At 41.8% G+C, this 72,089-nt stretch overlaps 1 protein-coding gene across 1 annotated transcript; it reads right to left on the reverse strand.

Moving 5' to 3' along the window:
* Positions 1-8,287: 8,287 nt before the first annotated feature.
* foxo6b (forkhead box O6 b) lies at positions 8,288-54,510 on the reverse strand. The gene is made up of 2 exons (XM_029514429.1): positions 53,639-54,510; positions 8,288-10,187 (listed from the first exon to the last, which is right to left on the reverse strand). The coding sequence occupies exons 1-2, from the start codon at positions 54,134-54,136 to the stop codon at positions 8,469-8,471; spliced, it is 2,217 nt and encodes a 738-aa protein (XP_029370289.1). The 5' UTR covers positions 54,137-54,510; the 3' UTR covers positions 8,288-8,468.
* Positions 54,511-72,089: the final 17,579 nt, after the last annotated feature.

Here is a 72,089-nt window from a genome sequence, read left to right on the forward strand (position 1 = left end):
TAACAAAGAGAATAAAGACCTACAACCGCCTTTCTGTTAGGTGGAGCCACCTTCATTTACTCAGAGGCAGAACAACTCAGAGTTTATATAAGATATGCAAGGTGTACAACAAACGTTCCAAGAGTGTAACACTGCAATCAGCTAAATAGTGAAAGTCAAACAATTGGCTTTGTTAAAGTATTTAACATTTTTTAAAATCTCTTATGTGTAGTTATGGAACTGGAAGATCAACAAAAGAATAGAGTGTTTGTGTGTGAATGTGTGGGGACTGAGACTGGCCTTGGCTAACATTAGATTACTGGTATGAATCATTTGCCCATTCCTCCTTATGGGCAATGAAATTATACGGAAAACAGTTCTAAATTTCCATGTGGAAATATAAATACATGTTTATTTGCTAGGTGGCATAGTGGAATAGTGGTTAGTGCTGTTGCCTCACAGAAGAAGGTCATCTGTTCTATTCTCAGGCCTTGGGCCTGTGTGGAGTTTGCATGTTCTCCCCGCACCTCCGCAGGTTTCCTCCAAGTTCTCCGGTTTCCACCCCACCGTCATCATCAAGACATCATGTTTGGGTTAACTGGTGACTCTAAATTGTCTGTAGGTCTGAGTGTGAGTGTGAGTGGGTGCGAACTGTTCAGGGTGTACCCTGCCCTCACCTAGAACATTGGCCAGGGTTGGCTCCAGTTCCCCCATGACCCTTACAGATAAGAGAGAAGTAGAAAGTAAGAGATTGAGAGTATTTAATTGGTGATGCATTAAACGTGCGTTGGGTAAAAGGAACACAATGTGAAGGAATCACGGTGACCGAAACCTCCATTTGTTACAGATATCTACCTAAATTAGCATGGTAGCCAGCTCGCTGTGTCCCATCCTGTCTTGTTATTATCACAGACACTTTGAGACACTAGAGCTATCATAGATTCAGATTGAACTTTAATGTTGTGTCGTCATTTTACCTCTCTTTGACCTGCAGTAGGCTTTCCACCACTGCAGACAGTTCTTGGCGAGTAAAGAGAACCGGCAACTTTTCGTTTAAACTGGTGAATAACATCTAATAGTAAAAAGTTAAAAGACTCTTAAGCACAAGAAATTACAAACTGTATCAACAGACATTTTGAGTCGATTAGATTGTTTTTGTTGACATGTTTGGCCATTAGAATTCCACCTGTTCCTGTCGAACTATTGTCCAGCAAGCTACATAATCAATTACAGGCCTGTTTTAAAACAGATGATTGTGCGTTGAGATCGTGTGTATCTGGGGGAATGAGTGAATACATACTGATTGGTTTACCATATTATAACCACTTTAGACAGGATTGTGTGTGTGGATGAAAAGCAAAAGAGTATGAGATGCTGCTATTAAACCAGTGGTTTAACAAATTATACCTTTAATAATCAGGTTTTTCGATGTATGAGAATATAGCCATCAAAGGAAGCCTATTTTACCATAAAGTCATTTACTGTTCATTTATAACACTAAATCGCTGAATCTCAATGCCGAAAAAAGGGAAGCGTTTTTTACTAATATTTACCGACACATGCATATTATCCAGCACCATGCAGCCTGTGCAGATACACACACCACTACAGACTGTGCATATCAGCCTACAACCTTTGTCAGATCACAGAATTCCATATCTTGTGAAATATGGGGATGTCTCTGAACTAGCTGCAGAGAAACATGGGAGATTAGGGAGAAAAGTGCATTAAGATGCCACATTTGTAAATATATATACGGAGAGAGAGAGTGAGTGAGAGGGAGGAGGAGTGTAGGTTTTTAAGTTGCTGTCACCGGGCTGTCACCATGTCTGTCAGAACAGATCCATCACAGCTCTGACACGTCAGGCTTCACATTTGCATGGAATGCAGCAGGAGCCTGTCCTTATTATGCATTCTGTCTCACACTAACCTCCCTCTCTCTACCAGATGAACTAACTAGCATCTGAAAGGCATATTTTATAGGACGGCATGAGCTTGGGATGATGGAGCACTGTTATTGGTTTGTGACAGAGTGTGTGTGTGTGTGTGTGTGTGTGTGTGTGTGTGTGCTTTTGTGTGTCTGGGCACCGCCATCTTCCCAAGTGTGCAAGGATCAGCCGTCTTGTCAGGTGAGCGACTACTTACTAACTATGTAGTACTTTGACTTTTTCTCTGCAGGCCAATGCCACACACACAGTAGCCGAGGTGGGGGAGTGAGGACACAGTTGTGTGTGTGTGCATAAGGGTGTGTGTGGTATGGCAGTTTGGCAGTGCAGATGAAATCAGTCCCTCAGTGAGGAAGCCTCCACTGGGACAGACACAGCTGTGGCACGGCGTCGGGTTGCTAACGAGCCTTATCACACAGGCGCTAGACTAGAAACAACACACACGGCCATACATACGTGCATACACAAGCAGGCAGCTGTGCACAAAACACAATCAGTCACAAAACTGAGATAGGGGTTGATGTACCGGTGTGTTAAACTCTCAATCATACATACTCTGAAACACACATAAACACATACTGTATATGCACACACACACCTAAACACAGATGATGCGCTCTCCAAAACACATGCTCACCAACGTACACATAATACACATAATATAAGACAATCTTGTGTAAAATAGTGAATTAGTTATTCATAGTTCTATATGGACACCAATACGTCTGAGCATACATCCCACACATTCAATTATATTGAATAGCTCTATTGTCATTGTCCAGTCACCTTGATAACAAAATTTTAAGGTGTAAGGTGCACTTAAAAAGAAATAAATTAAGAAAAAAACTGCAGAAATATACATTGAACATAAATAGAAAGTTCCTATTATAAGGTATGAGAAATTTAAAAACAATTGCTCATTGTGAGATTGAGAATATTATTGTGCATCGGTAAGTTTCTGTATGCTAAGAGTCCTGACTGTCCAGGGGAAGAAACAGTTTTTTTGTCTGTTTGTCCTGTATTTAATAGGCCTGTACCTCCAACCAGAGGGCAGCTTGCTGAACAGGTGATGGTTTGGATGGGAGTGATCTTTGACTATTGTTGTAACTCTGGACAGGCAGCAGGTGCAAGCAATGGAGTCCAGAGAGGGAAGTGGAAAGCCAGTCGCTTTTTCTGCAGACCTTATCACCCTCTACGGTCTCCTCCTGTAAGCCACAGTGCGGCCAGCGTACCATACAGAGATTGCATACACCAGCACGCTCTCAATTGTGGTGTGGTAAGAAGTGACGAGAAGGGTTGCCTGCAGTTGCATCCATCTCAGGACCCTCAGGAAATGGAATCACTGCTGGGCTTTCCTCACAAGGGCAGTTGGGTTTCCTGACCACAACAGATCCTCTGATATGTAGGTTCCTAAAAACTTAAAGGTGGGAACCCTTTCCACAAGGTCACCTTTCATACAAAGAAACCATCACCATCACTCTGTCAGCTGTGCACCATGTCAGCTTATAATGTGTGATAAATGTTGATGTGAAAATCTCATAAGTCCATTTTATGGGTTTTGGTTGCTTTTTTGTTTTTTTTTTACTGTTCTCACAAAAAGTTAAAGAATCATCCAAGTTGCTCGGTCAAGTGTAACAGTGCCAGTATCTGTATGAAATAATGGGTCATCACTGACAAAAAGTCAGATGGTAGCGGACAAAGATAAACTGTAACGTTATTACCTTAACCTAACTACTAGTTCGCAGACTGGATTATTGGATAAATCTGACATTTTTAGGTTAATTTCAATTCCCAACCTTCTGTAATGTTACCCATTGGATTGTTTGTTGGAGGTGAAGGTGGGGCTGAGGAGGAGAGAAGGCTGGATCCGGCCTGCTCTGTGCTCTATCCTGATTATGTCATACAATCTGACAATCACGCAATAGCCCTGGCTCCTAATTCTTCCCTTGCTTTATGGTTTATTTTCCTCGAGTTAGAACTATCATTTTAAAGTTCAGACAGTCCAAACACATGCATGTCTACTGAGTGTGTGACGTTTCGGTACATTTTCATTACTGAAAATTTCAAAAGAAAATGTTATCCGGTTTTTCATTTATTGTCAAATTGAAAATTAAAACAATGAAAACATCAAATATATGACACAATTCCCTGAAAAAAGGGTGATTCTTTTTTAATAAAAACATACCTACATCAGAAAATAAAAATAAGTAATAAAGTAAAGATCAATTAAAGTGTGCCATGTAGAAACTACTGTAAACGTCACATTCAAACTGTATTAAATTTACCATGCAAGTTGAAATAAACTTGAAATCTTACTCACATGTTTAATTCGTCGATGTAGAAAACACCGAAAATACCAGCCCCATGCTCTTCTGTGCTAATGCTGGGTGCTAAAATGAGTTGCCAGATGGTGCCATGTAGCTCGTCTTTACTAACGTTAGAGCGGGTCATTAGTCAGAGTAATTAACTCAAAGTTGCATGAGTCAAACTCACTGGGGCTGGTCTGTGTTACAATGCTAAACGAGGTTGGTAGGATAGCTGGACAACAACATACAGGTCCCTTGCGATAGTGCTCCGTCAACCAGAGGAAACAAGGAGTGGTAGGTAGTTCCGCTTTGCTTTAGCTCTGTAATATTTTCGTTGTGTTGGGTACACACGTATATTTCTACCAAACACCCTGTACCAAATGGTTCGATACGAACAAACCAGACGCTGCACTAGACTTTTGTCATTTTGACTGACAGGGTCGTAAAAATCCTGTCATAATCTATTTTTACCCGGCACTTTTTTTTTTTTTTTAATCATTATAATAACATATTCAATAGCATTTAATTTTCATTCATTTTTAATTTATATTCAGCCCAAACAAGCTGACCACTTTTATCAACATCATTGTAATTGTAAAGAAACTTCGGACACTCAAACTGCAATGACATTTTTCTGAGTGAAGCCAATGAGGTCAGGCATTAAGAGCCTGACAGATGGCCTTCAGACTTAAAAAAACCGTCATTGAGAGAAAATATTCAGTTAACGCGACCACTGGAGCACACGTACCATAGGTAAGAATGTGAATGTGAGTGGTGTTTCGTCTCTGTCCGTATGTGTTGGTCCTGCATTGGACTGGCCTTGCCCAATGTGAGCTGGGATTGGCAAACTGATAATTGGTGGAAGATGAATGAATGTTGCATTGAAGATGTGAAACTAGAGACTGGGACCATAAATCCATTTACTGAGGTAAACTATCAAGTGAGAGGTGGGGCCATTTTCCAATAGAAGTCATTGCAATAATCAGATCAAATACAAGTTTAAGGTTCTTTGTCACTAGCTTCATTCTACAGACCCAGATTGTTCACTTTTATATGCAGTCGACGGTTTATTCTGTTACACTGGTGGCCTCTCCATGCTTTAATCCATCTTCGCCCAGTGTCAGGTGGGACTGCATCCAGCCCACTGTGACCCTGCAAGGATTGTTAGTTACAGGTGTAGTTACACTTAAACTGATTGATGCTGAGTGCTCCACTCACAGCAGCTCATCAACCCTCATCAATTTGTCAATACCTGATGCACATATGATGCAATCATACACTACATCTACCACAGAAAAAAAAAGTATCTTTCCAGGAGACACAAAAATGGAACCCACTTGCAAGAACATATTAGAAAGCCCTCAGTTTTCCTCTTTGCTACTTGCAGATTATTCCTTGATGGGGTTTTGTCTATTTGCATGTTTTTTCTGAAGTTGCAGTGTTGAGCTTTCACTGGCAATGTACCATCCTCATCTAGTCCTCAGCAATATCTTCAATAACCTATTAGCAAGTTCAACAACCGTGTGGATTGGACAAGTTAAGACCTTATAAGTTAAGGCCTTAACTTGACATCACAGTAGTGCATATGTGATTAATTTTCATTGAAATTTCATTGAAATGACACACACACAAAAACATCTATGTTTGCATTTGTTTTTATTTTACAGTCACGTGATGAGCAGATACATCATTTTAGAAAAGAAATTGATATTTGCAAAAAAATTATAATACAATTTTTCTCAATATAGATTATATACAGAATGAAATGTAATCAAACTGAAATAGCATTCTGCCTCTTTGTCATCAAGAAGACAAAGCAGTGAGGGGTCTGAGCGGTCCTGCATAGACCCATCTTCCTAACCAATAAATATAAACTGTATATATTATGTATGCTGCACTCAGCCAGGCATGGACAATACCAGGGCACGTTAGTTCTCAGCAATATTCCCTTAATCAGTTCTTGTACATCACTGTGCTACACACACACACACACACACACACACACACACACACACTTGCACACTCATGAGAAGCTCAACACACAAATGCACACAGGCCAGAGAACGAATTACAGTTGGTTTACAACAATGGGGCATCTTAATTCATGAAAAGGAAAGAAGCAAAAAAAAAAAAAAATTGTATGGAAATACCCGTCATTGTCCTTGATCAGGAGGGAGAAGTGGCTTTCTGGTCAAAGCTTGCTGGAGCTTGCTGAGTATCACTTGACATTTGGTTTGATTCAAACTGCCAATTCTACAGAAAGCTACCGAGATGGAAAATCTCTCCCAGTCTCACAGATCCTGCCTACTCATCTAGCTCCCTGCCTCCCATTCAGTCTTGGGCTGTATCTGTCTACCTTTCTTCTCTCTCTTGTTCCCGTTCTCTCTATTTTCAGTGGGACAGGTGCCAGGACAAAGATTGGTGATTGCCCCCTCCCCTCCTCTCCTCCCCTTCTGCCTGTTTCCCTCTATGGGGATGAAAAAAATAAAAAGCACACGAAAGCTCCTTTCCACGTGGGTACTGAAACAGGACGGACAACTGCACGATCACAGAACAAGCACAGGAAAAGACAACAGCAGTAAAGTAAAGCCAGGGCGGTGTGGGGAATGATTAAAAGAGGGGTGCTTGAAGGACACTGTAAGCACAATGCTTACCAGCCACTTTACCTTGTCACTGGACACCACCTCTCAAAAATCACCTCTTGAGTTTCTTGGGGGGAAGGGGGGAATTATGACTCTGTGCCAATGAGCGAATACACACACTTGCATAAATCATCCATCTTGTTTGGCGGTTAATTACTCTTGTTTACCCTCTGAGTAACCTCGGGATGGGGCGGTGTGATAGGAGGGAGCCTGGGAAGAGGAGATAGCACCAAATAGTAATCTGCTGACGCTTTTCATCGGTGTGCAATTTGCAGAAATAAAAGCACATAGTGGGCTTGAACCTGGGTGTTAGTAAATTAGGCAAGGTTGCCTGAGGTCTGAGGCCGGCAGCTCCATCAACATCCTAACCTGACCACTGCTTGCTCGGTAAGCTGCTCTGGGGTCAGCCGGTGAAGGAGCCACGCTGAGGCAGCCCAACGTGGACCAATCAGAGAGCTCCTCAGGATGTACAGCAGGCTGTGATCGTTGGTTATTTCATTACGGGGAGAGCTACATAAATCCACAAAATGGAGAGGAAGAGGCACAGAGGGAATATTTGCATTTCTCCTTTCCTATCATCTCCCCTCAATAACCCCTCCAACCTTCTCTCACACCACCCGTTTCAATCCCTCCCCCATTTAGTGCAGAGTGACTTTAATCATCACTTTCGCCAAAACACATTAAGCTGGTGTGTCCGGAGCTGAAGAGGGAAGGGGTGGGGGTGGGGGGTGTTGTTTGAAAAAACACAGAGTGGCGCATTAGATTTGCAATAGTGATGCATCACTCTGGCATTACTTTGGAGATTAAAGAAGGGACGTTGCATTTCAATGGAGTGGTGCTGATGGTCGCCTGATGGATGACTGTCCCTCCTGCACAGAAACAAATAGGAAACATCACTGTCCACCAGGGAGAGCAGTTGGTCTGACCCTGGAATTCCCTTCCTCTCCTTACCTCCATCCCTTCACATTTTATTCCCTTGTCTTCTAAATGCTGTCGTCTTTTGCCTTCATCCTTAAACTTCAAAGCTTCCCCAGCATTTTAACCCCCCCAATCTGAGAGCACCTCTACACTGAAAGATATTTATGCAGCTGTTTGATCATGTTCCCAAGTCAAAAACAACACCCCCTTTGTAGGAGGAGATAATACCGTAAAGTGGATTGCATACATTAAACTTAAGCCAACACACAACATGACTTTGGCTGGTCTTTGTGTTACTGCATCTGTGTGAAAGGATGGATGTAAAGTGCTTGAGGGCTTAGAACAGGTAGGACAAGACTGGGAGGAATGGTTAAAAAAAAAAAAAAAAAACAGCAGAAAAAAATTAAGGACATGAACAAGGGGGTCTAGCAGTAGGCTCATAGGGGGCAGGTTCAATATGGAGACAGAAGTCTCTATAAACAAGGAGGGAAAGGGGCAAGAGTAGGATGTGTGGTCGCGGGGAGTCCCAATGGAAACAAATTGACAATACATATTTTGCTCTACAGTCTCGGGGAAACAGAATCACAGTCAGTCAGTCCAAGGGTACAGCCCACCAGCAGCCTGGCCCATTGGGTGAGCTTTTCTGTCATGTGTTCATCCAAAACTAGGGCCTGGGTTCACCCTGGCACCCAGCTCTGGTTACTGTGTGCCGATGGAGGGCAAGCAAAAGCCCCTAAGCTCATTCCCATCCCCATGCCTACACCTTGCGACAGAGAGCCGTCAAAGTTGAAGTCCACGCTCTCTGTTTCCATGAAATCATTTAGGAGGATGGAGTCTACATCACAGTCCAGGCTATTCGGTATGTTCTCCATCTCGAGGGTTGCAGCCATTCTGTTGAGGGAGTTGTGCTGCTGCCCCTGGTAACCAGCATTCCCTGGCTGATGGTGGTTGTGGTAATAGCCATGCCAGGAGTCAGTCATGCCCTGATGATGTGCTCCTGGGTAAGGCTGGTGACGGGGGTGAGGTGCAGATGCCAGGCGACATGGGTCCTGGGGAACATCCATGACCCCAGCAGGGTTGGGTGGCAGGGATGGCGATGGTGGGAGGTGGGGACGGGGCCCATAGTGGTTAGAGGTTTTGAGGCTGTAGGGCTGCAGGATGTCAGTGCTAACCCGTGGTGAGAGGGCCTGTGGATGTGGCCCACTGTGCATAGGGTTGTGGGTGCTGTGGCTGTGCATGTGATTCTGGCTGGACCGAGGGTTGTGATCATGCGTGGGGTTTACTTTGTTACTGTGACTGTGCTCATGACTTGGACCGTAGTCGTGAGCAGGGTGGGACTTGTGGCTGTGGCTGTAGTCAAGGCTGGCTTGGTGTTTGTGACCCTGATTGTGGTTCTGATGGTGGGTTGCATTCTGGTCATGGACTGAGCCATGGCCATTGTGTACATTGGGATTGTGAGCATGCTCTTGGCTGTGATTGTGGCTATGATTGTGGCTGCGACTCTGATTGTGGCTGTGCTGGCTGTGAACACCATTGGTTCCCTGTGTTATCAGTGTGTGTGTTTCCCGTCCCTGGCCCAGCACTGTGTCTTTGTTGCAGTAAGAAGGACCTCCAGTAAGCAGACTCTGTAGGGCATTGTTCTCCGAGTAGCCCCTCATTGGGCGCTGGAAGCTGACTGGCTTGTTCTCCTGGATAGTCTCCATGGGAGTGTGGTGCCGGAGCATCCCCATAGAAGGCTGTCCATACATGGGCCCGCAGTAGGAGCCCTCTGCCTTGGGCCCAGGCACATAGGGATAACTGTTGCATTTTATTTGCGGTGGCTGGGGGTAGCCACTCTCATCTAGACTGATAGCCCCGGTCAGGTCAGTAAGCTGGGGCAATTCTACAGTGGGGCAGTGACCCCCAGTACCCAAGGCTGGGGAACGGGTGCTAGTGGGGCTCGGGTACAATCGAGGAGAGGCTGAACAAGACAGTCCACCTTCCTCTGGTTCATCAGCCTCTGCCTCAGCAAGGATCGGTGATAAGCACCCACTCAGGGTAGAGGCAGAGGAGGAGGTGCGGGAATGGAGATCCGTCCAGGTGTCATACTCCCCACCCCCCATTCCCACACCTCCTTTACCAGCTGGGCTGCCATGCTCAGGTGAGCCTTGTAATGCAGGTCCAGCCCCCTGACCTTGTCCCCGTCCAAGGCCAAGAGCCCCTGCTCTCTTCCGACTGATACGCCCCTTGGTCTTCAGGTAGCGAGTGCTGTTGTCTATTGAAGCGGCGCGTCGTCTTGGTCCCTTTCCCATCTTCCCACCCTCTGGGTTCAGCATCCACCAGGAGCTCTTCCCAGTCCCTTCATTTTGCACCCGTATGAAGCGACTGTGCAGGGACAGATTGTGTCTGATTGAATTCTGGAACAAGAAAGGAAATTGAGAAAGAGATGGTGGGAGAGAGAAGAGAGGGAGAGAAAAGAAAAAAGATAAACATTAACACCCAAGGGAACGTTTAGGGTTAAATAATCATTTCTTGAGAACACAAAGTCATTTCAAATTATGACCAAACTATATAGGCTGCACGGCAAGAGCAAAAAAAATATATATGGATAAAGAAAAAGAGGGAGATGGAGGGGAGAGCAAAGACGACAGGGAGTGTAAAGGACCAATCGATACCCCCCCGACCAACCTCTCTTCTCCACACGCGCTCACTGAGTCATAATATGGACATGGGTGCAGCCTCCCCATCAAACCATCACCAAGGTTACAGAAATGAATCACACAAGGCAACCCAATCACAGACAGCCTGTATCGATTGCAGGGCCTCCAAATATGAGAGCCTGAGATCCAGCCAGACACAGTGAGGGAGAGAGTGTTGGAGGATGGAGTGGGGCGGGTTTTGGCAGAAGACCTGGAAAAGCACCAGAATGTAAAAAAAAGAGGCACTCATACACACGCCTGGAATAAGATAGAGGGAAAGGAGCAAACAGGGGGGAGACCTGCTTTTTTAACCTCTTTTAAAACCAAAGCGCATATGGTTATGTCGAAGGCATCACGTCAGTGGCTTAAGAAGGGGGGACCAGTGTGGCAATTGTGGGCGAGCATATCGTAAAGGAGGAACAGGGGGGTTAAATCTCTCCAGACCCCTGTTTAAGTGTGTGAGTGACAGCTGTATAGTTAATCCAAGGCTCTGCAGCAGCATTTGAAGCCAGTGCCAACCTGGAGCAACTTGATGAGATCTAAGCCTGCCTAAAGGAGAGCTTAGCAGGAATACACATCATCTCAGCTAGCCAAGTTAGTTTAAGTACAGCATGTTCATCCAAATCTTTCCTGTTTGTGTCATTATTCACACTCTCTCCAGCTTTCCTCCCTTTCCGCTTTTTGTTGTTGTTGTTGTTGCCGTCTCTTGCGTCTTTAGCTTTCTCTCTTTTGCGTTTTTGCTTTTTTTTTTTTTTCCTTTTGGGAGAAATGAACACCCCTACCCCTTCATCCCCACCTTCTACCCCATGCACAAAATCACTCACTTTTCTTTTTCCTCTCTTGAGATATCTATCTATTTCTGCCTTGTTTATTACCTGCACACAGCTCACAATCTCTGTCTCCTGATATCTTGGCCCATTCTCTATCTTCATTCACTCCCCGCCTCCTGTCCAATTTTCCTGCACCCAGCCCCATTCATCTCCCTCCCCGAGTCCCAGCGTCTCTTGATCACGACATTGCTCATTCTCGCCCTCTCTCCACATCCATACACTCATCACCTTACACCAATCCCCTCCCCCCCTCCCCCTTGTCATTCATTCACACTGAGAGAAGAGCAACTATCAGGAGAAAATAAAGCTGGCAAGAAATGCAAAGAGTGGGGGGAGGTCCTCACTTTTCAACCTTAAACATAATCCATACCGTCTGCATATGTGGCACCATTACTCTGGCAGCATGCTGGGCTGTATGCCTGTGAAGTGGACAGCCAAAGCAAAAGAAGTAACAGCTCTTTGTTGTTGCAGCTTTATATGAAAAGCACAGCACCCACAACAGCAGGTAATAGGTTTCTAGCAAAATGTTTACAGGGGAAATTCAGCTTTAAGTGGGTTTCAGATCAGTCATGTATCTTACTACTATATTCATTCATGACTCCGTCATACACACATGCGTACACCCACCCACACACACACACACCCACACACACACACACACACACACACACACACACACAGACACACACATACAGATCCCCTCAGCATGTCTCCTAACAGGTAATTTCATCCCAACCTCCATTCAAATCATGCTGCTTTGGCAAGACTGTCTGTACAGACGTTGAGATTGGATAGGCGAAATGTTTTCTTTTTTTTTTTCTCTGCTTCTCAGAGGGGTCCTCTCCAAAAAAAACAAAAAAAAAAAACAAAACTGGTCTGCAAAATTGCACATGCTCAACGTTTGGCAAAGAAATAGACCAACTTCACTTCTCAGCTGCGGTGCACCAAAGAGCCCAGACTTAATCAAAGCCAAATTGAATGATGACGCTGTGTGAAACAGGCCACCAGTGGAGGTGACCTGCATCAGGTGATCTGAGAGCGGCACCCTGACAGGTGCCTCCTCAATGTGACAGCTCTGGCAGGGCGTAGCCATGGCAACAGAGTAAACCAAATGAGGGAGAAATGAAGAGAGTAGAGGTGATGGTAGGGAAGAGATGGGAGTGGGTGGGTTGGCGGAGGGGGAGAGAGGAAGAAGATGGGGGGGTGGGGAGGGGGGTTGATGCTGTTTGATGATGCAGGCAACTCCAAACAGGCTTTTATCTGAGTCTGTCAGATTCCTGTTTCGAATCCACCAGGGAGGCTCAATCACCAGCAGTCCCAATGCCTCACTACCTATACCAAGCTGTGATTAGCAGTTGTGTGTGTGTGCATGTATGTGTGTGTGTTTGAGTTGGTGGGTCTTTGTGTGTGTGAATAGAAGGAGGGCTCCTGTACAACTACCAGAGCAGCAATTATAGCACTGGTTCTCCCCTTTGCCTGCTCATACATTCTAAAGTTCTATAATGTAGCATCAACATACATTGTCTTCTGAATCCAATTAGATTAAATTACTCTTTAAATGCTACAATTTATGTATTTATACTAAAATTGCTCATAGTAAAAATTGAGCACTGGTATTCAGCAGCAAATTTTATGCCTATGTAAGATTTCTAATTGTCCACCCCCTTAACTGAACAGAGTGCAATACAGCTCCAGTGAATCATCAACACATGACAAGACATCTGACGCTATGAAAGCGCTCTGGAGTCTTTTAAAGGTCCCAGTATTTTACATTTTGATTTTGTTTTATATGAAGTGATATAGGCGGCATCTCAACGGCACACTAGATATCAGGTCCATTAGGGGGCATGGCTAAGGGTGAAGACTGCTTTGTTGTTGCATCACAAAGTTCCAGAAATCCTGACAGTTGGTTCGACTATGAGCATTGATCATTTTATTGTATTAATATAGAACCTAAACCTGCTTCAATCAGAAACCACATGGAAAACATCCATTGTACAACATGGTACCTTTTAGCTTCAAATACTGCCAGTTCATAACAACTGAGCTCAAAAATCACAACTGTTTTTACAACACAAAATTTTTACTACTTTGTGTTAGTATTGTCCTAGTGTTGAGGTTCTATGTATATATATATATATGTATATAATACTAAATATAAAAACTAATAGTCTAATGGCTTTGCTGAACGTGTTTCAAAGATTTATTGGTTCAACATTCATGGTATCGTGATAATTATGATTATTTTTAATGTTTCAAAAAAATGAGGTTGTTCTTGCAATGAAAACAACAGCATCGCTTGGTTCATTGAATGTCCAAAAATGGCCAATGAAATCAAGTGCTTAAATAGATTAACCAAATATCGTAGCACAGACATGGCTGTTTGATTTTCTTTTTTTCTATGGAAGCTCAAAGTCAGTTTCTTAACCAGGATAATAGTTGCTTCCCAACCTTAACCAAGTAGCTATTGTTTTGACCATGATTTAAAAAAAAAAAAAAAAAAAAAAAAAAAAAAAAACTACAGGAAGCAGTCATTTCAACCAAAACCTCAATCTTTCCCGCACATAATTTAATCATAGCAGTTTCAAATTCGATACTTTTGCAACCACTGATTTGCAGAAGTTTTGAACAAAACATAATGTTCTGCCAGTTGGCCCAAAAAAAACCATGTAAATACTGTATATATCCATGGAGAGTAAACCTTTCAGTAAACAAGAGGCCATGGCTGCAACTAAAGAAACAATTCTGGTAAATATATATTATAGCCTCCTGAGACTCAGGAAAGAAAAAGTGTTTTCATTTTGACTTTTGGGGGATAAATTAAGTGTAGGGGCGGTAAAGAACAGAAAAATATTTTTAAACTTAACTTTATTAAAATGTTATAACTTTATAACTAATTGTATAACTCCAGTTTTATACTGCAGTGGACAATAGGACAGCATTGATGTCAAAAATAAAACGTTCAAACACGCAGAGAGGAATCAAGCAAAAATTAATGTCCACTACAGAGGACAAAAATGAATTCCCGGGTCTCAAGAGGATAGGGAAAGGGACAGATGCAGTGGAACTTCGACCTACAAACTGGATATAAAAATGGACAGAGACTCAGGGGTTGGAAAGTGAGGCCTTAAACCTGCCTATCTAATGATTATCAGGGGAAGACTCCACTGATCGTAAAAAAAAAAAAAAAAAAAAAAAACAAGTATTGAACTTTACAGGAAAATGTTGCTGCTTCTCACTTGATTTATTAGCTCAGTAAATATTTCACTCAGGAGTTTATGGTCTCAGTTTGTAGTTTTAAGTCTTTAATACAACATCATGTTCATTTTTTTAATGATGGTCCCATTTAGAGGAAAATATAACCATAAAACAGGAGATCGATTAAGCCATGGCTACTGCATGATTGGCAGATTATACCACTCAATCCGGGCAGAGAGTTGAGCAGGTCAGATCCCTAGTCAACCCTAGTCCCTCTTTTCTCCTCCAAATTTATTTACTTATTTCTCATTTTAAAACAGCAGCTTCCAAACTGATGGGTGACATCATGGTAGGTTTACAGTGCAATGATTAGGACAAAAACACAGCAAGACAACAAAAAGGAAAAATCAAGTAACCCAATAAATCAAAGTGATTGTGTTGCAGGACTGGCCTTTCACAAGCAATAGGAAGGAGGAGAGTTACTATAGCAATCAAAGGCCATATAGCAGGAGATGTCACTGATTGCTACACTGTCACAGTGGAGGCGCTGATCAGAGAAATCCTCCAGCATAGTATTTGTCTGGGACAAAACCTGCTGCCTCGTAGCCCTCCAAGGCACATATGTGCCCATCCCTGCCTCAGTGTATATCTTAACTTGTCAGAAAGACTGATTCTGAAGTGGAGGATTCTGTTCACTCTGTGCTCAGCCTTTGCCTTTCTGAGACTGCGGGAAGAGATGGACTGTTGCAGGGAAAACACTGACTGAATCTGGCCTCACATCCACACCGCTCCTCTACAGGGAGGTCACAGCCCACTGTGCATTCCACTACTGTATATTATATCTAACTACTGACTAAGTTTGATCTTGACACACTGCTGCTTTTACTGAGTCAGGTGATAGACCAGTGGTTTATCTAATGACCCATGAACACACAGACCTGTCGACAGAGTTGTAACCCTCTTACATTTATCAAATTGCCTGGCAGAAATGCATTTATGGAAGATTTTAAACGCTGTTTTTGTTCATGATTGATCATGAATACAGCAGGAGCTCTAGAATCTCATCAGAAAAAGGCAAACAGGACTCCTCCAAGCTTTGACAGTGAACTCTCTGAAGTACAAATGCTTTATCAGTGCAAACCACAATTCTGTGTGAATTTTTGAAAGAAAGAGACACTTAGAGATGGACAAAAGTCTGAACACTCAAAGTGTTCTCTTTTTATTCTTACCCTGTCTGTCATTTCCACCCTGGCTGCACTGTGATTTATTCTAACTGCCATAAACCACTGCTCATTAGTGTGTAGTACTTTTTTATCGGTGCAGTTTATTTTCTGTCAAAGGCCTGACTCTCTTTCCTGTCTCCTGTTGCTCAAAAAGCATGAAAAGTTAACCACACATGACAAACATGAAGTCTGTTTGAAACTGATGTAGCTATTATGTGAAACAGCATTAAAGGTCCCATATTTTACACTTTCTTATGTTTCATCTGAAGTGTTGGTATTCATAAGACGATCTACTTGTGGTTTTCAGAACAAAGAGCCATCTCAGTGTGGTTTTACATTTCCTGTGCCAGGCTTCTTTGTGCTGTTTCAGTCACAATAGGTAAGTCAGCATCTGATTCTGATTATCTGACTGTTTTTGAAACAATTAAATAATAATGAAACCGATTTGAGCTAAATGACCAGAGAGGCAGCCAGTAGGGTGGCACACTGGTTAGTGCTGTCGCCTCACAGCAAGAAGGTTGTGGGCCTGTGGCCTTTCTGTGCAGAGTTTGCATGTTCTCCCTGTGCTTCCATGGGTTTCCCACTGTCCAAAGACATGCATGTCTAGCTTGATTGGTGACTCTTACTGCTCATAGGTCTGAGTGTGAGTATGACTGAATGTTGAATGTGTTGGCCCTGTGATGGACTGGCAACCTGTCCAGGGTGTAGCCCGCCCTCACCCTGTGTGAGCTGGGATTGGGTCCAGCATCCCCAACAACCCAGAAACAGATAAGCAGTAGAAGATGAGGGAATGAGCAGCCAAATCTAACAAGGTTGGACGGTGAGCCCAAGTGAGCTTGGCTAAGGGAGGTGGCTGTTCTGTTATGACATCACAATGTTTCAGAAGTCCTAACAGCTGGTTTAAACAATCAGTTTTATGAATGCAGGCTGTGGACTGAAACCAGAGAAGATTTTAGTTCCATATAAACAGCGTGAAAGTAACAAAGAAGACAAAGACATCTACAGTACAGGCCAAAGGTTTGGACACACTTTCCTAATGTAATGGAAGTCTCTGAGGCTTGCAATATAGATTAATATTTATTTTTGATTTTTCTTTGTTGAATTTTTCATTGATGTAAATTCTCAGCGCATGTAATCATAAGTGTGTCATCAGTCAATGGATACTGGTGTAAAATATTAAGCATGAATCAAGGTAAGATGTTTGCTTAAAAAAACTTCTCTCTCCTGTCACATTCAATGACTCTTAAATCTGAATACAGCATCATCCCTGGTGAAACTGAGGTTTTCGGTGATTAAAAAAAAAAAAAAACAACAATCAACATAATTTTCCTCAAGAGGAAAATGAGCCCTGTCATGCAAAAAAAAAAAAAAAAACTGTAAGAATTGCCAGACATTGAATAAGACTGATGTGCCAAGCTGCCATCAGCCATAACAGGTGTATATATTGTTTATCATTACCGTACATTGTCAGTCTACTCTTAATGGCTTGGTTCTCTGCTGATATTCTACCGAGGAGGTGCTGCAGTCCCTGCCTCACTCCCTGTAACATTTTCTATGTTTCTATGTATGCTGCTTTCAATTAGAGAGATGCAGGGGGCAGCGGAGGAGGAATGGGAGCAGTTTTTTTGAACACATCCAAACCTCTGGACTCCGGGATACACATTGAACAAAAATCAGTTTGTCGCACTTGTTCCTCCATCTGATTATGTTTTCAAATTAACTTAGCTCTTTCATGTAGATGGGTCATGACTCATTGTTCATTATCATAAAATGTCTGTTTCATTAAAGCATCTGAGCAACGTTAAAGGTGGACATGTGTTTGATTCAACCTACACCGTCATCTATTATTTCTCTTCATAAATTTGTCCAACTGGCTTTGGAGATTAAAAAAGAATGCTTACAAAAAAAAAGCAAAGATAGCTTGACTTGTGCTCCAAAAACAATGCATTTCCCCATGACACAGCTCAAAAGTGTTTTCCATTAGACACCAACAACATTGTGAGTATAATGTTTCAGACTTTGGAAAGCTCTTTCCGCAGATATTCGGTAGTGAAATGCCATGTGTGAAAGCAATGAAGGCCCTTTTAACCAACTGCAACATGAACATAGTGAGGATTACAAGGTAACAGGAACGTCTGTAGAATCTAATTTAGATTAATACTGGAACCCAACAACAAACACATCCTCTGTTTCAGTGTTGAAACTCAGGCAAAGAAAGGCTGATTGGCCTTATGTGATTGCAAGTTACATTAAATGAGTTTCTTTTGTTTTGTAGCAACATTTATGCTGAGAGTCTGTCTCCAAACAGCTTTTTAAATTATGAGAGAATGTGTGCTCTCTTCAGCAGGATGCCATGTATCCACAGCGTCCATTTCAGAACAGCAATAACAGGGCAATGGCTAATTTTCTTGATTATTATTATTTTCAACCCCCTTGTCCCTTTTTTATTCTGGGTTAGCTAGCTAACACTAATTACATCCATTGGAAATTATCCAGTTTGTGTTGCATAGCAACAAGAATGATGTAACCCATTTCACCCTTTTCCCTCTTGCTGCATCTCTGTTTCTAGCTGTTCTCAACAGAGCTTTTGTGTCTGAGTACAGAAAAGGCTCCATATTAATTCCACAGAAGAGCTAATATCAAAATTTATTTGGACCTCATTGAAGCACAGAGGAAGAAACAGAGTCCGGCCTCTTTCACGCCTTTCTTTCAGGCTGTTAAAGACGTGGCAAAAAAATCAGATCTGCTACTTTCAAGACTTTGCTTTATGTACACACACATTTAAACAAATGCCATCATACATTTTTCACAACTTGACATGTTCCCGTCACTGTGCACGCACACAGACTCACACACATACACCCCCACCCAAACTGGCAATCATACTTAATCCCTCTCCAGCCTGAGTAATCCCCGACAATCCAAGGCTAATCCTGGTTAATTCTGGGCACTCCTCAGCTGGGTTTCACCCTGAAACCACAGAGACAGGGTGGGGATTGGCACAGGGACTGAGGGTGGGCGCAGTGTTGATAGACATAATTGGTCGGGCAGTTATTGGAAGTCAAGAAAAACAAGCACAGGTTTTCAGGGGCCCTTAAAAAATAAATCTGGATTGACCCCATCTAACGTCACATCACCAAGCCTCACTGTTGTTGTGGTAGAAAACATGTTTTTCACCAGAGTGTGTGTGTTTGCAGTCCACACCAATACATGGCTGTGTTACTTTATCTCTCTGCTGTGAGGACCTGAGCTGGGAAATAGATTAATCTTTTTTTTTTTTTCCTATTTCTTTTTTTTTTATGAAACATAAAGGAAAATGAATAGCTGGAATAAAAACACAAGTGGGATATAAAGTTTGAGCCATTCCTCTGCTGTGAAGGGCTTCTGAGAAGTCATTAGCCTCTATTCAATCAGCTCTACCTACTGAAGCTCCTAGCTCAATTCTTCTTAGCGGATATTGATCCTGATTCCAAAATGAAGCACTTAAGACGCCTTGATCAAGCTGCTGCTTAATCTAGCGTTAAGGAGATTGAGACCTTTTCACCTCATGTCTCAGCCTTATTACTTTGGGGTACAGTGACAGTCAGAGCACACTTCACTATCATAGCCTCAGATTGGGTTTTATAGTCTGGTTAAGCCCCTTTGGCGCAGAGCAGGCAGCAGGAATACTTTTACTCTCTGCTATTTCGGAAAAGCCGTCAATATACACAAAGCCATGAGTGTTAATGAAGTAATATGTCACTGACAGGAGTTGGATGGGAATGCTTTGTTAAAGAAACAAGGAGGACTCCGGTGTTTGTTCTCGGCTCAGTGTCTATTCAGTGGAGTTTGCACATGGAAACTGCAGGATATGTGTGTTTGAACTGTTGGTATACTCATGAGAGCGTGAAAGCAGGAGCAAAAAGGAAACTGATTTACCTTCTGCTGCAGCTCTGTCAGCTGTGAGATGGGAAACAGGTTGCAGAGGAGTTCTGTTCATGGACATTTTTTATAGGCTGCCTTTACCTCTCTATCCTCACAGGAGAAAAGCCTCTTGGAAGGGATTCTTTAGAGGATTCAGTAGAACATCATGTAGTGGATTTTATAGTGCTTTCTGCTTCATATTTTAAGGAGCCCACCTCTAATTTATGACACATTGCACAGCACATTCGAGAGGAGAGCTGTGTTTTAAATTCCGTGCAGCACTCCATTAGATGTGGTCCGGCACAATCCCGCCGAGTGTTGTGGGGATTGTTCATTGTTCTACGCCGCCTTGTTGAGAGGTGGTGGGACTAGGCAAAGCTGTTTTCTCCCCTTGCTCAACCATTATTTATTAATCCATTTCACACAGCCAGGAGTCATTATGCACGGTCCTGTCAATGGGTATCTCTCGATGCTGCACATTTATTTGATAATAAGCAGGAGTGGGGGAGAAGATAAAAGAGCTGACTGCGTTCATTGTGGAGCATTTTCTGCAGGCGAGGAGACTTAACTGAGAGCAGCCAGGTTCTGTGTGGGAATGGGTCTCGTCTACTAAGCCTGTCTGGAGGCAATCGATGGAAATTAGTCAACGCTAAAGATTCACTTCCTGTGACTGATGTCACGGGCAACGCTTGTCTCTTTGAAGGGAAATAAAGAAGTGGGAGGCTGAGGGATTAATGGGGTTGGAGAAGGTGTGAGCATGCAGAGTTTGGGTGGGAGCTAAACTAGAGGAAAAAAAAATGCTTCTCTTTTTGTGGCCAGCAGGGCAATAAAAGTTCCACAGGAATACACTGTTGCCAGATACATTGAAGGGACACAATAAAGCAGTTATACAACAGCGTGGACCAAGATGTACACTTGCCCTGCAAAAACTTCAAAATGATTTAATAGACCCAATATTAAAAAAATATATACAATACATGTATATACATTTGTTCCATATATAATGTTTTTAAACAGAAATAGCTCTTCTACCACAATACAGAGTGGCAAATTAAGAGATTCTATATAGATATTTTATGATTTAAATGATATTTAAAAAGAAGACTGAAATCTATAATTCAGTCACTTAGTAGGTTAAAACAGAGAAACCGTTTAACCACACAAAAGAAAGTGAAGTATTTTTAAAATGGTGTTCCTTTGAGTCATGACCACTAACCTCAAATCTCTCCTTTCCCTGTGTGAAGGAAGAATAACAGTGTTTGTCGTACCAGGAGCAGGCAGTAGCTGTGATAGTATGGTCAGAGTTGGTGTCTCCAGCAGTTGTTCTACGACCACCTTCGAAAAGGTGCACCAGTTAGTTTCTCCTTAAAGTACAGCTGAGGGAGTAGAGCCAGCCCTCAGGCGACAGAAGGCCTTTCACTCCCCTTTACTCCCTGTGGAGCTCCGCAAGCTCTGGGGGGGGTTAGAAACAATGAAGACAGGGAGGGTAAACACGAGTAGAGGGAGGCAGGAGAGCAGCCATAATCTGGGGCTAACCTGAGAAAGGTAGAGGAGGAGAAGGGGCTTGGGGAGCCAAGGGCGGACAGCAAGTCCAATCCCCAGCGGAGAGGCCTCTAATTGGAGCTGCCAGCCTGCCGAGGCAGCTTCTATCTCTGCGGATGGACATAAGGAGCGAGTGAAGGCGGAGAGTCCAGGGCCAGGAGGAGAGGGCAGATAAAAATAGAGCCGGCAGATTAACGAGCATCTGAAAGCAGGGCAGGGGATCGGAAAATCCTCCCTGCGTGCCAGAGATGCCCGATCCTCAGGCCACAGTCAGCTCAGTAAAAACTGATGGACCAAGAGTGGACATGAGTAGCGCTTCCTTCCTGTTGGCTTCACATCACAATCACCAGGGGTAGCAATGGTGGTGGTGGTGGGGTTGGGGGGAGTTACACTGCTATGTCCTGCTCAAGGACTCACTTAAATTTTAATGATGTGTTGGAGCAGTCAATCTCCTGGTTAAAAGTACAGTAAAGTTGCTATTATGCTTCTTTTTGTCTTTTTTTTGCCCCCAAAAAATGACCCTCAGTTCTGTCAAACGCAACTGTGCAGTGAGTTCTTTATTCTGCAATGTGTTTTAAGAAAGGTTAAGAATTAAACATTTTAGTCTTTTGTTCTCACACAGCATTGTATTAGCTTTTGTTATCAACTGAGCATGCAAAGAAAAGTAGACTCGCTATTTCAGCGCTTAGAAGGCAGGAATGCTTTCAGTGTTTTGTTTTAGCCATTTTGGTTACGTACTTCACAGGCTTTCAACCCGCCCTGTCATGTTCATTTGTTAGTTTCTAATCATAAAAATCATTAAGAAGAAAGATTGTAAGGGAAAACTCTCAATAACTTTTTGCTTGATTTTAATGCTGTCTTCAGCATCATAAAGCTACTTTGATGCAGCTCTTTTCTGATGCTTAAGAAAACGGTTGCCAACAAACTTTAAAAATGTAGCACATATCAAAAAAGAAAAAGAAATCCTCTCAGTTTCAAGAGTCAGCAACAACAGTAAACGCAATGTGTCACCTCCACCTTTGACTCACACTCATAAAACGAGTCACCTCCATGGTTCCTTCCCCTGGGAATTTTCACGTGCCAGGTGGAGCCTTGTGACACCTATGGGAGCCAAAAGAGAAGCTGAGAAATAGGCTGATCACACCTGCCATTGGGTCTCAGGGGATCACCACCCACCTCACTCAGCTGTCACATCCATCCACACATTGATGCCACACGACACCTCCAACAAATGCACTGATCCACAGTCAAAAGCTGATACGCTGGCGGAAACATGGGCTTAGACGTGCTGACTGGCACATTAAAGAAAAAGCTAGAAAGGCTTGACTTGAGAAACGAGAGACAAGGACACACTCAAAATACTGCCAAACAGCAATAATAACAACTTTTTCTCATGTTCAGATAACTCAAATAAGTTCAACCTTTGCCATAACTTGAAAGCATTTCCTGCAGCCTTGAATGAATAATAGACTCCTGAAAAAGAGGTGGCCAACTTTTCCTCAAATGTCTGTACCTCAGTTATAGCTTCGTTCATCCAAAGAAGCACTGACAAACCACTTAATAATGACCATGGGTATTCAGTTTTTATTGAATATTCATTACAATTTGAGGAAAGGCAGGTATTGTTGAATATTCAGAACTTAATCACCTTTGCTCTCAAACTGCTGCTTAATTAAAGTATCACACTCCCACCTTGAATTTACTACCTAGCAGGGAATATGAATACCAGTTAATTCTCTTTCACGTTGTTCCTTCAATGTGACACGTTAGAAGATTTCTGCTGGAAAGAAGGGGACTGTATTTTGTTTTTCTCTGACCAACACTTATACAATGCATCCCATTCAAGCCATTTGCAACACACGCAGAATCTAAGGTGCTGTAGCTATAGCAGTAGCTTCATCCAAAACCCAAAACTGATGTGTATTAGTGGAGGAGAGACTGTTTGGACATTGGACATTGTTCAAGTGGTTCTCAAACAATGCCCACCGTGAAATCACTTACTTAGTTTTCATATTTTTTATCCTGCTGTAAGAAATCAATTTCTTAACCACTGAGCTGTCATACTCTAACACATAAGTGAACCTGGTGTACTATGCACCAGATCAGCTGTTTGAGTCTACGTTAATGCACTTTTGTGAACGGATACAGTACAGTACAGGTCAGAAAATGTAGTTCCAAAAGAATGGTGTCTTTGACTGCAATATAAAGCAGTAAAGATATTAACAACAAGCCAAACACTTTGACTGTTATTGATTTTTTTTGTTGTTGTTGCTGTTTTTTGGCTATAACACATTTCTTCTGAGTTTATCCTATAAAATGAGATAACCCTTGATTGATAAGCTCATTTCAACTGTACATTGCTCAGTTTATGTGCTATTACCTCCTAATCCACTGCAGGTAACAGGCGGACAATATTTCTCACACAACCCTACGTCGAATAAACCAGTGCCATTGCTTTTAAAGGTGGCTCGCTTCATAAACTGTGATAGTTCAGTTTAAATCGTGGAAAACCATGCACTGACTTGTGATCGTATCATTAATCAAAACAAAATGCACATGCACATCTGTTTGCATCATATTTCATTGCAACTCTCTCCATCCATAATAGATCATCATTAGTTTCATTTTTAATTGCCTCTCAGTAACCTGATACCTGCTTTGGGGCCCACATAGTGGGCACATATGGACAAAAAAGCAAGACCAGAATAGTAATTAAAGCTCATTTATGGGAATTATATACATTTATTGTTAACAATTAATATATCAAAAAGGAAAGTTGATTTTTTATTTCCCAGGAAATGATTTTGCCATTTCACATTGTAACACCTTTCTGAGGAGTCAACTATCTTTTATGAGACACTCATCTCTCTTCTTATATGCTATTCTGAAGTGTGCCAATTTTAAAATAAATAATCCCTCCTCCGTGCGGTGTGTGTTGACTCTGATTATTCAACAGTGAGGCTATACATTCCCATTCAACAGATGCCGTCTGGGAAATTGAACTGAAATTGATGAGTGAAGATGGGGGGGGGGGGTATGACATAGTTACATTTTTCCCAACTCATAATTTTAACAGAACTTTTAATCCTTTACTATTAATTGACATTGGAACAGAAATATACCCCCTCTCTGACAGTGTGCATATCGCCCGCGAAGACAAAGCCACACAACCACACACACACACACACACACACACACACACACACACACACACACACACACACGCACACACACGCACACATACAAATCTCATTCTTCTCTAGTATGGCATGCTGGGCCGGCTCATTACTACAAAGCCAAGCTACTAGTTGCTAAGGAGACCTGAGGGAGAGGGAGGGTTCCTGTTGCCATGGCAGCAAGCCTGCATCCTGCCAACTGTCTTCACCCTTGAGACCTGACCATCCTAGACAGAGGGAGAAAAAGAGATGGGGAGGAAAAGTGAGGGCAGAATGGAGTGAGGAGAAAAAGGCTGGAGGGGGTTATTGGTGAAGATGTTGAAAGAGAAAGAATTTCCCGCGAGGCTTCAGGCTTGTGGAAAAACGACGGAGACTACTGAAATAATGCGTGGGGAAAACTGATGGGGTGAGAGCAGAGGGAAAGAAATACTTGAAAGCACCAGAGTAGCTTTCTCATGGCTAATATGGTTGTTGCAGGGCCAACCACAATGAGATTCAGGCATTGACAGAATGACACTAAGCAACCCCCAAACCCTCAACTCCTCCAAGCCCCGCCCCCAAAATGCCAAGCGTGTCCCTGAGTGAACTGTCTGCTTCTCTGCTTTTACTACATGAGCAGGAAATCGGACAGAGCTTTTGGATGAGCATCCACAGAACCCATCCTTCATGGAAAGAAATCTGCTTTAGTGGGGGAGAGTGTAGTAATGAACAACGGATGGAGAGAGAGGGAGGGGCGAAACAGAGGGAGCATATCCGGGAGGGATGAGCAGAGAGAGATTAAAGTGGTTGGGCAGTGTAGAAGAAGGGCGAGTAGGAGGTCATGTGAGGCAAAAGAAGAGAGAAGAAGTCTTTAATCTCAGATTCAAATTAGCTTTATTGGTTTCCAAGGACACTGAATTGTTTCCATCCTCCTTTTCTCTCTGTGTCACTGTCTTATCTCACTTCCCTCCTCCCCATGTCGCTTGTCTTTTCCTCTGCTTCTTTTTCTCCTTTGCTTCTCACTGGATCTGACTGAATCATGGCTTTTTATTGCTAAGGACTAATTTGTCACGTTGAGATGTGCATGCGTGTTCAGAGAGTTATAATGGCAGAGCTACTGTATATTAACGCCAAAGGCTCTTACCACTCTCACACCGGCCTTCTGCTTTCTGATCTGAGCCCAACAGGTACATAGGAAAAAGTCTTGAGCCTCAGGTCAGCTTTAGGTCAGGGAGCAGAATTCCCAGTTTGCTGCGTGTGGGGTTCAGATTTTATCAGTCACAAACGATGACAAAAGTGGCATAACTCCATTTTGCTCTATTCTGGCTTGCATCCGGGTCTGTAGAGTTAGAAGCACAGTCTCACAAGGCCAAAAAGGGGAAATAAAACATTGCCGTGTTGTGGTCATTCATGATCACAGCATGACAATGGTGTGAGTATGAGAAAGTTGGGAAATATTTTCCTCTCAGACACAGACTCCCTTCCCACCATCTTCTTTGAGTGTTGGAGTATTCATTTGTTGAACTGGTAACTTGTGTTTTGCGAACATCTTGGTTTTTAGCTTCATTTTGCCACCACCTGCCTCACAAGAAATGTGTCTCTGAAGGTCGTGTATCCCAGAGTCAGCAATGTATTTGAGAAATATTTGAACATTTCACAAACGGCGTCCAGTTTGAAAACGCAATGGCTTCTAAAATGCCAAGAATCAAAAAAATTTGGATATCCTGAAGGCTCTGTGATTTTTCTGCCATGTCACGGCTGAGCTCCCAAGCTCTTGTCTTTCAGCCTCAGTACCGTGTGCCATTGTGGTCAGTACACAAATGTCATGGACTGGTCAACAGGTGGCCACCAAGGCAAACAGAAAACACCAACTTCTCTTATGATTCCAGTGACTCCTGTCAGTCGACTCTGGATTGACTATTGATCTTTCCAGGGTGAACCGGGACCTCACCCAATGTCACCTGGGATTGACTCCAGCAACCCACATGACCCAGCCAAAGCTAGGTCCATTTTTTTTTGTTTTTTTCCAACCAACCTACGTGAAATAACATGACCGTCGTGCGCCAAACCTTATCTCAACACCATCAAACGCCTGGATTAAAGAATACAAATACATCAGATGACAGCCAAACCTTATCACCCTTATCACCGCTGATTCAATAACTGTTCTTGTGATTGAATGGGGGAGAGAACTTGTAACCAAGCCCCACCATCCAGTAGGAGAGTGGTGGTTTTGGGATGACATGCTCAGTCTTCACACATTGATTTAATTTTCGAGGTGTCCGCATACTTTTGGCAGTGTTTTTCGTTAGTGAGAAAATCTTTTTGAGAATCCAAACAGAGCTCATCTCTTTGTCTTTGTAAGACGAAATGGCAAAAACATGGCTTGGATTTGAGTCTGATTTGGCAAGACCAGTTGGGTTCAGTTGGGTTCAACCAGGTTCAACCAGGTCCCTGTCTCAGCTTGAGGCCTGTGCGGCACAAACACACACAAGCACACACATGCAGCACAGAGCGTATTTCCACATATTTCGCTTCCAACCAATTTCGTGCAATGTGCAAACATGCGGTAACTGTCCCAACCAATTCAAAGAACCCCGTTCTCATTCTCTGGTTTTGATCACTTGTCCTCTCTCTCTGTCTCCCTCTCCCTTGGTCTCTCTCTTTCTCTCAGTCTGTTTCTCATTGTGAGGGAATGTGGCGTCTGTCTAATTGTCACAGACACTGGGAAACATGAAGCCTCATCACCCTGGTCACCCTTATCCGCATCTGATGCTCTCTTCTCCCCTCCCTTTTGTCTGTCTCTCTCTCTCTCTCTCTCTCTCACACACACACACACACACACACACACAAGCACCACACAGACATGGCTTTATTGACTTATTCATGCATGGGTTTGTTTCGGGGGCAGAGCTCCTGTTCGCCAGTCTGACAGACACCCTGTGAACCCACGAGACTCTCCTCCCCATCTCCACACTCACAAAGTCACATCATCCCATCCTCCCAAACGCCTCAACCCCAACCCCGGTATGTCACAGGGAGTACTTATAAGCCAACTGGGGTTCACTCAGGTTTCTCCTCCTCCGTTGTTGCCCCCCTCCTTCTTTTCACTTTTTACTTACTCTTTTCTCTCTATGCTGGGGTGCAGGCAAAGGTATGCCCACATTTCCCAGAACAAAGACAGCCCAATTAAGTCAGTTTGAGTTAAAGTCTGTATGGCAGAGAAGGATTGGAAGCGAGGAAGCTAAAGAGAGAAAGCGACAGCAGAGGAGCAAACAGTGAGGATAGGGGAAGAGAGAGACAGCCTAACGAACATGGAAAACACGGGGTGAAAAAAAGAAGAGGGAAAAAAATAAGAAGAGCGCAAGTCACTTTGTAGCGGAAGCGGGTCGACTTCATTTTTAGCTCCTCAATAGGAGACTATGAAATATTAATAACTGCTCCAGCCATATACTTCAGAGGCCTATGGTAAAACTTAAAGTCTAATGAGACGCTGCTCATGAATTGCTAATGGAGAAGCTTGAATGTGTGTTTTTTGTGTGTATTTGAGTGGCTGCACATGTGTGTATGTGTGAGTGAAGGGAGGGAGGGGGTCAAGCTAGTAGCTCGGGGGTTGGAGTACAGCAAAGCATTCAGTCTTTCAAAGAGGAGAAGAGAAACTTCATTAAGAGGCTTGAAGTTCTTTTTCTTGTGCATTTGAGCACTAACACATTGTCTTGAACTGAGGATTTTCTCGAGATCAGAGATTTTTACTTTCCAGTTAATTGAAGAAAAATAGAAATAGTTTCATTATTTAATGGGAGTTGTCCTCTTCCATGCAGCTTCTAACTGCATGTGATAATAACATGCTGCTGAGACGGTGAAGGGTTTCAAGTGTCAATAGTTCATTTATGGGTGTTTTATAGAACATCACAACCGTTATAATAACATAATATTCATATAGTAATAATGAAATATAATCAAAATCACAAAATGTTCAACAGCAATGTCAAAAATAATATAATTTTTATAATCAAAACTATATAGTTCTAGTGTTTTTCATTCAGTCCACGTCGGAAGCAGTTTCTCGAAGAAGGGATTTTTCTGGTCTAATGCGTGTGTGTGTGTGTGTGTGGTGGCTGCAGATCATTGCTTTTCATTTCAGCACTCCTTCAGCTCCAAGTTAACATTGATAAAATACTCGTTGGCAATAATACTGAAATACCAACATTCCTTAAAACGAACACCTTCCTGTAGAGCCATAGACTTCTAGCTGGAATCTAGATATGAGATGATGAATATAATTTCTTTGTTGAACCATTTCAACTTCTTCATGTGGAGAAAGTGACATATGAGAGACATTTTCTATCAAAAGCAATCAGAAATAAATTTTTCGTGAAAAGATATCCATCATTTCAGCAGTGGAGCTCATGGTGGTAGCAAGCCAGCAAGAACAAGAACTTGTCCTTTGACACTATGATGGGCTCATAGGCTCATGTCTGATAACTGAATTTATAAGAGCATGAGTTAAGTTTTTAATCACAATAAAAAGCATCAAATGTGGGTCTTAAGATTTAAATGAGTGATACTTCATATTCCACAAAATAAAAATAAGTGCTAGAACCCTGATCCATGTCAGCAAGCTCTCTACTCCTTGCCTGTTGAGCTGCAGCCTAGACATTTCATATAGCAGCAAACTACCTGGCTAATAGTCCTGGTTTAATCTGTGCCAAACCCAGCAGGCTTCATAGAGCCGGCAGGCTTCATAGAGCCTTGCATAACTGAGTGTAATTGCAGGAGTGAGTCAACAGCTGGGGGATTGAGCGTTGTGTTGATTCTGGGACTGAGGGGAGCCCAGGGGTATCGTCCTACAACGCAATGCTGCTTACTGACCTCATTTCTTATTTCCCTGTGACTCCCCTGGCAGGACACTGATGTTGAGATGCAGCGCCGGGCTGACCCGAGCTTGCTCACATACGTACATACATGTACATAGTACATACGTACTTCATCAATCATCAAATATGACCAAACCAGCATCTTCCTGTGATTTATCAAAAATTGTTTATATATTTATTATGGAGTTGATCAATACCATACTAAGTGTCTGAGAATAATGATTGGAATAAATTACCCTGAATTGATTCAAATAAGCTATTTTGATCAGATTTCCATATGCATGACTGTTTATTATTAGTAAGGGCCAATTAGTAATTAGAAGCAAGAGCAGCAGGAGAGTACTTGCTTGAGCATAGTCTGATGAAAGAACAGAGAGATTTCCAGTTATTATTTTATTGAGAAAGTAGGCTACATCGTTTTGGAGTTGCAGTTTGGACGCATTGCTGTCAAAACACTGCTGGCGAGTTTTCTGCCTCATCTCCAACAGGCAAATGTGTGTTTAAATACATCTAATGTTGTGAGAAAATATCAGTGCTGCTTGCTGTTACCCTCCTAGAGCAGCGGGGTCTGCAGTGTGGCTCCATGGGTTTAGTGTAGGGTTGTGAACGATAAACCGATGAGACCAGATATTCAGTTTGACAAGTGAGAGACACGGTTGCGTCGATAGCTGCCTCATGAATCGATACAAATCAGCCATGAATCCATAGATGAATCGATTGTAGAGTCATGGATCGGGTATCGCGAGGCTAACAATCAGGCTTTACAGTTTGCGTCTCTAAAACAACGCGAGAGCCGTGGCTGCCTCGCAAAACGACTCTCACACATGCTGCATAGCTGGCATTACCATGACAGAAAACAAACAATGGGTAACGTCAATAACTTCTGCTAACAGTTTTCAGTTTATTAGTTCAATTTTTTTTATATTAAAATGTTGCACCTTTGTTACCCACCTCAAGTATTCAAAACACTATGCTCAGGCTGAAATGTTGCACATCTGCTGTTTTCGCCTATCCCCAACAAAATGATGTCCATTCAGCAAATGTTTTGTGGTTCATGTCTACAAATAAATATATTGACATGTGATTTTGTTCTTTTTTAAATTTTATTTACAGCAACAATGCTTGTGGACATGTGGCCTTTTGCATATTTGAAAATACTGTAAAAATATCACTTTTATAGATTTGACTTATTGACTTATTTTATAATGTAAGATTAATGTCTACATCTTCATCAACAAATGTTAACAGTAGAATCAAATCGTATTGCTATTGTTCTTACACTGTATTGAATTGCATCGAATCATTCTGGATTAAAAATCTTTTTTTTTTTTTATCGTATCGTAACCTGTGTATCTAGATGCCCATAGAATCGCCTACCACAGAGAGATGTGCAACCCTAGTTTAGTGCCTCTTGTTCTCCTGCACACAGGGTGGCTCACTGGGGCTGGTGATGGTCTTACTCATATTTAGGGAATGCCCACATGCATGTTTGGTTTCACTTGCCAGCTCGTGTTGGGTCACATCATGAAGAATCGATGAATCCTGCCTAAAATGTGCTGAGCTGTTCTTTCATTCCATCACCATGTACCCTATCTTTGACTCGGCTCCTCTGTTGGGACACCTTCACCTATCTGGACTCCCATCTCTCCAGAGATCTACACAGAAACCCTCTGGACTCTCTTAATCCTGAGTGAGGTAGAATAGGATCCTTCACTCCACCAGTTCCTACCAGCACCACCTGCTTCCCTTCCCCTGTCCATCCTTCTGCATCTTCTCTGTCCTTTGTTCCCCCCAGTATTCACTCAGGTGTAGCACTGCCCTCCCTGATACACAAAGGTCATTCCACTCAATAAAGATCAACAAACTAGCTTCCAGGGAGGGCTGCTGATGGTCACACACACACTGAAATAATGAAATATTTAGCTGCAAGAGTATAACTGTGGGGCAGCACAGCGGTGTAGTGGTTAGCGCTGTCGCCCCACAATAAGAAGGTCATGGGTTTGGTTCATGGCCTGGGTCCTTGCTGTGAAGAGTTTGCATGTTCTCCCCATGTCTGCGTGGGTGCGTCCCACCATCCAAAGACATGCATGTTTAGGTTAACTGTTGACTCTAAAACTGACCCTTGGTGTGAATGCGAGCGTGAGTGGTTGTTTGTTCATTTCTAAATCCTTACCAAGGATCACACAAGGTATTTCTGTGAAATTCAGATTAATGAGACAGTTTTACAGGCTAAGGTCTTGATTTATAGTTTACATAATTTATTCTGGCCCTGTGATGGACTGGCGACCTGTCCAGGGTGTACCCCGATGTGAGCTGGGATTGGCTCCAGCAGCCTCGCGACCCGGAAATGAAAAAAGCGGTAGAAGATGGATGGAGTATAAATGCATCAATCTCATATAATATTGACATCCTGTGGTGTTAAACTATGAGGACAAATGCAGACAAAAAGATAAGTGGTGAAGTCCAATCAAATTTGAGACAACTTGAAGCTAAATGTAAAGCAATGCAACAAAAAAGGGTTTTCTGAATTTGAGCTTGTGCGTTTGCTATTCGTAGAAAGATTAAACAGTTAATGTGCACCAAATATGGTGCAGCAAGCAAACAGGTTCTTGGGTTTTTTTTGTTGGATGCAGAAAACATGAATTTGATGTCCCTCCCTTTTGCCTTGATTTATTAGCTGAGTAAATGTTTCCCTTATGAGTATATGGTCTCAGTCTGTAGTTTCAAGTCTTCAATACATGATGTTCTTTTTTTTGAGATAATGGTCACATTTTGAGGACAATAACGGATTGATAAAGGGGAGTGGTGGCTATGTGACAGAGACTATACCACCCAATCAGGATAGAGTACAGAGCAGATTAAATCCAGTCCTCACTCATTCTCAGCTCCACCTTTAGCTCCAAATACAATTTGTACTGGTATAAAAAAGTTTAAATGGCAGCCAAATTACAAAGTGGAAGCAATATAACAGCAGCTCACAAACCGCTGGGTGATATCTGAATGCGTTGACACGGCAGACCTACATTGTATGGGCATCAGGTTCAAACCTCTGCTAGCCAGACTCTTAACAGCCTCTCCCCATCCCCCATGTATTTCCTGTCTGTTTCCAATTTACAAGAAATAGCAATAATAATAATTTAAAAAAAGAAAGTTCAGGAATTTCATTGCAAATTCTAATGATTAGTGATGTAACACATTAGGGCCAAATCTAAAGGTTATTTTACTTCAAGTAATTCATTAGTCTTTTAGTAATTAATGAAACAGTCATATGTTTCCTTATAGGGTATCTGTACACACTGAGTTTAGGTTTTAGTTGGATATTTCACAACACCTGCAGAAATAAGATTATCAACAAAGACAACATTATAGAACGAATTGATAGTAGCTGCTTACAGCTACATTCATTCATTTTCTACCGTCTATCCTTTCTGATACATCTAAAAATATAATCCTTGGGTTTGCTGTTAGTGTTGTTTGTTACCACATTATATAAATTACCAACACAAAATGAATTTTACGATATGTTGAGCCACCTGTGTGAGCCTCCCTAGCCAGGAAAAGAAGAACATATCTGACACACTGAAGAAGGACTGCCGCATCGCCTAGTTTTTCAATGCAGTTTCCATAGAATTCGGTCACAGCTCCTTTCATGGCTCACCTTTATCAAAGAACATCAGAGATCTTATTGGGTCCTCTGAAAACAATGGAAAAGATCATTTCTAGTCATGCTAGCTGTGTTACTCGATATATAGATATGCAGCGATGTTAGTGTTTTGAAGTGGTTTAATTTGAAATATATCAGCAACTACTGAAAAAAAACCCCTTTACCTAAGTAGTTAAAATGGGGTGATTTTGGTTGCCATTATCAGATATTGCTCATCAGGCCATTTTACTTAGTGCTTAGTTAGCATGATCATGCTAGGATTTTAACAAAGCGCACACACTGTTGCGCTACCTTTGCTGTAGACTCGACATGTTCCTTATTTATTACCTTCCTCGCTGAGGTGAATATTGTCCTACCAGAGATGTCAAATATTTTAATATTTACTATCATGGGCGGGGGCGTTATAATGATAGTTAGTAAAAAGCAAAAAACAATGGGTAATAATTTTTTACATAGCAGTTCAATAGTTCAAACTAAGCAAAAACAAAACTGTGTAAAGAAGATGCAGTAGTTAGAAGATAATAGTTTGATTACACCTCATCTTCATTCATTCATCCATCTTCTACCGCTTATCCATTTCCGTGTTGTGGAGGGCACTGGAACCCTCCACCCTGTACGAGGGCAGGGTACAGCCTGAACAGGTCGCCAGTCCATCACAGGGCTAAAGCTGCATGTCTTTGGACTTTGAGAGGAAACCAGAGTACCCACAGGAAACTCACGCAGGTACAAGAAGAACATGCGACTCAAACCAACATTATTATATAATTATTATAGAAATCAGTTGTTAAAAATGTAGACTCATTTTTGGGCGATAAACTAATGAAAGAAATGTCAGGACTTATATATGTGACAGATCATGTCACTCCTTCTACAAAGTTGAATAAAAAAACTGATTTATAGACAATACTGTTCACAGACTGTTATTATGTCAAGTATTGTACAGAAATCTAATGCGTTCCCATCTCTATTTTTGAAAGTACTTCTTTGTCAAGAAAAAAAAATCTGCCTCAGGTAAGGTAATGTTGGAATTTCACTGAAATGCCCCACATCTAATTCAAAGCATTAATATTAGCATAAAAATGCATGGCTAGCAAGTCAGCCACCCCATTTGTATGCTATAGTATGGGAGAAGAGGAGCGTGTCGTATTTCTGGATAACATATACAGTGTGGTCTATTTGTGTGTATGTCATCTGCTCTACACTCATGTCTGTTGACATCTGAATGAACAAATGGGTGTGATTTGTTAATGTGGATCTACCCATCTCACCGTGAGCGCTTATGCATGTTGATGTGTGTGGTGCATGTGTGTCACATATGCATAGTAAATACGTTGCATTAGGATATGTAGGAGTTCATTATTGTTTGTGTGTGTGTGCGTGTGCGTGCAAGCGCAAAGAGGAGGAGGGGTGCAGCCTTTCTGCATGGGTGGGGCTGTCAGTGGGCATCAGTCAGCCAGGCAGCGACAGGCGGAGCAGATCATTAGCAGAGACGGGGAGCGAACAGGAAAGAGAGGGAAAGGGAGAATGGGGAAGTCAAGGAGGAGAGGGAGTGCAGGGACAGAGGAGAGGGAAGGCCTCAGTGCTGCATCTTTAATATCTCTCTTGTGATTATTACGCAGACAGCCCTGTATGCTACACATTCAAGCTGCCAGGATGCTATATGACCATCCTTTCCTCCTCCGTCGTCCCATCAGCTCCATCACTGTGAGCCGCAGCTGACAACACTGTTCACTGTACTGTTCTTTGAAGCTGATAATGTTTTCTGTGATATTCAATTAGATAATCAATTAGATACTCACTTACACAAAACCCAGGAATGTAAAAGTTGTATTTTACTGCAATGGAGAGACTTGTGTTACGATTGGCAGCTATGAATCTGAACGAGTGGCTATGACCTACGGAATCCCCTCGGGGTCAGTTCTTGGACCCCTCTGTTCAATTTGAATATGCTCTGCCTGGGTCAAATCTAACAGAACTTTAATATCAATTATGACTGTTATTCATATGACAAACAACTTTATGTGTCCCATCACCAGGCGACTGCAGCCCATTAGACTCAGTGTGTCGCTGTCTGGAGCTAATAAACAACTGGATGAGCCAGAATTTTCTTCAATCAAATAAGAATAAAACTGAGATTATTCTGTTTTGTAACAAAGAGAAAAGGGTCGGCATTAGTAAATATCTTGACTCTTGATCTCTAATAGCCACAGACCAAGTTCATAACCTTGGTGTGTTACTTGACTCAGATCTGACTTCCAACAGCCATGTCAAAGCTCAGCCATGCGTTCATCTCCAGTAAACTTGGTTACTGTAATGGTTCTCTGCCCGGACTCCTAAAAAGGAGCATTACACAGCCGCAGGTCATCCAAAACACTGCTGCTAGAGTTTTAACCAGAACAAAGAGATCAGAGCAGATTACCAGTTTCCATTACCAGTTTTAAAATCTTAGACCCATGGACTCAGGTTAACTAGTCCTGACTAAACATGGAAAGCAGCATTTAGCTTTTATGCTTAAAGCAAGTGGAACAAACCACCAGCAGAGGTTAAATCTGCACCAAATGTCAATACTTTTAAATCCAGGTTAAAAACATTTCTTTTCTCCTTCTTATGCACGAAACCTGCACTCTATTTTTGTTAACTTATCCAAATAGCTGCAAATTCTTTTAATCATTGTAATTTAATTATGTTATGATTTAATGCTTCTGATTTTATGCTGTGTCATTGGTCTTTATTTTCTCTGTATGTTCTCTGTACATATGTATGTAAAGCACACTGAATCGCCTTTGTGTATGAAATGCAATATATAAATAAACTTACCTTGCCTTGCCTCTTGTTATAGCATTTAATCATTGCAGAGATGTAATTATTATTATTGCTTCCGACTGCATGATGTATTATACTTTAAATTATAATTAAAAAATATTACACAGGAGGGAGTGATGTACTGAGCATCAGCACTGCTGGGATTCAGTCATCACCTGCAGCTTTTTTACATTTCATACAACAGATCACGACTTGTTTGTTCATTTCATAATTTATTTGGTGAGCTTGCTATTTTTCCTGCCTGTTATCTCAGGAAAAGCTAGTTGGATCCATAAACCTCCCTCATGAGTGTCTTCGCATCATATTGACACAGGTCATCTTACAGTTTTAGCTTTGTTTTTGCTTTTAGAATTTGTCGAGGTCAATGAGTTCCTTCATGTCACATGAATTCATCTAAATGTTATTGCCAGAAATATGTTCATCTTTCCAAGTTTTGTTGGTTTTTGTTGCTGTAATTAATTAAAAAAACGCCTGTGAAGGGAATGATGGCTGATGTTGTCCAATGAAATTATTTGCTAACTGTTTTATCACAGTGGATACTTTATAGTGCGGTCCTTCCATCAGCATGTGACAACGCTGATAACGTATTCAGCCAAATAAACTGGATGAAATGAACAATCAGTAGACTTGCTCGGATCACACTAAAACTACCATAGCAGTACCACTAAGTCAGAAAGTAAGTATGACATTTTTAGAAACCTGGGATCTGTCTTTCTGCCAATCAAAAAACTGCAGATATTGGGTTTAAAAAAAAAACAAAAAACAAAACACTGGAACGTTCAGTTCCCACGACACCCACAGATAACATCTTCCATTATAGGCCAAGTCCAAAAAGGCTTTATCAAGGCTTTATTAGGGCTGTTTCCAAAGAGTAAAAATTTTCATCTGTGAAAACTCTCATCATTATGACATCATCATGATCATTGTTTCGATTACCAAGTCTCCTCCTCCAGGGGAAGGGAAGACATTACCCAACTTTTTACCAGGCTGAGTACTGCTAACAGTGACTAGAAAATGTATATTTATAGTAGTCAGGAATTAGAGTTGTAATGGAAAACAACAGCGTCGGCAGAATACCTCAATAACACTGGATTTCTATTACTGAAGCACAAACATGCACTTGAAGCAGTGTTTAAAAGTTGTGGCTGGTGTTTTGACTGTTTTGCATTTAGTTGGCCAGTTTCATCTATAACTAATGATTCAGTTTTTGTGAATTAGTCATAAAATGTTCATCTGCAAAGGATCTACAGCTGTAAAATAAATGTTGAGTAGCTGTGTGAAACATTTCTCAGTCATGTTGAGGAAGAGAGTAACAAAAAGAATGGCATGATGTGACAGCACTTCATCACCAAATTGTATTTAAAGCATCAAAAATAAAGACCACAACATTGGAGCGAAGAATTACAGGGCTAGACCATAATTGATATTGGTATGGATGTACTGTGTAGGGTAGGGTAGTTCCCTCTATAAAAAGTATTGTTTTAACGACTCCATTATGTGTTTTGCATTATCTGCAAATTATATAACAAGTATATTTATGTTATATAACTGTGGAGGGGCAATAGAACAAAACCCCCATTAGAAATGTGGGGAGCAACGTGTAATGGAAATAATCAAGTACTTAAAGGAAAGAGTACAAATGGGGGGTTGGTAAAGTCTGAGACCACTTTCCCATGGGAAATTCCACCACAGCTAAAAAATGTAAATTTCATGACTTACTGTAATGTTTCACCAGTGATATTTATACGATCAGGGGTGGACAGCACTTGATGGTACAGAGTACATGATAAAAGCCTAAAATCATCATAACAGTATTATAGTTTAACATTATTTATAACCACAGCCAATTAAACATGGCACAGAGTCCTCGCTGGGCCTCATTACAACAAGCAACATCCCATAATGTTAACTGTTTTGGGAAACACCTGAAAAAAATGGGTGTATGATATTTAGTCTGGTATGTTTTAGTAGTCTCATTAGCTAAACAGGGATATGAGGAGATGTGAAGTGAAGCACACTCATGTGTTCCCAAATATTATCACCTGAGAATCAATTATTGTGTGTTTTCAATAAATTAGCAAAGATGCAAACTGCTCTAACAAACCAAGCATCACCTCAAGGATGCACCGGTGGCAACCCACCACAACTTTGACAGAGCTGTTGGAGATATTCTGTCGTTTCACTCTCCATTCAGTAACTAGCCGAGTCCCCGTCTGCCCTCTCTGCTATACAGTAAGAAGACCTTGTTTAATTCCACCTCTCCCCTCCACATCTCAGCTGCTTTGCATTTTGTCCTTTCATCGTTCAATGCCCGGGCCCATAACTCACCTTTTAGTGCTGCATCTTGCGGTGACCACCTTCCACTCAACAACACCATTAAACAGGCAGATTAATGCTGCTATTAAATCCACACATCGACTTTGGTGGCACTCATCACAGACAGTATATATGACTAGAAGTATCAAGGATTTGATGAAGTCAGACTTTCAGAGGACCAATAAATCAGTTAGGGAGGTACAATCTAACTCCTCAGACAGCAGAGAGGGGAGCAGACACTGGACAAACAAGACTTTGCAGAAAGTAAACATTACAGACATGTTTCGGGCTATGCAAACACTTAGCTTCATATACCTCAGCAACACCAACAGTCAATTTCACTGGCATATAAGTGGGAAAACAGACATGATAATTGTTGCAGCTGCATAATTGACATGCTTGTGAGCCCTGGAGCAAAGATGTATTGTTGGGCCCCTATTGTCAGCTTTTTATATAAACTTAACATCAGACCACATAAGGCAGCTGAAACACCCAGAGAATAGCAGGCGTAATGTCTTCTGTATCATCAACCACCGGTTGAGATGTAAGTAAACCTGTCGCATTTGAAGTCTCTGGAGCTGTTAAAATAAGTATGTTCTTTTGTTGTTTATTGTTTTGTTTTGTTTTGTTTTTTTTTTTTGTTATGTTTTGTTTTTTTTTGCTGATACATGTGATTACCTGACAACTAATAGGTCTATCTGCCTTGCTGAAATGTAATTGTCCTCCCTCACTGATGGATCGCTTAACAAGACATCAGAGACACTAAAAAGCCATGCCAGTGGCCCTCAGAGACTGAAATGGTTCTTAATGCCAACATTATGAAAGCGCAGGGCAGTGCCAACAACACTGTTATGATCTGATGAGTATTAGATCAAGACTTGAAATACAGTTAAAAAAATTAGTTTTTCCAAAGGCTGCAGTGAAAACAACCCTACACATTAAATATGAACTGGTTCATCCTCTCGGGAGTGTGAATGTGTTCAAGCGAATTGTATTAATTATTTCAAAGTTTAATGCAATATTATACAGTTTTTGTTTTTGTTCTTTGGAACTCTAGAAACAACAGGTCTACGCCAACTGGCTCACTGTTGTCTGGAAGTTAAAATAAATATGGAGCGGATTTTAAGTAAACACCCAGTGAAATCAAATCTTGCTTTTTGGATGGTAGGTCCAGGTGGGCAAGGGTTGGACTTGGGGCTGAGGGCAATGAACATTTGTGTTCCAAGAAGAGTTCCAGAAGTCAGCTGATTCTTAGGCTCAGTTTCTGAATTGAGCGTGGACTGAGGCATCCATCTCTGTGGAATGAGACCTTTGATACTTCCACTGGATTCATTAAGAACCCAGACCTGATTTATAAACACAAAGACATGGACATCTATCTTGAAAATGTTTCGCTTTGAGAAAACGAAGCATTTTTGACTGCACCACTCCATTGCTGTAGTTCTGTTCAAGCCACTTTTCAGTCTCTGACTAAAGTTCAAACTTCATTTCAGTCTGATCATTATATCGTCATTTTTGTGTCTGTTTTGAAATGGACAAATTGACTGAGAATTGGTGCTCGATGAAAAATCCTAAGCTGAGCAAAATCCTCCAGACTATTTATAACTAAGCTACATTTTCTGGCTAGTTCACATTGATATCTTGGTGTTGGATGCTCTTTAGCCTCTGGTGGCAGCGGGGTTAGCTCATGTTGGCTAGATTCACCAGGGTCCTTCCCAGGAAAGCGTCCTCAGACTTTTGGATCTTCCTGTAACTACAATCCACAGATGCACAATTCACACAAGTTGTTTTGCTAAATTAACATTTGGCTTGCAGCCAGTTAGGAGAGCCAAGCATTCTCAGACAGTGTTTTGAAGGCTATGAAACAGTCCTTTTTCTGTCTAGGTAATCTAATTGGACACAAATCAACCTTATCAGAAAATTCATTTAGCAGAATTTAGCTCACATCACTCTTCTCCTTTATCTCTTCTATCTGTTAGCTTTATATTTACCACATTATTTGTTCACAGCCAGTACTCCGTACATCACAGATGGCTGCTGGGACTCAACTATTATGGCTCACATGGGTCTAGCTGCTAAACTGGTTCACCTTTAAGTGAATTTGCCTCCAAGAGAATCACTTTGGAACCAGAATAGTCATGAGAAATGCTTTGTGGTAGAATAATAAATCAAGACCTTCTAGCAGTGACCAAACATACTGTGGACCTTATGCTAAGCTAGGTCATCAGTGGCCACGCTTAAATTACTATACTCATAAAAATTTGCAGCACATCTATTTTCTTTCCTGACCAAAGGACTACAATCGTCAAAAGTACATCTAAATCAAATCAATTCTACCAGACGAGGAATATTGTGGATTTAAGTGTGGAGGAGTGGACTTAACCTACGGCCACAGATTTCTTGGCTTGGATGCAGCGGAGAGACATGGTGCACGGATAGGAAAGGAGTTTAGATTACTGAGGGCCAAGGGAAGGGGAACGGGGTTACCAGGGGGAGTAAAACAAAGAGACAGAGAAAGACTTGAGTTCAGTCAAAGCTAGCTGTCATCAGGCACGGTGTCAGCCATCACATGGGCAGAATGCTAAACGCTGAGCTCTGAATCCTGACCTATTTTCATCAAACTGACACAGAAATCCACTGAGGGCTGTCTTACCCTGCTAACCTATGTCTGCCACCCTCAGTAGGCCTTCACACACACACCATGTACAATCTGTACATACCTTAATGACAATTTGCTTAACTCGGATTTAAAGCAGTTTAGTGATGTTTGATTAATAGTAATCTACAAAATTACTTGATATTATTCTCCTCAGTTCTGACTTGAAAGCCTCTTATTGTAATTTGTCCAAATATGCTGTGGGACTTATGAATATTAATTAGTGAAAATACTCTTCCCTGACCCTTTTTTGTGCTGACAATAGACAGTGAGCATGTTTTGTGTGTGTGTGTGTGTGTCTAGACTCGCCTTGACATTGTTAGCAGACACTTCACGGGTGTTGCAACTGTTTGAACAGATTTTTTTTTTCTTTTCTAACAATTACTCTGGTTGAAACACAGCAAATGGTCCTGATCTTAAGACATTAATGGATTTAATTTTCAATTGGCTTTTATCAAACATGATCAAAGTGCAATTACAGATATCTTTAATGAAAATAGATGCAATTGCCAACAAATCAATGCAACTTGACTGAACCTGAACTACACTGAGAACAATACACATTAAGGGTGATTGATGGTACTGTAAAATGATCGAGTGTAGCTGACTAATGTGCTCTGTTGTTCTTTAACTATTGCAACCATTAATTTCAATCAAAAAAATAAGACCTTTTCAGCATGAGTGTGGTTTAGTCCTCTGTGTGCACCATCTGTGTGTGTGTAGGTGTGTTAATCAGATTTGATCATCATCATAATTGATAACCCCAAACTGCTATATAAGGCTACCTGTCCTGGTCTGTTTGTGGGCAGGGTGCATTCATAAACACGTCACCACAAGAGATGATGTTTCATGCCACTAAGCTGCTTTTGGACCTGAGACAACTAGAAAATGTTCCTCAGCTGTCACTCTTGCATTATTTGGGGTTCAATGTTCTTTTTTCTAACCATGAAACTTTCCACGGACATTCATTTTAAAGTTGGCATTTGTGGCCTTAAAGGAACTACTTGTAAGTTTTTCTATTGCTGTAGAGCCATTTCAGCACTGACCATTTATCTATCAGTGTATATGAGAGATTCAGCATCAAACTTCACTCTCCTTGATGTCTCCAGTAGGCTACTCTTGTTGTTGACTTGTTTTTATCCCACCTTTAGGCCCCTCTTCTGCTCTCAAAAGACATACAGTATTAAAACCTTGGGCCTTATAACACCAGCAATGGTTGAAGTTCTTGTCTGTCAGCACCCCCCACCATGTACAAATAATCTGTTTACGTGAAGGGTCTCAAAACCTTCTAGATGGCCTGATGTGCGTTCTAAGGATAAATTGCCCTTATAAAAATCCCTAACTTTGCCTAGCCCATGCAAATTTAAACACATGTACTTACAGCTAATCAGCAGATGGTTAGAAAGTTAAAAACGTTGAGGCATGTCAGCATTGTCATTGAAATTCTTTAGCGTGAAGCACTGCTGAGCTGCAGTGCAGCCTCAGAGAGTTGCTTGTATGTCCTGAACACATTCAAGATAAATCCTTAACGAACAAATCTTCTGGATCCTTGTTTGTATGTACTTGCACAACGGACGTGGGCAATTTGAGACATTTGTTGGTGTTTATAAAAATTTCAGTTTGAGGGAACTGATGGGAACCCTAAGGTCTCTTAAATTACTTGCATGCATCACTTTAAAAAGGAATCCTTTTGTACCTACAGTTCTTGGACAAGGGCCCAGGGAGTACATACAATACATTTTCGACATGAAAACTCTTACCCTGCCAGTTTTGTTGCCTTCCTTACATCAGTGGGTTGCAAGACCACTGATTTTTTTTAACCTTATTCAATCTAAGTTAGAGATCTAGGTCAGAGTGGTTTTGAAATCATGTTTCCGTACATTTTTGGTACAGAAAAATGCAAAAAAAAAAAAAAAAAAAAAAAAAAAAAAAAGAAGAATCTTGTTTTTCATTTATTGTCAAATTGAAAACATAAAACAATGAAATCGTTAAACATAATACGATTCCCTGAGCAAAATGATCGTTCTCGTTGAAATAAAAACATACCTGGGTCTACATAGGAAAATAAAAATAAGTAATAAAATAAAGATCAATTAAAGTGTGGCATGTAGAAACTGCTGTAAACAACTGCACATTCAAACTGCTCAATTAAATACAAAACCTCTTTGGCATTACTATGCAAGTTGAAATAAACTTGAAATCTTACTCACGCGCTTATCTCTAAAATGTAGAAAACGCGGAAAATAGCAATGCCCATTCTATGTGTTAAAGCCAGTTGCAGACACCTCAGTGTGGCTTCTCCTTATTAATGTTAGACTGCCTGGTCTGTGGTACAACAAACAAGGTAAACAAGGTAGCCAGGACCAACAACTATATATGGGGCTTTGCGATAGTGTTCCGTCACCCGGAGGAAACAAAGAGTGGCAAGTAATTCCGCTTTCCTTGAGCTCTGCAATATTTTCGCTACGTTCAGTACACGCATGTATTCATACGAACACACGTACCGTTATACGCCTACCATTTATCATGATGAATTTAGAGACCAGGAATACACAGTCCAAACGTACCCCAATAGTCATTGAGCACCTGAAAAAATCACCCACAGAGACCCCAAGGATTCTCATTTTAAATATAAATACTGTCTTTCAGCAAAAAGAATAAAATCTCAGGTATTTGTGGAAAAAAAAGTTGCATGTTATCAGAGTTGCTAGGTAACAGGAGTCAGGAGCTTTGCAACACAATGGTAAACTAGTGACACAAAATGAAAATCCCCCAAAGACCAGACTGTGTCATTACAGATGCTTTTTTTGTGTGTGTGTGTGTGTGTGTGTGTCTACAATGACTACGGACCAAAATTTTGGAGATTACAGCCACCGAAAGATCTGGCATCTTCATCGGGACACAACTAATATCCTAAAATCAGCCATCAGGATTTCTGGAATTTTGAGATGTCACAGTATCACCCTCAGCAATGCTCCCAGCATTGCCCACCTGGTTCCAGCATCCAGCCTTGCATCACTTGGTGTTCTCGATATATTTTTATTCACTCAATCACAAAACAGTCAGCTAGTCAGGGGCAGAGTTTCGATTTTGATTGACTGAGTTTCAGAGAAGCCTGAGAGATAAGATGTAAAATTACACTGAGATGGTTCCAGGTCTTTTAAGACACAAATATATAATCTTTTGAACAATAGAACTATATATAAAGCACCGGTTTTAAGGAAATTGCAGGACCTTTAAGTGCAATATTTAGACTCTAAGAAGTTGTGGCAGGTTAATTCATACTCCATCTGTAGAGGATACTGTCCCATTCCCTCTAATATATGCATTGTGAATTTCCTCTGTATGACTGAATTTAATTCTGGCATCTGTTACAAGCACCTGTGGGAAAATATGAGGACAGTAAAATCCATTGTGAAACACCTGACCATATTTAAATACAACATACTGTAGGTGTGTTACTATTTGTTAGCAGCAGTGGTTGTCTTGTCTTTACATGCCCTCCACACTTCAACTGTACAGTGAAGTTGGGTCTGAAAAGCCAAAATCCAGACGGGGTCCAGCATGGCGCTGAGAGCTTCACTCTCCAGCCGCATTAATCACAGCGCTGTTCTCCTCTGACTGATTAGCTGCCATCAATCTTCGTTTTCTGAGCCCTCCAAAGGGAGAAAGCCCTCATGAAGATCAGATTAAAAATGTAAGTGAGTCATAATAAGAGCATGTGCCTGGCCTCGGAGTTGATACTCTGTGATAGCCATGAGTATGGGTTGGGATTTATCTACTCATCTCCAAAAGTCCATTCACCTGCTCTCACAAAGATCCAGCCCTGATCTCAAAGAGGGAACCTGCTGCACTGTGGTTGGGTGTGGATCAGAACCCGCAGCAATCCGTGTGTGTGTTTGTGTGCGCCAGTCATTTGCAGCTGCAGACAGGAGGGAGAGTGACTTTGAGAGTGTCTGAGAGGCACATCCTGCCTGCAATTAAGGTAGAATCAGAGAGAGATCTGCGCTGCCTTGATAATGAGCCTCATCTGAATTATTAACTAGAGCTGTACCCCCCGGACCTGGACTCCCATCAGCCCTCACTACACAACAACAAGAGCTGATGCACACACACACAAACACACATACTGTAGAATATCCAGATCCGTACAAGCCCCTATCATACCCATTTCAGTGTGTGCAGGAACTCAAAAACTAATCCCATTTGCCGTAAAAAAAATAAGGGTAACACATTACTTGAAGTGGTGCTCATAAGGCATTGCATCAAAAACCCATTATAAGCACACTGTGAGTGCATGATTTATTAAAAATGGTACATAGTATAATGAGAACAATGTGCAGAAAGTTAGGGGGTTGAATACTTTATGAAGCCACTGTGTCATTAATCATATTAAATTTTAGTGGAATTTCAGTTGCATGATTACATTAAAAGATTTTCTTCTTTGATAGCAGTGAGATCATAATCAGGTTGTTGCCTACATGGATTGTTGGGATGAATGTAGCTCAAATGCAGTGTTCGGGGTTGCGAGTGTAAAATCAAACATTTTCAGATTTTTGTTCTGTGTAGCAGAAATATGAAGAATTCAATGATTTATACTGTCTTAGCTTTCATACTATTGATATCTTAATCCCCATTGTCTCGCACAACGCCTAATGTTCATTGCAGTTTATGTCACTTTAAAATGCATGCTCTATGCCATTGGTTTCCATAATCTCTTCATGCTGTTGTGTTTTAGAAATTTTAATGTACTGTAGAGGTCCATGGCACTTACCACTTTGAGTAGCAATTGTTTTCCAATTATTTTTGTATGACATTACATTCAATCACTTACATTGCAAGTAGCCATTTTGCAAACAATGTTGTTCTGTTTTGATGATCCTGAATGTCTATCCAATAGGAAACAAGACACTCAGCATGTTCAACTACTTGCTGTGACATAATTAATCACAGTCTAGTTGAGCTCAACATTGGAGCAATATTTATTATCCAGAATTCAAACAGCTTTTTGAATGCACAATGCACTGTCACTTTGATCTTCTTTTACCATTTGAGAGGAACCAAGCTGTTGTGCTCTTTGTTGGCAAACAATAGAGTAAATTGTCAAATGAAAAACTACAAGAGGAAACCAATCTGAAAAGTTACACATGGAAGGACAATGGATGGATGGAACACATTAGCGGTCCACCAACATGACCCCTACACTAATATATATACATATATATATATATATATATATATATATATATATATATATATATATATATATATATAAGACGCTCAGTGGTAGAGCTCTTGACTTGCTTCGGCGACCACAAATAGGGATAAAGCAAAAAGTGGGGAAAAGAATATATATGTATATGTAGCCCTGTAATGGATTGGCGACTTGTCCAGGGTGTAACCTGCCCTCGCCCAGAGTGAACTGGGATTGGCTCCAGCACCCCTGCGACTCGGAAACTGAAAAGAGGTAGAAGATGGATGGCTGGATGGATGGATGGAGATATATACATGTTTGTCTATGTATGTATACATCAATACATCCTTAATTTATTATACATTGATGTATCATTTTATGTATGCATCACTGTCAAGTTAGTGCAACAGATGAATAGATGATGGATAATTGATCAATATCATGTCTTTTATTTTTTTAAAAGCGACACTGCTAAGATTAATTCATTTTCGTCAGCATTACCATTGAGGAGTGATACAGATGGAACTTCATTACCTCATATGAATAATATATCTTTGACACACAAATGCATTGATTGCTGGTTCAAATAAGTCCACAAAGTTTGGAACAGTGGTTAACACTGTCTGCTCACTGTAAGATGGCTCTGTGTTTGAACCACAGGGTCTGGTTTAAGAGAGGCCAGTGTTTACCTTGCCCTCACCCAATGGCAGCTGGGATTGGCTCCCCATGAGTCTGTTAAGATAAACGCTATAGATAATGGATGGATGGATAGATGGAGATGAATTGTTGCCTGTAACAGTCAGGAAACATAACGCCGTGGTTTGGCTACTGGTTATGTAAAGTATTTGTTATCGATCATCAAGCTGCACAGAAATGAATAGAAATCCATAGCAGAACGGAGGGCAGGAAGTAACGGTTTTCTTTATGTTTCACCTTGAAAATTAAGGCATTGGTGCAGTGAATTATGAAATATTTCTTTACAGATTTCCATATTATTCAGAAATCAATGAAAGTGAATGACGGCCTTGGGCAGTAGACAAAATACAAATAAATGTCTTACACACATCAGTGTGGCAGAAAATAGTATGGGATTCCTCTCACTGTCTCCAGTTTATATGAATCACTCACCAAAGTAAATCGGTCATTTGAGTCATTTGAGTCACTGTGTCAGTGTGCACACAAGCTCCACCCAGTCCCAGTCCCCACATTTTTTATACTGTTAAAACCACACATTTGAATCAGGACATTGAGCGTACTAATTACCTTCATGTCAAAAACATTATGTCCTTTTTTAAGTGTTTCTATGTGTGATGTGGCCTAGGTGGGAGATATTGTCTTGTTTATTTTTTCTTTTTTTGTGTGTAAAGCACTTTGTACAACATTGTTCTTTGTTTGAAAAGTGCTGTATAAATAAAGTTTGATTGGATGATTGATTGGTTGATTTAGTGATCATTTCCTTTCACCGGAGTTCAACAAGCAACCGACTTTCAACTCAGGTAGGGGAGGGGCTCCCCCAGCACTGACACCCAGAGTGTGTGAAGGTGCTACTGCTGAACTGAGAGTGAGAGACACGGGACTCATGAGTTCAACTCTAAACAGGTCACCGCGAGAGGAGTCAGGAATCATGCGGTCAACAAGTTTGACTCCTTTCGTGAGAGGACGAGAGGAGTCAGGATCTATATGCTGTGAATGTGAACAGGTCAACACTGTACTGTGTGTGAGACCAGGCGTCCCTTAGCTGGTGACTGACAGCTCATAGCAAGGAGGGAAGCAAAATGAAACAGCAAACCACAGCTGCTTCTTTTCCTGCAGGGCTAATAGAGTGATTAACTTCAGTCACAATCGCACAACAGTGGCACATTGTCTGGTCTCTTCTTTGCAGTTAATGAGTCAGTGAACGAGCTAACAGAGATAAGGGATCATGATTCATGGGTCAGTAAGATGACTTTCAATTTTTGAACGATTCGTTCAGGAATCGCACATCACTTGCAGAAAAAATTTTCATCCACTCGTTTGGTTGTAAACTGAATGAACAAATGGAGTAATGAAAACCCCTGGTGAGGTCCTTTAAGGCCGGGTTAGTAGTGTTACAGCATAATGTGGTGAACTAGGCCGGAGTTACAGCCAGTTCAGAGGACTGACTGTTGTCAACTGTACTCTGCTCATTTTCCAGCCAGACAACAGAATATTCTGAAGCTGTTAGGTCCTGGTAGACAACATGGAGAGCGTGTGTGTTAGGCCGACATTTTATGACACACCAGCAGGCATGATTCCCGAAATCCGCCAGCTTCACTGACTGTTGTGCGTCTGGACTCAGTTTCCTCTCTGGAATTTCCGTCAGTAGAGTTTCTCAACGTTTTATTCCAGTTGATTTATTCCAACTAATTGAAGGCTGAGGGCAAGAATATTATGTTCTATTCTAACCAGCGTGACTCATTTAAGCAGAGAACACCCCGCCTCCACTGCCGGTGCATCCCTTGTTTACATCCAAACCCCTCTCCAGATTGAAGTGATATCTGCCCGTGTTCCTATTCAATTGCATTTTTTGTAGCTTCGGCATCAACCGACACAGGCAACTGATCCTCGCAGATCAAAATCTGTCCATCTCCGAATGGCCTCCTTTCCATTCAAGACCTCAACGACTCTTCCCAGCTGTTTTCCCTCCATTCACTGTGCTGCTCAGACAAGGTTTACCATAGTCCCACATTCAACAACAAACCCCCTTTTACTTCCAAATTCCTCTTCCCATTCCCCACCCCCAGTTAACCCAGAGCCAAGCCCGCCAACTCAAGAGCTGCCTCTCCTTCTGCTGTGCCTTTGTGATAATAACAATAACTGTGTAGCGGTGCAGAGGGCTTTCTGTTGAGCCAGCGCCAGGCCGGCTGGCACAGGGAACCCTCTAAGCCTGTTCCACCATCTCCAACCAATTCCCCTCTGTCTCGGCTGGCGCTGGAGCATCACAGGCATTAAGGCTGCTATCAATGTGCACAGCAGCAGGGGCCACTGCCACCACTCTCGCACTTGCTCTATCTTTTCTCTTTCTGCTTCTATCCCTCTCCCACTCAATTCTGAATCCAATTCAAAAAAGGTTTTATTGGCAAGACAAATAATACCTTAATCTTCAAATGGTCTCCTTGCCTTCTCTTATTTTTCCTCCTCGTTCTCTGTTCCTTAACTGTAAACCAACTTAAAGTGCGTATGACTTGTGCCATTGTAATTAATTTTGTTATACTGCAGATATCTTGTGTGTTCACCACGGCAAAATTTCATACATTTTGTCAAAAACAAGCTCTTGTGTGCAGTTAATACTTTACACATTGCATGTTGGCTATAGAGATCATTTTAAAATCTCATTGCGTGAAGGTGTGATCACCTAATTCCACTTTCCACAAACCTTCCCATGATATAGCAGTTTCCACAGAACAGACATATCATGGGTTCATTGTGTGTTCATGTAATAATAAGAGGCTGATTATGAAAATTGGCTTTCAGAGCCTTTAAAGTCTCTCTCTTCCTCCTCGCCTCATCAATAGCAGGAGACTCCACAGGTTATAGAAAGCAGTCAGACTGTATTGAACTCTATGTGAAAATGTCCCTACTTCTCAGTCAATTTATTAGCTAATTTTTCCAAATGAGTTAATGGTCAGTTTTTAGTTTAAGTGTGTTTTTTAATTGAATTTGAGTATCAAATTGTAAACGTAATGCCCTTTTTCCTGCAACATGTACAGAGCAATCCCATAATGCACAATACATTTTATAGATGCGAAAATAACAGTCATACAATTTAATGACAAAGAATGATATAATTCATGCTTACTACATAATTACAAACATGTAACATGAAAAAGAGCTGCAACTAATGTACTGATTTCAAACATGGTACCCATTTCTACTTGCAACATATGACACAGCGAGGCAGGAGATTGGCAAAGTCAAAGAGACAGTGAGAAATATTTCCTCTTAAACTACACTTGAGATACATAAAACCCAGGGTCAGAGGGGTTGCATCAATAGCAGAAATATGCTATACAAGTGTATAAGGCTTGTCTGTCTGTCTGTGTGGACACACTGATCCAAGTGTTTCTTACCTTACAACCTTACAAAAAACCTTACAAAAAAATCAATCAGTGCTAATGTTGTAGTTGCTCTCACTATGTGGCAAATACTATCAAATAGATCCAATTTCAAAAAAAAAAAAAAAAAAAGTACTTTTTTGAATTTCAAATTGATCTTCATGGGCTATTGGTGCCATGTGCTCATTATACTGCAGTCTGATTAGAACAGTCTTACGCCCACGTTGTGCCTTTCTGAGGCCCTCAGGTAGAGTCATTGAGCTCCTACCTGCCTGCCTGGTGCTGAATCTGTGTACAGTACTGCCTGCAGACAGGCCACAGCTCAGTGCATCCATTCCCACGCACAGCCACTTGTGAAATGAATATAACACTGTGTGTGTGTGTGTGTGTGACCACCTACAGAAATGAACTTACTTCATTACTTCATATGACCAAACACAGCCTCCCACCTCTGATGCAATAACAAACATGGCCAAAACACTTGACCGCAATTACTGAACCACAGTCAGAGAAATCCATACATAGGCATCATGGTAACCCTGCTGCCAGACACTTTAGCAACACTGGGTGTTTGCCTGCGTGTCTGTGTGTGTGTGTGTGTGACCACAATCAAAGAAATCCATACACGACTAATAGAGACAAGGAGTGTGTTAACATGTGTGTGAACGTGCAAGAGAAATCCAATCCACTATTGTAGTCTTCACACTTGACACTAAAGACAAGTGAGAGACATCTCAGCAGTGAGTACTGTGTGTGTGTTTGTGTGTGTGGTATTGTTGGGAGGGGAGAGAAGCTGCTGGCCCAGATGAAGACAAAGAGCCCAGCAGCTGAATCAAGCAGCAGCTCTCAGACGGGATTACACAACAGTTCTTAAAGACTGCTTTTAATAGCAGGACTCTGGCTGGATCTTATTTCCCTCCCACTTATCCCAACCAGCCATCCATCTATACAGCCCCCCCCCCCCAACAAACCCACCCACACACATGCACACACCTCCTCTGTGCTGGTAAATGTAAGCAGATACATACAGGAATGTGTGAAGGTGTGCATATATTGTATGTAAGTGTGTGTTTCTGCACCTCTGTGCTTCAAATCTCATTAAAATCACTGCCAAACATTATAGTTCAACATGTGTGTTTCTCTGTCTTTCTCTCTCTTGCTGTTGTTGAGAAGTATTATGATTGAATCAAGTTGTTTTCCGCCTGCACTTGGCACTCCTCTCCACCAATCGGCTTCTTTGACATGCTGGCCAATCAAAACCTCCACACAGCTACAGGGAGCAGGCATCAAGCTGGTCATCCTTAGGCGGCACAAACAAGGGCCCTGGGAATTAGACCCTGTTTTAAATCCAATTTTAAACCCCCACCATACCATAAAGATTGGACAGGAGTTGTTGCTTGCTCTGCTCAGAACTAAATCAGATGGTGATTTTATTGAGATTAATCTGCACAGTAATACTGCTCAACGGGAAGAGGGTAAGCAGCCAAATGAGATGTCGGGGGGAGGGAAGAGCTTTGAATAAACCTTGAGTTAGAGAGAGGAAGGGAGACACTGGCACTTATCAAAATATTCTGTTAGGATGTGGTAGCATTATGAGAGAAGTCAATACAGGACAGACTCAATTTCTCTCTCACGCTCATTGAGGGAAACTTCTTTTTCCTTTCCCCGTGAAATCTTCTCTGTATGTTTCGCTGATCCCAAAGAGCAGAACACACAAGAAAGTGAATTTAAAAGTGCACAAGAATGATTTGCACATGAAGTGTATTCATTATTTCGTATTTTGATGATTGCGTAGGCTGTAAGAATAAAACATTTTGGGGAAAAGTAAGTATTGTCATGTCCTCTGTGTCTCTGGGGGGGTCTTTTGAAATTTGAAAAACAAGTAACCCCGATGATGTCATTAAGGTTATTTCAGCTTGTTCTCGAGATGGAATTCAGTTTATTTCCCATGTTGAGGACCATGTTATTGACAAATAAATAACTTGGATGATGTCACTGTGACCTCATGAGGGCAACCTCAGTTTATGCTTGAGATTAAGTTGTTTTTTTGTTTGTTTGTTTGTTTTTTTTTTTGCCTTGTTGAGGATTATCTATGCAGTACAATCAAGTGTGAAAGGGAGTATAATGTCTTCAGTGTCTCTGGAGGGCACTTTAAATTCTGAAAAACAAATAACACTGATGATGTCATGTGGATGTCATCGGGGTCACTTCAACTGGTCTAGCAATTTAAAATTGTCCTGTTATAAACTGAGAGTGTGGAGTTTGAAAGAGGTAGGGAGGGGCATAGAAAAAAGGAATTATTTACTTCCATGATGGGAACAGTAGGAATTAGCATTTCCCGCGCACTGGAGCTGGATTTCTCTGACTTTGATGTTTTAATTTTGATTATTCTTTCTTTAATATGTCTCTTGTCAGTCTGCCAAGTTTATGAAAGTAAAAGATTCAATTGAGGGAGTGGCCCTTTATATATACTTCCTGGACATCTTTAAGATTACTGTCATGTGTAATGAATTCTCACCAGCTGAAGCAACAACAGTAAATATTAACGCCTGCTGTCAAGTTTAACAAGAGGGGAGTTACAGAGAATATTTCTGCATTGTGTGTCTGTGTTGGCCTATCTCTTTTAGAAATCCCCATAATTGTTGGGGGTTTCTTTTTCATTCTCTTTCTTCCTGAAACAATCTCGTCCAAGTGTTATTTAGGGGCTGTGTGTGCTTAAATATGACTCAGGGCCCAGTTTGGACACGCTTGATTGATGTGTGTAATGGAACATTTAATGCCAGGGGGACCAGAGGGAGATTTGCCAGATATTGGAACATAGTGTACATTCATGAAGAATTTCCTGAACTGAGCAGCCAACCTGATTTATTATATTCATTTTCATTAGAGTTTGATGAAAGGAAGACTTTTTTTTTTTTTTTTTTACTTTGTCAAATGTAAATAATAGTATGAGCTGGAGCTACAGCGGAGGAAACAAAAGGACCATTAATCCTCACGCAGAATGGGTGGTAAATTTAAGTAGATTACAACAAGCAATCTATTAGATTAACTTCATATTAATTTGAATTTAAGGATAATCTGTGGTTACATCTGTTTGCTGTGACACCCAATGTCATCATCTCTTGTTGTTGTCCTTTTAAACCCCACGCCTTGTGCCATGCTTTCGCCAGACTGTGCGTAATTGAACGTGCGCACAATGGATAGCGGGGGAATGGGGGCGGGGGGGGGTCAAACGCTTCATCCCGAGCACCCGCACTGGCGGCACTGGGGGTGACTCTCCAGCAGAGGAGCTGCAGGTCGGACCGAAGGCATGCTTTGTCCCCGGTGTGACCCGATAACGCAGAGAGGTGCAGCGCTGGAAATCAGACACTTTGCGAATGCGTCACTGCGCGTAACAATCGCCTGTCCAAAGGGAAAACGTGGGGGAAGGAGGCGGTTGGTTTTCTCTATATGCACAGTCTGCAGTCCCAAAAACCCATGAACCCAGTGAACCCTCGTCCAGTCGAGCTCACCGCCCCTTTCCACACACTGTACTCGGGAGTGACACGGGGACACGCCACCGACATAAATTGTTGGAACCAGGGCTCAATTATGTGGCTTAGAAATATGCAGAAAAGGAGTTCTGCTGCAGACATGGGCTGAGGCTAAATATAGTGTAGCTTCTCCACTAAAACCTTCATCGTGTGGTGTTAGGAAATGCTCTCATGTGGCCTACCTTCCATCCGGCTGAACTGTTGCTGTCGCCTTTATCCTTGAAATAAGGAACAAAGCGAACCATCCAGTCATATATCTGGGACAGGGTGAGTCTCTTTTCCGGGGCGCTCTCGATGGCACGGGTGATGAGGTCTGCATACGACAGGTTGCCCCACGCGTTCCGCCGGGAGGACTTGGCTTTGCGCAGCTGGCCGGCCACGTCGAGCGCAGCCCCGGACATGCAGGCAGGGGCGGCCACGACCGGGGCCGGGGCGCCGGCCGGGTGCTTGATCTCTGCCGGTGCGCCGCCTTTTCTCTCGGCCCGGCACGCTGGCACGTTGTACCGCTCCACTTTGACCGACGCCTGGGCCAGAACCCGGCTTGCCTCTTCTCCCCTGGGGAAATTCTCCGGACACGGTAGCGGCCAGGTGCAAGACCGCGACCGACTGTGGGGTTCAAATTCCGAATCGATATCAACCTGATGCGCATCCATGCCGCTGTTCTCCATCATCATCAGCATGCTGATCCCCAGCTGAACAGATGTCAACACCGGGCAAGGTCACTATAAGGAAAAAGCTTGCCAATGTTGATGAGTTCAAATAGCCAAAGTGATCTCTTGTAGAAAATAAAAAAAGAGGATCAAATTGTTTTGTTTGACACAGAGAGATGATCAACCAGTCTGAAAAAGCCGGCAGCGGTGTGGGATATTATCATTCTCCTCAGTGCAACAATGTGGCTTCACATCAGGACCGATGAAGGTGTATCCGAGGCATCAACAACAGTATCAGTCTCTCTTCCATGTTAATTGCAAAACACCGGCTGTGTGGCTGCATGCAGGACCAAGTGACGGTCAAACATCCATTATGAAAGCTAGACACACTTGGAGAATGTCTCTGTGCTCGCTCCTCCGGCTGCAGCAACAGTTGATCCCTCTGACAGATGAGGTCCAGTGCAAAGGTTCAAAGCGACGCTTATCAACCCCCCCCCCCCACACACACACACACACAGACACACACACACACACCCTTCCCGCCCCCCTTACCCCACTCAAAATAATTATTATAATAATTTGGGGAAAAAAATATGACTTGACTTTATAATTTTTTTCCAGGCTCTGATCTCGTTATATTATTAATTTTTGTTTCCGCTGAAACTCACTGCGAGCGCAATTTTTACTCCCATAGAAGAAGAAGCAGGCTCTAATGAATCATTTATATGACGCCGTGAATTTCCAGACGAGAGAGAAAAAAGCCCCCGGTGGATTTGGTGTGGAGCATCCTTTGCGCCTCCTCTCAGCGCCGCCGCCAGACGCTTCTCTGGCTCGAGCAGATATTTCTACCTTTGTCTCCAGCTTTCTGCTCTCATGTCACATGCGGATCGGCTATCTGCCTACTGCTCTGCCCTCACACTACAAGACCCTGCGCCTCCGAAGGCTTCAAGCCACTTAACTGTAGCCTGGAATAAAGTGGAATAAGTGCTGCTTCCATATAATTGGACGCCGCCTGAATCAAGTCACTCCCTCCAGAACAGGTTTCCAGAGGAGGAGGAGTGTCTCAGTGTATGTGTGTGTGTGTGTGATGGAAGTGATACTCCCATCAACACAGTTTCTACATAAATACCTATGTATGTAAACATGTTCACACAAAAGTCAATTGGAATTATCAGCCATTCGTCACGTAATTGAAATCAAGTTATTTAAGACAACTGTGAACTTTATTTCTTTGTGTTGTTTTTGACTGAGCACCAAATCAATTAATACAAGGCTCTCAACTAAAACTCTTTTTTTCAATGTTAGAATTCTCTTTTTTTTTTTTTTTTTTTTTTTTTTTTCAAAAGTCCAAAAAGAAGAACATACAGTTTTCACTTCTAAATCCTTACCAGGGATTACACAAGGTATTTCTGTGAAGTTCAGATTAATGAGGCAGCCTACAGTTTTACAGGCTAAGGCCTTGATTTATAGTATATATAATTTATTCTGGACCTGTGATGGACTGGTGACCTGTCCAGGGTGTACCCTGCCCTCACCCAGTGTGAGCTGGGATTGGCCCCAGCAACCCCCGCGACCTGGAAACGGATAACCGGTTGAAGATGGATGAATGAATGAATAATTTATTCTGGCCTTTGGTCAACATTTATATATTTTTTAATGATCCATAAGTGAGACACCTTGTACAAGCAAAACATTGCCATGTGTCACAGAGATCATAAACTCACCCCACCCCACCACTAAGGGGATGTTGCTTTTAATTATTTATACTTTCTGAGATATGTAACTGCAGTTTCAAAGCAATTTTCCATGGTCAGGAATTCTGAGTAGAAAAGATTTTATTAGTTTGAGATATTGTCGCATTAAAACTAATGAAATAGTAGCAGCATGTGGTAAATACACTTTCTTAAGGTAGATATTGGAAACAGACTGTAGTCACAGTATGGTCAGTGCTGTGGAAGTGAAACCCCCTGGTCAGGTTAACAAAAGATCGTAGTTATGATTAAGTGCGTCCCAACTTCCACACAAGTCCTCAGTTGCTCATTTTGATCAAGCATAGCATAGTCCTAAAGAAGCACAGGGAAAATATGCAGGAAATAAAAGTCCACTTTTCATGTCTACATTCGCTATCAGGTCTGGCTTTGGCCTTTTACATTCAGGAATAGACATGTAATTATTAAAAGATTTCAACCCGCCCAAAGCCAAATATCTAATAGGCACACATCCTGCTGTAAGGGCATTTGCTTTCTCCCCAGTTAATTTCAAGTCGCAAATCAATGCTGTTAACATTTCACTTGTTTGTAAGTTTCTCTTTTTTCATGTCCATTTCTTTTTGTTTTAATCCTCGTCAATCACGTTTTCCTTGGTGCAACCATCCAAATCTCTCTCAGCATACTGAACTGAACTGAATTTTACCAAGAGTCAGACGAGGCTAATTACCCAGTGGGCTGGGGTTTTTCTTGTCTATCCTGTCTCAGCGTCATGATGTAAACTCAGGGTCAAAGAATCAAACTACCAACTCCCCTCATAGTCTTTTTCACACACCATTACCTTTGGTGGGTCTGAGTCCATAAAGTGGGCTCCATCAATAGCTGCTCTGTGTACTTTAAGCTCCTCTGGAAACCCCCAACACTGACAGAGGCTGCCACTCTCTGACAGCCGGTTGTCATTGACAACCATAACCTCAAATGCACCTAAAAGGAATGCTTTCATGAAGACTAAATGGGCCTATCAACATGAATATAGTCTGTGTGTGCATGTTTGTGTGTGTGTGTGTGTGTGTGTGTGTGACAGAGAGAGAGGGGGGGTGTAAAAAAATGGAGATGCTGTAAATGAGAACAAACAGAGGGAAAATTCAAAACACATGGCTCTGCGGTTTCGAGGGGAGATTTTTATGCGCCACAGAGAAGTTGTAACAGGAATGCGGTGTGACTCCTATCATATGGAATGAAAACACTGAAGCTATGCCAGCAGGGTGGATATAGGGTGTTCAGCTGTGGCTTACAGCAAAGACCTCATCATGACGAGGTGATGTACTGCCGTAGCGTAAACATGAGAAACATGAGTCACACGGCTGGACACGATAGAGGAGAATTACATGGTTTCACACAGAGATGGGTGGATTTGTCACAGATACTGTGGCCATTTGTCCAAAAAAATATGAAGTAACTACAAGCACAGCCTGAAGATTCAGCTCTCCCAAGAAACATATTTTTGCAGTCGTATTTCCTTTCCAGTAAAAAAATTTCTGATGAACTGATTCTGCCAGTTTTGTGTGAGGTTCGTGCTTATCTATTGTCTCCCTTATTTTACATATTGACTCCAAGTGCCTCTTCCTGTCAAGCTCTAAGTCAACTGTCAGCACACAGTGAAGGGCAAGGCCATGCACAGGTGTTTTGTGGGGCAGTTGCTCGGTGTAAAAAGGGCAACCCTCTCACACTAAATGTATAAAATTACTTATATATGTATTCACTCCATTACACAAAGTTGCAGATGTTTAATACTCAACCCACATCAACAGATCAACAGAATTATCAACAACCCCAAAAATCACTTGACACCTGCCTCAGGATGTTACATATATCTAACATATTTTCAGATATTTTGCTATAAAACCAATAATCAAGAGGATTGATATGAACCACACTGCAGGTCCAGGAAATGTTAGCTTAGCTTGCACAAAGACCAAAAGCAGTGGCATACAGTATAAAGTTTTTCCCCATTTCAAAGTAAAGTAGAATGTCAGCCCTGAGTTGGCCCAATTAGAACAATAATGTCAGTGGCATCTTCAAATACTTATAGCAAATGGTTCACTGGACAAATAATTTGTGACTTCAGAAAGAGTCAAGAATGATTTACTGGAATAGAATCTGACTGGATGTAGTCATCTTGACTGTAAATAAATGGACACTAAAGTATGGTCTGCATTAGGGTTTGGCTACTACGCAACTGATAGACTGTACAACACAATCAAGATAGAGTACAAAGCAGATCAGATCCAGCCCTCATTCATTCATTCATCTTCTACCACTTATCTCTTTTCTGGTCATTGGGATTTCCGGAGCCAATCCAAGCTCACTCTGGGAGAGGGCGAGTTACACCCTGGACAGGTCACCAGTCCATCACAAGACCAACAGCACAGAAAGGCCCCAAGTCCAGGAATCAAACTCACAACTTTATTGTGCAGCTGGCCAGTGCTAACCACTATACCACTGTGCTGACCTCAGCTCCACCCTCTACTGCAAATATAATTTCTATTGGTTGTAAACAAACAAGACAGATCACATGACAACGTTCAATGTGAAGGGTGTTGCACAAATTGAGGCCAAAAGACAATTAATTTCCACCTCTACAGTCCCCCATCAGATTTACAAAGGGTTTCAACATCTTTGTTTTGGTTTTTATGTTGCTTTTAGCAACTTAAACTCTGCCAAAAAAGCTGCCCTGTAATAGCAAAATGACAAATTTGGAAAAAGCAGTTAATTGGAAACATGACTCCATGATTTGAGTATTAATGTTGCTCCATGTTTTTGGGATTCATATAGGCAGGTATTTGCTAGTGTGTTTACCATAACTTAATAGCGTGTAATAAGTCATAATTATGTTTCCAACCAGCTTGAAATTCAAACCTTGTTTTTCTGGCTCCAAGTGGCCAAAATAAGGGGGGAATGCAGCTTTACTCATAAAGGTGGCAAATAAAAAATTGCTTACATGAGTTGTTTTGTAATACACTGACCTATTTGTCATAAAATAAATATGGAGACTTGTGAAATGCATAAATCACAGTCTTGTTTTTACATATCTATCACTACATTGCATGAGAGGGGAGGCTCTAGAGTTGTTGGAAGGAACATTTTTATCCTTACTGACAGAGCAAGGTTACAGTTAGGCACACATCCCAGACTGTGGTATTACTGGACACAAAGAAAAAAAATTTCATATTTAAAATCTGTTCTAAATTGTCTCACTGGTCCTTTATATTTACAGTATTGTAAGAGAGCTGGTTCTTAAAGGGGAAAAGTTCACTTCTGGGATTTTTCTTTTTCTTTTTTTTTTTTCTGACTGTTTGCATTAGGCTGATCATCCAGCTGGGGTTCAGGGTGTTCCCCTCATCTTTTTTAAAACACCATCACTAACGATTCCAAGGCCCTGTATACCTTAGAGCAAATACTAATTGCTTCTTCTCTACAGGTTTTCCACCTTAATTTCCATGCCTTATCCAGTGAGCCAGTCAGTCAACCTGCAGGATTATTGACGTGTTTACTGATTTTGGGGCCACTCCCTGCGTTGAGAAACCCTGAGGCTTTCAACTGTTGAGCAACAGGACTTCTGTCACCAATTGCTCCAGTCAGGAAAGTTGGGATGTGCTCCTCTGTGCTAATAATGAGGCAAAATAGAATGAAAAAAAGATGTCTGTGGCTCGAGATTTTGACTCACTTGTTACACTTCATTTAATGACTAATCTGAGTTTCAGCCATGCTGACGTCTTCAGCCTGACACAAAGGAAATAAATCTGTCAACACCTTCCAGCTGCTTCAAGGTGCCCGAACCAGAGGCTTTTAAAAGGATAATTTATTCCAACAATTTGCCCGTCGTTGTTGGAAAGAACAACATGCTGCATCCACCAGTTGCAGAGATCTGGGAACATCACAATGTCAGACAAGTCAAGAGACACAAATGGCCTCACAATTAGACAGGATGTAAACAAGCTTCTTGTTTGGCCAAACTTATTTCACAGAGGAAATGAAGGTGAATCACGTCATGTTATAAATCTCAATCTATTCATTGGAACCTTTCTTCACACTTCACAGACACATTACTTACAAATTATGAAGAAATTGCCTTATGTATGTTGAGGGACTATGTGATTATTGCATATATAAGTCCTCTGGATACTTCAAGATAGAGGTGTATGGCATATAACAAATAACCATGTTCATAAAACATATCTATATATTTTTTTTAATATGTGACGATAGATGCATATGTTCTTGATAATTTCCAATCAAATTACATGCACATGTATTACCTTTGTAATATTGATTAGTGAAAAGTCTTTTTGATACAGCTGCTAATGAGCCCTGACTGCACAGTACTGCAGGAATGAGGCTAAAACCTATAAATGGTGGTGTGTCTTGTATCTCTAGTTCCCTCATCCCAATGTCACTGAGTATTTTGAGTATTTGTGTCTTTGTATAGATGGCTGAAATAAGGACCATGGTTAAAGGGTGGTGTGTGTGAGTTTTCTTTGCAGTTCAAGATGGTTGCTTCGGGGCAGAAGTGATTGTGATATAATAATGAAGGTGATGACCTTAGATCTCATCTGGAGGAATTGATTATTGATTATTGATTATTAGTGCTCTGATATCTGACATCAACAAAACAAAAATACATTTACATCATTATTTTGCTTCTCTTGTGCCCCGCAATCTCTCTCTACAACAGTGGAATGGAGTGCAATGTTTTTGAACTATGGTGAACTTCTTAACTTGTGAGTGTTGCCTTGTTTTCAAGGCGCAAAGCATGAAATTCCTCGCTCATAGGCGTGCATTAATTGATTCTGCATTAACTATGAATTCTTTGCTTACATGTAATCATTGTTTTGATGCTAATCATTTCCAAATTTTCACAAATTTTACGGAGACCAAAAAAAGACTCACCTCCCTCCAAAGAGTGTGTATCAAAGGTGGTGGTCTCACAGGAGAGTAGGAGGGGAAGGAGCATTGCTACAGGTAGACGATTGGCAAAAACAGTACAACAGGGAGCCACACTAGCCCAAACCTAATACATGAACCCACCTGTAATGTGGGACACTGGACACACTAGCAGCAGGCTGAGAGATAGGAGCCAGAACATTCTCTAAGGTGTCATCCAGAGGCAGGAATTCAACTGGCAGGTTAATTCCCATCCTGGTCTCTGATGCAGCGAATGTGGAGAGCTGACTTTGAGGCAGCCACAGTGGAGATGACAGGCTTCCACTTATCAGCTTCCTCTTTCCTTTAACGCCTTTGTTTCTCATGAGCACCCTGTTGCGAGGAAAAAGTGACAGGCCCTTGACCTGCTTGTTGTACTGGTCAGACTGATGTTTATGTTCAGCAGAACTGTTCTTGGCAGACTTGAGGTGGCTCACCAAGGACTTACATAGGCATTGAAGTCACTAACAGTGTCACCATAAAGGACATTTCTGAACATGAGGTCAACACGCAGCTTGGGTACCCTGCCAAACATGTAGAATGGTGCAAGCCCTGTGGTCTCATGGGCAAAGGTCATAGTCTGGATCATTTGTGGTGATTTCAGTCTTGATCTTTTGGGCAGGGACCTCAAAATTTTTCCCAAGGTTCAGTTGAACCTCTCTGTGCCACCATTCCCCATAGGATGGTATGGTGAGGTCCTTGATTTATCAATGCTAGTCAACTCCAGGAGCTCAGCAATTAGCTTACTCCCAAAGTTTGCTCTCTGATCAGAATGGATGTGGTGGGGGAAGCCATAGGTGTGGAAGAATCCATTCCAAAGCTACTTTGCCACTGACTTTGCTGTCTGGTCTTGGCAAGGGAAGGTGTGTGCCAGCTTTGTGAAATGGTCAGTGATCACAAGCACATCCACATACTTATTGTTTCCATCTTCAGCTGACCAGAAATTGATGCATACAAGCTCCAGTGGGACAGAAGTTGGGGCTCTTGCAGCAGGCTCTGGAGTTCTGCTAAGAACACATCTATGGCAGCATTTTACATGCACAATCCTTAGCCATGTCATGCCAGAGGAAGCATTGCCGGGCTAATGACAGGGTGCGGGGCAGTCCCTAATACTCGGCAAGGTCATCAACTCCAGATAAAGCCTCTGGCCTCTGATCAGCGGCTCTTTTGTCACTCTTTAGAGGATACCATCTAAGAGTGCCAATTTGTCCCACTGCTTCAGCAGTCGTTGAGTCTGCTGGTCCTCCTTGCAGTGCTCACACCTTGAGGGATAGCAGGATCTTGCCAATGGTGGGATGAGAGGTCAGCAAGGGACACTGAAGGGAGCATGTCATCCCCTGGATGTTGCAATGTGGTTAGATGTCCTGCCCAAGAAGCTGCACACTGTGTCAAACCTGAGTCCCACTCTTCAATGGAGGAGAGCAGAGAGGAGACATAATCCCCTGACATTGGCGCATGCACAGCAGTAGAGGAATATGGCCTTTCAATCGACTGTCAAAGGGAAAGCATCCACCACACCTAAGACCATCTTCAGCAGCTTAGAGTATGGTTCAGACAGCAGATGCTGGCTCAAAGGCTCCACAAACAGGTCTCTACTAAGAGCTTCGGCTACCACATTCAGCTTTCCAGGCACATGCTTGATTCTGAAGGTGTGCAGGGCAAGTTTGGAGACCCAACACTGCCCAATTCCCAACCTTAAGCCAGTGACTGAACTTATCACGCACAGCCCATTTCAGAGCTGCTTTCAGAAATCCAGTCTGTGGGTGGGATAGTTGGCTTGACTGCGACTGAGGGACTTGCTTGCGAAAGCTATTGGCCTGGCCTTCTGCTCACCAGCTGGCACCTGAGACGAGGCAGTGCCTGACCATCAATGGAGGCATCGGTAGAGAGGATAAATGGTCTGTCAAAGCTAGGATGCACTAGCACCACACTGTTAAGGTGTGCACTCTTGAGGTCTTCAAAGGCTTTCTCACAGACAGGAGTCCAATCCTGAGGGGTCAGCTTACAGCTTCTGCTGTCAGGCGGTCACTGGCACCTTTAACTTTCCTCTTCTGCCCTGATGTCAAAGCATATAAGGGGCTTTGTAATAGAAGAGCACAATGGGATGAAGTGCTGGTAATATAGTCCCATGCCAAGAAAGGACTTCACCCTCTGCTGAGATGGAGTGTAGCCTCCTCTTTCTTGAAGCCAGAAATCACCTTCACCTTCTCCTGGTCAACAGAGACACCACATGGCCAAGGAATCACACAGATCTTTAGAGAAAGTGACATTTTCTCTGTGAGAGCTTTAAGTTGTTAGCCCTCAGGCATGAGAAGAACACCTCCAGTTGTTTCAGGGATTCTTCCTCAGATGGGGCAAACGCCAACAGGTCATCCAGATAGCGGTGGAAAAGTTACTGCAGCTGGAAAGGTTCAAGTCACCACATATGCTGAGCATCATACACAAGGATTCTGGACTGTTGCAGAGACCTTGAGGGTGTCTATTATATCCAAACAGGCCTGGAGGCATTGTAAAGGCCATATAATGCTTGTCATACTCATGGAGGGGAATGTTGTAAAATCCAGATGTGACATCCATGGTGCTGAACAAGACTGGCTAGGTTGTGAAAGGGGCAATGGAGACAGGGCTATCTTCTGTTTGGACTCCTACCAACGCTATCTGAGGCTCAGACCTACAAGGCTCATTGGGGGAAACAGCCATGGGTCTCTGACTGTAAACCGACTAATTCAAATTATGCTGAGGCTGGGCAATTGATCTCCTCAGGTTTCTCATGTGAGCATCCAGACGCTCCTGGACCTCAACTCCAGTCCACTGTTTGGGTGATTTCAGTTGAAATGACATGACATTAGCAGGGTCAGGACAGTGATTAATAATCAGCAATGGGGTCCTCCACAGATATACCCCACCTATGGAGACACTCATCCGCAGCATCAATGGCTTTGTTAAGGTGGATCCAATAGTCCATGGCACTCTCACCAGCCTTTGGCAGTGCTATAGAAGTCTGTCAAGGGCAGGCTGAAATATGTCAGTATCATCATGTCCTTCCATTCATGGATGTAAAATGTATCTGTCTGTGCACTGGTCTACCGCTCTAGTTACATTATCCCTCCCCACCTCAAAAGTGACATTGGAGTGCCACGCCCAGCCGTAACATTACCACATTACCATCAACAGTATCCCTCTTTGACATGACAAATAATGATGAACACTCAGAGAAAATGGGGGGTGGGAGAAATGAAAAATAAATAATAAAAAAATACACTCTTAGTGCTTCACTGCACAGTGGCAATATAACTGAAATACCAAAAGCTCGGTGTCTCTTTTTTGTCCCATCAATCCAACTTAACTTAAATCCAATAAATGTGCATAGCAATGCTCAGCACACACAAAACCTTAATACACATCTGCCACTAATAGTGTTTATGAGAGCTAAAAAAAATGAAATTGTGGCAGGAAACGTGCATTGATAAAACTAATCAGAGGTATTCCGAACATACTCTCACAAAGTCCCGTGAAATACCGATTACTGTGAACTGTGCAGGATGTCCCTTTAAATGTAAAAAAAAAAAAAAAAAAAAAAAAAAAAATTAAGCGCAAATTATGCACTTTTAATGTCTACACGTAAAGTTCCCTTTAATGTCACTGACCGTCTGTGGCGCAGGCACACACCAGCGGAGGTGTGCGCAGAGGAGCGGTGCGGAGGCGGAGCAGAGCAGACGGGGCCACGGAGAGACTTGGCGAGAGTGAGCGGAGATCACCTCAGGCGCACCTCAGGGACCAGACGGAGGCTGAGCGGCGATGCGACCTGTCGAACTTCACCAAGTGTAACCGGTGTGCTCAGACCTCTGTGTTGTGTAGAAGAATGGGGGCGATGACCCAAGATCTCATCAAGGAGGAACTGATGTCCATTTATTAGTGCTCCCTCTGACATCTGACGTCAGTGGAACAGAAACGCTGTATGTCGCCAGTGTGCTAGTCCTGTGTGCCCCACAATACAAGAATATAAATATGCGGTGCAAAAAAGGATTAAAATAGAATAAAATAAAATACAAAGACGATTGGCAAAGGCAATGCAACAGGTTCACTGGTCAAGGAAACCCCAACACACTTAATACATGAACCCTGGAGACACTGGCAGTCAGGTACAAACACAAAATGATAAGTAATAAATAAAAAGAATCATAAGAAATGTGTTGATGTCTTCATACCAGAGGTCACCATACGCCTTCTGACTCAGATAGCCACAATTGGAAAGAGGCGAGACAGGCAGCTGTTTAGCATGCTAACTTAATCAAAAGATCAAACATGATAAAAACAAGTTTATCCTGGTGTTTCTCCTGCTGGAAAAGAGCTCTTGGTTAAAAAAGTGATGGCATTTCATGCCGAACTGACAACATGTCTCCTGGACTGCCGTTAAAGCAGTAGTAGTAATGCAACACTTACAAGCAGCTCTTTTAACACAAGCTCAAGACTTGTTGGATTAAGGACAAAGAACAAAGACTAAAATCATCTATTATTGAACCTTTTAAAATAAAACACACTGTACTTTTGGCCCTATATGTTGACCATTTGGAAGCCTCTGCGTTAGGCTATGGACAACCCCTATGCAGGACAATTACTGTACTCAAATTTGTTTCAGCCTTCCAGCCTTTGTTTTCTTTCTATTCATCAGTCCATAACCCCTCCTTCCAGTTCTCTGTTTTCCTAACAACCAAACCCAGTTACATAAGACTTCTGAAACTGTTGTTTTCCGGTGCGACTCACTGCTGTGTGCGGAAACTGCGGGATCCAAGGGCTGGGCATCTTAGCCTGAACCCTGCCGATGGCCATCCCAGGAATGCATCCTCTCCGTGGGTCTGGGCCACAGCCAGTCATGTGGCCTCCCAATGTCACTGGGACACTGAGACGAAAAAGAGCAGAGATTGAGCTTCTTCTTTTTTTTGTGTTTGTTTGTTTTTTGTTTTTGTTGTTGTTGGAGGCTGTATTTTTCTTGTATATTGACTGTGCAAGTTGAGGTTGAGGTTAATGCTGGAGTCGTGGATTCTTTTTTCTTTTTTATAGGTATAAATCTCCACATTCTGTTGCTTCTGCTTGCTCCACAACCCTTTGATGACTACAAATACAGTTTTAGTAATATTTAAAGAGTCTCCCTCCAGCAAGGTTCACTGGTGAAAGGATTCAGGCAGATGCAATGACAGACTTCTCTCTGCTATACCTGACATAAAGTGGTTTAGCCAACACTACCCAACACCTACTGTTAATCCTATTTCAGTTTGCACTCTCAACCATGAAATCCACTCACAAAAGAAAAAAATTGCACAGTGACACAGTGCAGAGGTGTTACAAAGATAATCTTTCCCCCTGCCACTTTACCCCACTGGCTTTAAAGCAACAAAATCAAGCGGGTACAATTAAGCACGGGTAAGTCTGAGCGAAAAACGTCAAAGGAGGAAGATTAAGTTTTTTGTGAAACTAGGTTATGTGGGAAATAAAATGGGGAATAGTATCACACTGTGTCAGCAGGCAATGCCAGACATATGGCAGACATTGGTGGTAACTGCGCTGGAAGGTCTGTTTTTTTTCTTTAGGCCAAAGTTTGATTTGACCCAGTCCTATAAAGCTTCCTGATGGTGGTTGCAGAACTCTTCCAGCCTTGTGGTCTGCTGACCCAGCACTGATCCCAGAACTCAGGCGTGGATCTGGACAGACACTCCGCAGCACAACATGGCCTTTTTACGACCGTCAAGACTGAGAGTTCACAGAGAGGAACAGCACCAACACGGCCTTAGTAGCTGTTCTGGAGCTTTCAGTCATGTTTTATGAAACTCATCCATTTTTTTTTTGTTTGTTTGTTTGTTTGTTTGTTTTTTTTTCACGTTTCATGGAGTTGTGGTCAAACTTTTTTCAGAGCATTTTCGGTCCCCATGTGTGTTTCATGACAGTTGGCCTGTGTTCTTGCATGTAATGCAGCAGCTAATGTACAGATTCCCAGTGATTAAAAGTTAATTTCAGGTAGAGGCGAGGAAAAGGCTGATTGGCTAGGGAGCAGACCACATCAATGCAAATGCTCCAAGCAGCAGGACCTCCCTTTGACTCCTTGCAGCATGTCACTACTGTTACATTTGCGTGTGTGTGTGTGCGTCTTTTTTCTCTGCTCTGTCCAATAAGCAACAAAAGCATCTCCAAAAAAAGTAATAGACAGGCAGTTAGCTGGTCAGCGAATTTTATTACTTAATATTATTTATTGGTCATTGGACTGAAAAACTTTGAGAAACATTGCTCTAAGGACAATTTTGTCTTTGGTAAATTTGTGTTCAGAAAGTCTTTATTAGACCATATTAGACTGTTGAGTTTCAAGACAGAGGCAGGAAGGGCCTGAGGAAAGATGCTATCAAGTAGTCTGATATTAAATTTAGGACTAAAAGTTAGGATATGTGGTCCATTGTTATTTTATTGATTTATTAATTTTTTTTTCTTGTTTTATGAAAGGGTAAGACTAATCTTAAACTTTGGCCACGAAAATTAAATGACAAATGTTAGAAAATAATTGTGTCCATTTGGATGAGGAGCTAACTCCAGCTTTTGGTATCAAAGTCAAAGACTTTTGGATCTATGTAACGTCAAACTACTTCTCTCTTTCTTTCTTTGCTTGCAAATGAAAGTAGCCATCTGTGTGTTTGTACAAGGTTGCTAATGGAGAAATAAGAGCTACAGGTCATTTAAACTGAATTTTTGGCCAAACACATTAAGATTGTTTTTTTCTGGCAGTCTCAGTTCCACAATTGAGGGGTTTGGAGGGAGAGACATAAATACTCATGATGTGGAACCCTTTCAGGCCAAGACACAACAAAATTGTGTTTTACCTTATTTACTCTCAGAAAAAAAAAATCAGGAATAAGGGAGTCCTCAATTTTTAGATTAAAGTAGCACAGGACAATTCAGTTGTCTCCATGCATCACTTCTGCATTTTTGACTCAAAGCTAAAAGAGATTAACCTGGGATCACACTGGATTGCACCCTGTGACAGGGGGATAGGAGAAGAAGGCAGTAGGCAGCATGGAAGGCTTCCTGTGACAGGGGATGGCAGGGTTGGTGTCACCAGGTACGTCCCCTCTGCCTGGGTGTATCTCACGAGTTTCAGCTGGCTGATCAGGGACGACAGGACCACTGTTCCAGCCTTCAGTCAGCTGTCACACAAGTCAAAGTGGAAGACAATAAATGTGAGTCACACACTGTACAGTCCAGACTCACGGCGGCTACATGCTTCAGCACTGAGTAGCGAGCGCCTGTGTTGTAGTGAAGGTCCGACACTGCCCAACGGTTGTGTGTGAGCTGACAGGAAATGATGTGGTTCTGAATTTAATTCCTCCATAATTACTATTACCTTGGCAGTCAGGGGTTAACTCTGGGTAGTGAAAATGTAGGAATAAAAACACAACAACTTAGATTAGAAAGAAAAAAAAATGAGGGAGTTCAGAGGGTCGTATATCATTAAGCAATTGAGAAAGTTAATTAGGCAGCTCTGATAATTATTGCCATGGCAACCTGAGCGCTCTCATGCAGATTTGATTAACGAGGTGCCATTTATCTGTACTGGCGAGACAGTGGGACCTGTGCAGAGCTTGAGAGACCCCTAAAGGTGGAAGACATGTAATGTACGCCTCATTCGCAGTCACGGTCCATGTCCAATGTTTCATTCCATCTATTCAAAATGCCATTTGCAAAGTCTGTTGAACACAAAAGCAGATAAGTTCATTGTGTCACTCATATTTGGGAGAAATCTGAGATGGCACAAAGATCTAGTTTTCGATTTGCCCTCATTGTTACATACAAATGACAGATCATTGGAAAAGTGAAGCTGCTGAAGAGCTGTCATTATAATAAATAATAAATTCTTTAAGACAGTGTAAATGGCCTGTGATATTGCAAACAAATTTTTAGCATGAAGAAAGAATGTGATTTGCATCTAAAGAAGTGCAGTGAGGGCTAACTAAGGGGGGTGTTGGTTGTGGATTACAGTACACATGTTGCCCTCTGGTGGAAAAACAACAACATTTAAACTCGCATTCCTCGCTGCTGAATGGTGTCTGGAGTCTAATTTAAGCAGCAGCAGCACATTGTCAGACACAGCAGCACTTCAATATGTGCAGGAACATTTATTAATGGCTGTTAAGAGAGCACAGTACGGCAGTAATGTGAAAGATAAAGCGAGTGGAGCTGAGCCTTTTCAAAAGAAATACCTGTCACCAATCAGTGCACAACTCAAAAAGAAAGAAAAGATGGGTGCTCTAAATCTTCCAAGGATATCTTTATCAACATGGGGAGAAATGACACATTTAACATGTGCGAGAGACGTGCTATCAATATCAGTTTGGAGGGAAAAAAAAGCACTTAATTATCATTGTCAAGGGTTTTTTTTTTCCTCAAGGTTTTTTTTGCCATAGATGGCACCTCTGGGCAGCATCCAGACAAAACTGAGTACATGAAAGCAAAGTAAGCTCAGTGTGAGATTTCTCCAGGGGCCCACTAATCCTCATCCTCATCATTTCACACATAGCAAGTGAGAGGTATGGATTATAGTTTATTAAACAAATATCAAACACAGATGAATTCTAATAACAGTCATATCAATTATAGCCCTTTCACTCTGAGGGTTTCATAAACATCTGACAGTGGCACTTTCTTAAAGAGCCACATTCTAGTATAAAAATAGAAAACGAGAAAGGGGAAAAAATTGATTTTTCTGTCATGAATAGCAGTTTCTTTATTGAGTTCTTTGATGTCAGTCTTCACCCACAGTTCATAGCCTTGTCACAGCCTATTACTGCTATGTCTTCTCTTCTTTTCCTGCTTGTGACTATTTCTTCCTATTTTTATACAGTACAGGCCAAAAGTTTGGACACACTTTCCTATTCATTTGAATGAGAGGGTGTGTCCAGCGTTTTGGCCTGTACTGTAAGTAAATGATCGACTGAGCAAATATAATTCACACTAAGAGGAATTAATACAGTCAGTGAAGAGGAGCATATGACAGAAAGGAATAGTTAAGACAAAATTAATGCAAAGTGCTGCAACAACACTTTTAGGTGACCTGCAGTGGGGCTACCAAGTGAATGATAAATCCATCTAATAGTGTCCAGTAACATATTGTATACAGTCTCCAAATCAAATTAAAAGAGCTATTAAAAGAGCTATAAAACTGCCAGTATACAAATTCATTTCCACCATCATTATGAACTGTTAAAATAGTAATTCACCACCAGGTGAGAGAGGAAAGAAGGTGTTTGCGTAATTGTACATCAGGCCAAAAGCAATGTGACCATTAAAGTGAGCAGCAGCATGTCCTCTGGTAGGACTTCAGAATACATATAGTGATGAACAGGGCAACATTCAGGGCATTCTATGCCTTCAGAGGAGGCCCAAACATAAATGTAATATTTAGTTTATTTCATTCTTTAGTTTCTTTCATTATTTCAGGCAAATTTCCTGAGAATTCGCAATTTGGTCAAATGGTCTTTCAAATTTGCTTTTAAAATTAAGATATTACTGACCTGGCTTATTCTATTTAATTTTTTGGTTTGTTGTTTCTAGGTGGACAAGAGTTTAGAACTGGCTCATTAATTGGACTTATTTTTTGGGAGAGAGGGCCATGGTAGTGTTGGGCAGTGGGAATTTATTGGATATTGGCCATCAGGAATTCACAAATTAATTCATTCATCTTCTACCGCTTATCTGTTTCTAGGTCACAGGGGTTGCTGGACCCAATCCCAGCTCACAATGGATACAGCCAGGGTCACCCTGGACAGGTCACCAGTCCATCACAGGGCCAACACACAGAGATAGAGACAGACCAACAACCACTCACACTCAAAACAACGGACAATTTAGAGTCACCAGTTAACCCAAACATGAAGTCTTTGGACTGTGGGAGGAAACCGGAGTGCCTGGAGGAAACCCACAGATATTAAAATATTAATGTTAAATAATACCTTCAACAGCAGTGTATGGTTTTGTAGGAAGTGACAAGTGAATTAACAGGTGAATCAGGTTTTGATTTATAATGGGCAGGGCCAAAAAATCATTGCTATAAGCCTTCTGAAAAGTTAATACCAACACCGTCGTGCTGGAGGCTTACACAAGCACCACACAAAAGAGAGCTTCCTGGCAGCCTGACCGTCCACAGAAAATTCCTTTGTCATGGTGCTCTTTAGGTGTGTCTGGGCTAAGCTTCCCACCTCTATTAGTCACATTTAACCACTGGCAATGACCTATGACAATGTTTGGCAGCAACCAACTGCAATATATGCCGATCTTTCATGTAATTATGACAATCTGCTTAATATGGTGGAGGCCCAGACTCTGCTGGACCTCTGAGGTGAGCTGCATATGTTTTGAGTCCTTGAAGTTGTGAGCTGGATCGCCATAGATTAGAAATACTGGTCCAGCTAATCCCACAGACGCTGGATTGCAATGAGATCTGAGGAATTTAGAGCCAAGTCAATAACTTGAACTGGTTTTTATTCCTTAAACCTTTCCTGATTTTTTTTTGCAGATAGTCAGGGAACATTAGCCTGCTGACAGAGGCCACTGATAATGGAGAATACTGTTTCCATGAAGCCCTGGACTTGGTCTGAACCAAATTCCACCTTGATGTCATCTCTTCCCAAGGAGAGAGATGTGCACGCACCAGTCACATGATGAAAATACACAATGATCCATCAGACTCAAAAGGTCTGGCTTTGATTATGCATGTTAAATGTATAATATGAATTATAGACTCCCAGTGGGTATTCATTAGGAATTCTCAGGAAAAAGGCAGCACCTAGTGCTAACAATGAGAACTGTTACATAGAGAGGCAAGGCAGTGCTCGAAGTGGGCCTGTAGCAGTACTTCAGCACACCATTACTAGTGCATAATGGCTAAGTAAATAACTACTGTTAAGTAAGGGGGTGCTTTTCTACAATCTTCATTTTACATTCAAGGCAATTTCTATCTATTATCATTTTTACCACTGCTTATATTACCAACCGTAAGGCAGTTTTCAGTAGATTGAATATGTTACCACGTCTGTCTTATGCTCTCTCCATCTATCTGTGTCTGTTTGTTGTGTATGTGTCCAGAACGATCATGAAGCAAACTTGATAGATGACCGCAGACCTCCTCCCATACAATGTGGGATTTGGCAAATAGTTCTTTGAGAAAATGAACAGATTTATCATTGTGTCTTTTGTCTAATGTTTTGCTTATATCAGCTGATTCTGAATCCCCTTTACTGGTACATTGAATGTAAATA

Source organism: Echeneis naucrates, chromosome 11 (assembly GCF_900963305.1).
Source record: "Echeneis naucrates chromosome 11, fEcheNa1.1, whole genome shotgun sequence".
NCBI lineage: Eukaryota > Metazoa > Chordata > Actinopteri > Carangiformes > Echeneidae > Echeneis > Echeneis naucrates.

Excerpts from the sequence above, each read along its gene's own strand:
- foxo6b (XM_029514429.1), bottom strand. The coding sequence starts at position 54,136 with ATGCTGATGATGATGGAGAACAGCGGCATGGATGCGCATCAGGTTGAT. Across the intron at positions 10,188-53,638 it reads ACAGTTCAGCCGGATGGAAG|AATTCAATCAGACACAATCT; the intron begins GTAGGCCACATG and ends TTCTTGTTCCAG.